Source organism: Phalacrocorax aristotelis, chromosome 2, assembly GCF_949628215.1.
Source record: "Phalacrocorax aristotelis chromosome 2, bGulAri2.1, whole genome shotgun sequence".
In the NCBI taxonomy this organism is placed as follows: Eukaryota; Metazoa; Chordata; class Aves; order Suliformes; family Phalacrocoracidae; genus Phalacrocorax; species Phalacrocorax aristotelis.
Window position 1 is genome coordinate 153,496,495 of NC_134277.1, and position 60,948 is coordinate 153,557,442.

The 60,948-nt window shown below is 40.4% G+C and overlaps 1 protein-coding gene across 8 annotated transcripts; it reads right to left on the minus strand.

Annotated features, from left to right (window-relative positions):
• Positions 1 to 5,473: 5,473 nt before the first annotated feature.
• Positions 5,474 to 59,700, minus strand: ENPP2 (ectonucleotide pyrophosphatase/phosphodiesterase 2). Of its 8 annotated transcripts, XM_075085674.1 has the most exons (27): positions 59,442 to 59,489; positions 59,042 to 59,144; positions 52,980 to 53,135; positions 50,750 to 50,875; positions 48,663 to 48,723; positions 47,328 to 47,425; positions 46,164 to 46,243; positions 44,837 to 44,956; positions 38,689 to 38,744; positions 36,348 to 36,413; positions 35,561 to 35,633; positions 32,647 to 32,656; positions 30,710 to 30,867; positions 26,969 to 27,080; positions 25,458 to 25,583; positions 23,075 to 23,106; positions 22,142 to 22,269; positions 19,935 to 20,022; positions 19,713 to 19,800; positions 18,672 to 18,844; positions 18,331 to 18,382; positions 15,536 to 15,672; positions 14,916 to 15,051; positions 13,645 to 13,722; positions 10,998 to 11,130; positions 10,219 to 10,375; positions 5,756 to 6,095 (listed from the first exon to the last, which is right to left on the minus strand). In XM_075085674.1, exons 1-27 carry the CDS (start codon positions 59,472 to 59,474, stop codon positions 5,925 to 5,927), a joined length of 2,751 nt encoding a protein of 916 aa, XP_074941775.1. In that variant the 5' UTR covers positions 59,475 to 59,489; the 3' UTR covers positions 5,756 to 5,924. The 8 variants fall into 8 exon arrangements, with proteins under 8 accessions (XP_074941769.1, XP_074941768.1, XP_074941767.1 ...); XM_075085668.1 differs by lacking the exons at positions 30,710 to 30,867; positions 32,647 to 32,656 and having other exon boundaries at positions 5,474 to 6,095; positions 59,442 to 59,700; XM_075085667.1 differs by lacking the exons at positions 30,710 to 30,867; positions 32,647 to 32,656; positions 59,442 to 59,489 and adding an exon at positions 59,584 to 59,697 and having other exon boundaries at positions 5,474 to 6,095; positions 18,331 to 18,379.
• Between the last annotated feature and the right edge of the window lie 1,248 nt (positions 59,701 to 60,948).

A 60,948-nucleotide genomic window follows, 5' to 3' on the forward strand; every position in this document is an offset into this window, starting at 1 on the left:
TCGTATCTTTGATGTCCTACCCTCAAGGACATTAAACGCCTCCATACAAGGCCACGCACATAGGTAAAGGCCACCACGTTAAATACTCTGAAGAGGGTTTTTACCTGCAAAAGCTGGACCTGAGTTTTTTATTGTACTAGAGAAGAAACTGGGAATACATCAGGATCTTCCACATCCTCTCTCTGCAGGAGTGTGTAAGACCTGACAGACCTAAGAGCTGGGAGTGCTGGTGGCAGTGCATGCTGTAGAGATATGCATGTGCACAGAAAATGCACTAGAGCTCTTTGGAGATGATGAACAGATCAAACCTGAAAGAAAACAGGGAGGCCAGAAAAAAATCAAAATCAAACAAACAGTGATAAAGATAAAGGAAGTTTCCCACTTCAGGAGACAGAATAGGCCCAACAGGTTGAAGGTCCAGGAGATGCTGCCAGAAGGGAATCAGGGCTGCAGAAGATTTATTTGGCAGGTTAATGAAATCCTTGTTTCCTCTGTATCCAGCCTCTTCTGATACATCAGTCCTTCATGTACAACAGCTGAAGCAGTTCCTTACTTTCTGCACACAGCCAGGAAGCAGAAAACTTCTCAGGAAAATATCTCCTGAGAAGGATTTCATCCTTTTCTGGGGAGAGTTTATGATGACAAATAATCCCACCTCTTTTCTAGTAAATTCCAGTTTTAAGGTCAATCAGTTACAGCTAATTGTGTGCTAATCACAATTACTAACTTTGCCTGCTGAGCTCTCCATGGTGAAACCTGCAGATGAAACCAGGGTGACCTCCATCTACTTTCCCATACCATATTTAGAAAATAGCAGGTAAGGTAAGGCTCCAGAACAACTGTACACCAGCCAGCAGGGTATGGATCGTTCTTTGTGAGGGCAGGTCTGAATAGGTTACATCCCAAACTTTTGACTTGTAAAGGCAAAGAAACCTGTGGTTTTGTTTACCACAGTTGACTGCAGCAATGCTGCTTTTTATGTCAACATACATTTTAGTAAATGTTAGCTTGTACTCTGTAGTGACGGGCTGTTTGCAGTAACCTTGGGAATACTGCTCTTATCTTGTATTTACACAAGTGCAAAGAAAGGAGATTAGGTATTTTTCCACAATGTTTAAAATGCCTTTTTTTCTCCTGTCTTGAACAAGGGCTGAACTTTAAACATTTCAAACACATACGGCCCCGCTTGTAAGATGTTCAGTTAACACAGTACTAATCATTTGCTGGCAGGTCTATCCTGATCAAAGCATATTTGTATTACCATGGGTATACTGTGTATCTCAGGTCAAGTGCAAGGGTTGTCTGGGACTGCATCGAGGGAAATGGAAACTAGGGTCACAAAACTGAGCTGGACTAGGACTACAGATGGGTTGGACAAATACACATTGTGGCACCCCTCTGGAGACAGGGGAGGACTCTGGTAAGGAACCAGGCCTATCACAAGCATTTTGATGGATGGGATTGATAGAAAACTAATTCAGCACGATTTATTGTCCCCAAAGGAAGGAAGGAAGTTTTGTTTCTGCAGCCCTGTATTCAATTTTTATTTCAGCCTCAGTGATTGTTAGGCTTCTGCTTTACAAAACTTACCGTGTGCCCTCCGACCAGTGGTAGCACTACCAAAAGCATTTTAAAAATACTATATATCAAACCCCATGCTTGCATGCTGTGACCAGCTTTACTTGGCTTACCGTACACACGTCCTTAAACACTCCTCTGCCCTGGGAAAGCCTGGTTTTCTCCCATCTCTTTCTCAGGGCAGAACAAGTACATTTGCCCTCCTGTGGGTAGGGGGCTTACAGTTTAAAAAAACACCAAATCAAACAAAAATCCCTAGGATTTTCTCATGCTGCTTAGCACCATGAGCAGTATCTCCTCTGTCTCCTGCAGAGAGCAGCTGAGGTAAGCTGCACAGCTCTGTAATGCGAAATTAAAGTTAATTAAAGATGTTTGGGGTGGATGTAAGACTGAAGGGAAAGATTGTTGGAATGTCAGCTCCAGCTGCTAGAAATTTGTTTCTTTCAGGTCAGATCCTGCACTCTGTCCTCACTGTACAGGCCCTGACTCTTCTGGGGTTCATATGCTGCTCCTGCAACCAGCAACACCTTCAGAGGGGAACTCCTTCAATTTTCCTGAGAAGTTTTCTGCTTCCTGGCTGTGTGCAGAAAGTAGGGAGCTGCTTCAGCTGTTGTACGTGAAGGACTGATCTATTGGAAGAAGCTAAATGCGGGGGAAACAGGGACTTCATAAACCTGCCAAATAACTCTCCAGCCGTGAGTCCCTTCTGGCAGCATCTTCTGGACCTTGAACCTCTTGGGCCTATTCTGTCTCCTGAAGTGGGAAACTTCCTTTATTTTTATCACTGCTTTTGTTTTCTGGCCTCTCCTACCAGAACTGTGTGTTTTCATTTGTTAAAGTCTTCACACAATTGGTTGACCAACTGTTTGCATACAAAGCACTGAGAAGCAGGGGACTATGGCAGGATTGTTTTGGAGCAGCCTCCCAGGGATACAGCAAGGTTGGCCTAATTAAACATGGGCATTTAAATTTACTCACACAATACCCCTGTGACTACTGGAAAACCTTCACAAGCCAGCACAGGTCTGACCATTATATTTTTTAATTTTCTTGTTTATCTGGAGCTGAAAATGCCTTATGACACAACACAAGCTGATCTACTATTACCAAATCAGTGCCAGTGTCCAAGCAAGCTGTTGAACGCTGCATCTAACACCATAAGGGAACTAAAGGCTGGAAATGAAGAACAGGGAAGTAGCAGCAAGCAGAAAGCATTAATCTAATCAAGCTGTTAGCTGACCAGGACAGGGTATTATCAGTGGTAATTGAGCATATCAGTATGGCCAGTATAGGATGGTGACTTTTGCTATAATTTTGCCATCATAACCATTCTGTTGGTCAGGTTACTTGACCTGCTTCCAGTGCTTATCTGTTAAGGATATGCGACTATGAAAAAGGGGTTAAAAAAAGTAACAGTTTCCTGTGGCAGGGATATTCCAGTTGCATAACTACCTCTGGAGAATTTTTCCCAGAGCAAAAGGACTTTGTGAAGTGTGCAGGACACCTATGGCTCTTGTTGCCTTGACAATTGCTCAACTGAACTGCCTTTAACTCATTAAACATGCCTCAAATTTACATCACCAATTGCAAACAGTAATTACCCAAACCCTCAAAACTAGTGTTTGCTCAACAGAAAAATTCAGTGCTTGTTCTCCTCAATGGACCTCTTGAAGAAGCCAGAGTAATATCAAGAAAAGGAAACCTGTAACAGAAGCAAGTGGTGTTTCTTATTTTCAAAATGGTCTAACAGGAATGGAAAGCAGAGGGGTTCCTTCCTACACACTGCCCTAAGCTAACATTCACTGTGATGAATATGAAAGGGAAATTACAAGTTTCCTTTAAAATGCCTGTTGTTCCTGCAGAGCTCACATTGCTTAGAGGGATTTACAAGGGTTTAGTTTTGCACTGGAGCTTTTGTGTTGATAAGACATTTTTCAACAGGAAAAAAAACCTATGCAATTTACAGAAGTCACCACAAACATTCCCCAGCACAGCTACCTCTGCCAGCACGGTAAAATAAAACAGCAATACCATACAAGAACATAGGGCCAAGGGCAAAGAGAAGTAAGTAAAACAGAAGTATGTTACTAGTATTCATTCTCACATTCCCCTACACACTAATCATCATTCTTTAGTGAAACCAAGACAGAGTTAAACTGTCTCTCCCGACTATCATCACTCATTGTATTTCAAAAGCAAACTTCTTTGAACAGAAGAGTATCTTTTAGAGCTTAAACGTTCCTTTGGTATAAATGTCATCTTTTTCTGGAAGAAAATAAAAGGATTGTATAATTTGCTAGATTGCATTAAAACAAACAAACAAACAAAGCAACAGATGAATGTCAAAGGAACGCAGCAGTGGTGGTCTTTAGCTTGTGAACAATCACATTATACCATCACTAAAGTCAGTGTTGGAGGAATTAGGTCTTAACTAAGAACTGTGTTAAATTCAGAGGAAATACCCGTTGTAGCACATGTAAGAATGTAAAGTTTATCATGGCAGGAAGCCTTGCCAAAAGCTTACAGAAAAATATTTCTGTGCTACCAGACAACCACAAGAGACAATTTTTTAAGTTGCAAGAATAGAACGTTTCCCAGAGCTTTGTGCAGTTATTAGTACTTCCATCCTAGCATTTATGGGGGATTTTAAAACATTAAAGTTTTATGCTCTTGTAACTTAAACAGAATTTGGCACCTAGAATAATAAAATTTTATCTACTTATCACAAGAACTTTATTATCAGTGTTAACATGATTAATTCCAGTTTACCACTTTCTCTTAGATGGATGCTACAGGGATAAAAATTGCTAAAATTGTGCCAGATTAATTTTACTTAGGAGACCTGGTTATTCATCTGCATACATGGCTGAGATGCTTTCCAGCCCTTCCTGCTTCCCTCCAGCATTTGCAACCTTCGAAGACAAAATAGACACAAACCGCTGTGGTAGAGAGAGGGAAATCTGTAACCCCAGACAATGGTTTTGTAATAGTGCCACTAGTGGGTTCAGACTCAAGAGGCATTCTAAACAATAATTTATCTTTTACGTCATCTAACTACACTGACACTCTACACCATATGCCTTCTATAAAAGCTATCTGAGCCAAATCACGCCATTATCTAGATGCCAGTATAATCAGTGACACTCGTAGGGGCTTGCCAGGATTATGAGACTGTGACTGCACAGATGTAGCCAACAGAGACTTCACCCACTTGATCAGGTAGATGATGGTTGTAAATCACATGCACTGTGTGGGGTTCACTGTACCAGAAGTCATGTAGTGCAATCAGGCCAAGGGGCTTCCTCTGAGAATAAGGGCTGGCATTAAGCCTCAGCCTCAGGGAAAACTCTGCAAATTCTGGCAGAGATTACAAAAATCAGATTTTATCCTCCCTGGTAAAAGCCCACTGCTGGGTGTTTAGCAATGTCACCTCCATCATCTGCCTTACCTCAACTTCCCTCAAAGTCAAAGCAAAAGACAATGGAACAGGTATTCCTAGGAACCAGCCCAGAGCAGCAGCGGTGGAGAAGGGATGTGACACAGCCTACCTGGTGACAGTGGATGTTGTCACCTTGCATCCTCCCCACGGCCCCAGAACAGGGCCTTGTGGCCTCAAGCGTGGGGTACCCTTGGTAGCTTATGACACCAACCAGCCTGCTCTCACAGCTTTGCCTCTATGGCAAAACCTAACCAGTAGTGACTACTATGGGTGTCTGGTTTATGGTCTCACTGCTGAGTACCAGAGCAGGGCACCTGGCCTCCTGGCAGTCCTCCTATCAGCAAACCTAAGCCCTTGAGAACAGCTTTGCCCAGTGAATGAGGGCAATCTGGCAGCACTTAGCTGCCCACAAGTCCCTCTGAATGTCCCTGTGAAAGGAAATCAAAACACATTAAAAAAACTGAATGTGTGGTTTATTATATTTAAGATGCTATTTGTCTATAGGGTTAAATAGGGTTTAAATATGTCTGTCACATAGTTAACAGTAAATGAATGTAATTTTACATGTTCAGTATTTTGATACACAGTACAGGACTACAAGTGTGGTAAAGGAGCATGGGAAATTAATATTTCCTTGACGCACATATCAAATCTTGCAGCACCACTTAAAAGCTTGGAGTAAGGACTCAAGCTGCAGTATTACAAGCGCTACTAAATAAACCAAGAGACATACCTATATTAAACATTAGAGAAACAAAACAAATGACACAAGGGTTTAATATTTAAGATTTGATACAGGATTAAAATACTAATATTTTTAATGTCCTGGTTTCAAATTAATAAATATAAAAACAATATAAAAATATACACCAGTTGAGAAAAGGATGCACTGAGTAAGGTTAGAAAGCTAAATTTCACTTTCAAACGTATGCAGGTATGTCTTTAGGGAGAGGATTTCTGTGTAGCTGCGACTGGTCTTTCGGAAGAAGTCCAAGCTTGTGAGCTGTTCAATGTCACGCACACGCGCAGTGTGCATCTTAAGAAGATCTTCAACCCACTTTGATTCATCCTCCAAGCTCTGAAATGTAACAAAAAGTTTTCATAACATGCCATGTCAAAAGTCAGCTCTGAAAGAAAGTGCAACTTTTCTGAAAATTGGGTCCATTTGAACAATCTCTGTACCTTATTCAAGAATGACTGAGGTAAACAAATTCCAAGAAAACAGATTTGAATCTTCACATGCAAGATGATTCCTACAGTTTTATTTTGGGACCCATTTTAGGGTGGGCTTCAGGCAGTGACCATAGTCATCTGGGAAAAGCTGGCCCCATGTTGCAGGTGTTTAAGAACAACCCTATGCTTTTAGAAGATCCGTCAGTCACCACATATTTTTTTTATCTCACAGAAAGAGCTCCATATTAATCAGTTGTGTATTACCAAAGCCCAAACTCTAGGCTGTTTAGCTTTGAACCCTACTCCTACATGTTATTGTTGTTTGACCAGCACCTCATCTAACACAATATTATTTTAATCTTTCCACTTTACTGTTAGGAGACCATTACGATTCATTACACAGTTGGGACTATGGTTTATGTTGGTACCTGTAAAATCCAGTTATTAGAACACACACATTATTCACTGGTAGAAAAAAGACACTCATTAAACACTTCCCAATACAAAAAAAAAACACCACGAAGGTGATGCTGCCAGAGTGATCACGGTCAGGTTGCGTGGGTGTAATCTCCCTTAGGGGACTGTTCCTGCTGCATGCCTTGTGCCAGCTCCAGCGCTTACTGGAGCCATCCACAAACTAGTGTAACTCACTAACACATCGGAAAATCAGCCCTGCAAAACACTGCAGTTAGTGGCTGTTTGAGTGCGTTAACCGGTCCAGTGACATGTCCCATGAGCATTGCAGCCAGCCCTGGGGACTGCATGGCAGGGAGCAGATGTGGGAAAAGGGCTGAGCAAACAAGACTTTTCCCCCTTTGCCTCTCAGGCTGTTACGTCTACACTGCAGTCCAGGAAGCAAGTTAGGAAAGGACGGTTGTGCCTCTGGACATTTGGACCCCATGTGTCTTGGGAATCTTGCTGATAAAACTCTGTTTCTGGGCTTACTCTTGAAAATGAGCCCCTTTCTGACTGTTTCAGCCAGGTCCTCCTATAAAGTGACCATTTCACCTTTCAAGACTAAGTTTCAACAATGTCAGATCCTGGAGTAGATGTGCCACAGACCAGGCTGTGGGTCACCCTGCAAAGGCCAGGAGGGTGAGCGTGATCATTTGCACAGAGAGGACATGAAGTACCAGCTAGGTCACAGCTGGCTGCTCTAAAGTAAACGTCCATGATCCAGTCAGCACTTGCCTGTTATGAAGCTTTTCAGCTCCAAACCAACTTTCCTCTCCACATCGCTAGCAACCTGAGGCCCAAAACCAGGTCTGGAACATGAAGAGGGAGATGCAGCTTAAGAGGGAAAAGATGGGAGCATGTGCTGCTTGCTCCACTTCGTCTGAGGTGTCACGCTCCAGGAACGCCACCTGGCAGCACACGGCTGCAGGAAGCCCCCTGCTCAGCCTTCAGCCTGGTGATCAGGTTGGTAGCCTGCAAACGGGCCTCAACAGGGTCGTTACTGCAAATGCAATCACTGTGACACCTTTGTTGTCTTCAAGCCTTCCTTCTGAGCAGTAAACCTGCATTTTACAGAACTCAAAGGGAAGTCCCAATGCTACAAAGCTCACTTTTTTAATACAATGAGGACTCCTAAGAATCTGCAAAAGATCTGCAATATGAATAAATCACAGGACTGTGAGGTTTGTTTTAAACCAAGTCCAGTAAGACAGCATTTGCATCACCCCAGAAAATCAATCAACTGGTCCAGGTTTTAGTTTTTCCCTTCCACACTGATGGCAAAAATTTCTGCTAAGATGGGAGCTTCTCAGGTGAATCGGCAGATAGAAGAGAAGGAGCTGGGTATACTGGTTGTGCACGATTGTAAGCCACCATTACAGCACAGCTATGGAAAAAGCAAATCCTAGACAGTATCAGAGGAGTTGTGTCCAGTGGAAGGAAAACCATTTTCATTTTGAGAGCTCAGCTGGAGTACTTTATCTTATTCATGTTCCATAAAAAAAAATAAACTGGAACAGATGCATAGGAAGGCTACCAAACTGCTCATCCTCTTATAAGATGAGCAAAAAAGATCCTGGGTCTGCCATCAATAGAGAAGTATATGCCTTGAGAATCACCATAAATCATCACTAGGGTAAATCCTGAAGTCCAGTGAAGGACTATTTAAGCCATAGGAAAATGTTGACACAAGAATAAATGGGTATAACCTCACCATGAATAAACACAGTTTGGAAATGGAACAAATTCAAATGAGAAGAGTAGTGGTGTTCTCCAATGGCTATGTGAAGAGAGAGAAAGTATGTGCAACAAGAGCAAAGCAGGGGGTAAAGCTAATATTTCTTCAGATCTTAAAAGGAAGCTGTGGAGAGGTTAAGGAAAAATTCTTATATTATCCCATGCATTTAATTCACGAAGCATGTGAGGTTTTACATAATCAGTTCTTTGAACAAATTGGATGAAACACCACATGCAAAAGTAAGACTGACACAGTATTTGAATGGCAAAATTTTGCCTTACTGTATTTTCATTCAATGTCTACATTTAAATACTTTTGGAGTGGTTCTTTGCTATGTAAAAAGCATAAACCAATATCTGCTAATGACCTTGTAGTAAGTTCCTCACAGAACTGTAAATACATGCACCATAAATAGCATGACCTACAAAGAAAAGAAGCCTGGGTTGGAATATAAGAAGTCAAAGAATAAGAGATGCCATTATTCTAAATAGTTCATCAAAAAAGATGTCAGCAGTTGAAGGCAACCATGACACACAGCATAGGAAGGAAAAAAATTGACTTTGTCATAAAATTACATATGGGCAGAGATACCAGGACAGAGGCACTAATAACTGCCAGATTAGTAACTTCCAGATCACCACCGGACCTTGATTCAGAGGAAAACAGTCCAGAGAAAAACCACGATGAAATATATGTAGGACTTTCCAAGACTTCTGGTGGAAGACATCTCTGCCCAAAGCAGTTAAGAGTCTAAACAGGGGGAAGCCAGACCTGCTCAAGAGGGAGGGATACTGCTCCAAAAGCGTGGTTTTAAAAAGAGGGACCTGAAAGCAGGCGATGTTTGATGAATGAGAAAGAGACAGTGTTCCAGGTGAATTGTGTACAGAGTTGGAATGACTATTTCTGCCTGTAGCTGGAACAGGAGTCTTAACTTTTTGTGCCAATACAAAATTCATAACATTAATGCGTTCATTCAGGAAACGGTCTCCTGGCAGCCTATAGTGAAGTGTCTGTGTGCAGGAATCCGCACAGCTGTGTAATGGGAGAACAAGTTCAGGCGGAAGGACAAGTCTAAATACAGCTGCCTGGGAGGACTGCTGTCCTTGCAGAGCGCCAGAGCCCACGGGGACCCAACCGTTCTCCTGATGCACGATCAGCTGCTGAGCGTGCGTGTTACTTTCTGCAGTGCTGACCAGACCGAAGCCTTTGTATTTCACCAAGATTCTTACACTATAGGATCCTGCATCCTAAAGGAAGGTAGGAAAGGAACCCGGAGGGTGTCTGGTCACCTCTGGTAATGAGAGTCTAAACTTTTCCCTTGAATCAAGACATGTTCTGGAAACAAGAGCTGGCACTTTACCCTCGGCAGGTTTTAGCATATAGTTTTAATACTGTGTGGGTTGGATGTAATCACGCTGTCTGACACACCCAGACTGCCATAGCAGACAGACTATATTGTACCTGCATATGGAAACAGACCTCAATAAAAACATCAGGCTGGCTGCCAGCACAATACATCTACACACACAGCCTTCCCCCAATCTGCTCTGAGGTTACACTGACAGTGTCTGCCAAAACACAGAAGCCCACAGGTTGTTTACTGCCCACCTACTGTATGTCAGCTCTTCCAGACAGTTTTAGTTACAGTAATAGTTCCATATTTTCTCTGATATCATGGAGGATCACTTTTGTCTAATGAGTTGAACATGACACTTAGGAGTCCTACTCTGTACTTTCATTCAAGACATCGGTGAGCACCAGTATCGAACTGTAACGGGGTTTTACATGTCCCAGGAATATATATACCATGGGGCTACGGTAGCACAGCAGAACTTACATTGCAGCTCTCATCATTGTCAGGCCGGTGGGGAAGGATGTAGGAGAGAACGGAGAGTGGTCCATCACACTTGTCAGCTGGCTGAGTGAAATCTAAGCAGCTGGTTATGATGGTGTAGTAATGAGTAGGAATAGGGATGGCACTGCCTTCCACAAACCTGGGGGAATGAAGCAAACATTTATCCACAAAGTATAAACCTGTTAGGAAGAAGGTTACACAAACAGCATGGAGTTTCCTCCCCTACATGTGAGGACACATACATTGTTGAGATGTGCTTGATTCCTAGAGACTGACTGAAAATGAGCATTCAGTTAGTTAATGTTTCATACTGTGTTATAGAAATACCACGAACCAGTGCAGAAAGGCTTCTTCGGTTCAAGGACAGAGAGAGAAAGCATTACTGCATTAACAAAAGGCTTGCATATCTAACTCAATAGCACTGCTACCATTTGCTCTGGTGTCCAGGTGTCAACTCTTAAGTTCTGGAGAATTTTAGAGAACAGAGATTATTTGGAACATAATTCGGCTTCATCTCAAGGATGAATGAACACTTAATTTCAAAGTTAAGGTGAACAGTTACCTGCCTAATTGCCATTTTCTTATTTTTACCACTGTCCTACCTACAGGAACATTCAGTCCTGATGAAAAAATAATTTTACAAAGAGCTAGAAAATTATACCTCCTCCCCAAAATCTAATGATGTGCAGATAATGAATTGTTTAAGATAAAGGCACCCTTAAGAGAAGCAACAACAAACTAATTTAAAGACAAACTCTTACTGCTTTATTTTGTCAGGAGTGTCATGTAAACCATCATAGTCGTAGTCAAAGATTGGCCCACTTATAACATTGACTCCATTTCGTTCAGTGGCATATCTCTTCACCAAAACCCTTTGGAAATAGTTCCATACCTCTACGGGGGGAAAAACCAAAACGAAACAAATAAAATATGCCAGAATTTGGATAAGCCAACACATGTTGAAATTATAAACGATTTTCTTTTCCTGAAAATAAAAATCCAGTCAACATCATTCACACAATGGCAGGGGAAATCAAAGACTAAGCATTACAGATTTACTGCAGCTTCATTCAGTTTGGTCAGTAAAGCCTATTCAGACTTCTTTGTTCTCTGTTGATTTTTTCCCCCAAACCAGCGATAAAGGAAATGCAGGGTACCACTCCCGGGCTGGCATTGCTATAGACATTGCACAGAGAGCTTGCTGTTCCTTCACCAAGCAGTAGAAACAGCTATTCACACGCTTTTGATGTTCCTGTGAACACTTCCTTTGTCTTTCTTATCTAGTTACAGGGAATGGTGCTAAGTTTTATTTTAATTCTAGAAAAGAAACAGCACCATGATTTAAAGCAAAACAGAAGCATTTTAAAAGAAATGGACATACAAAGGTCATATTCTTACAGTTAAATCCTCCTTGGATACAAAATGTCTAACTTTCAATTAGGTGCTGTCAAGGATGACCAAATTATGGCATGGCATCTCATTACAGCAACTTTTGGGAAGAGCATGATAGCCTTTCTCCTACCACACCCTCCTCAACCTTAACAAGTTAAGATGCTTGCAGAGATGGGAAACACACTGGAATTTCCAGTTGCATAATTTTCCCCTTATGTTTTCCTTTTTATTTTAACAATAACAGAAGTGTGTGTAAACAAAGCATCTCAAACTTGTAGAAGTTTAACATTTCTCTTGCCAGCTCAGCCTGTTAAGTCCATGGTTCCCCGGTGGAGATGGCAACACCAGGCTCAGCAAGTTCTCCAGAACATCTTGTCCTAAGACTGCTCAGTGCCACATGAACTCCCTGCTCGGGCTGACGCAGAGAGTCCCACAAGCAATGGTCCAACAAGAACCTCAGCCGTGGTAACCACTTGGCAGTACCACCTCCAACTGCTCGCTCCCCCAGTGCAGCCGCCTTAACAGTAAAAATAGCCCAAAGAGGAAAACTTTCCCCCCTCCCCTTGAGTTTTCCGGCTGAATCAGTTCCTCACTTGGGTTCTCACTGCAGCCACATAGACAGCAATGCCAGTGCAATAGGGGGCCAGCCCAGGGGCATCATCCTGCAGCTCCAGCAAAGTGGGAACTGCTTAAGCCAGACTCAACACAGAAAAGATGGATACAGAATTATTGCCTGGGAGGATGGGACAGTGAATTAAAAAAACAAAGCAGACAAGGGGGCCTCTGCAGCCAGCACTGCCACCAAAGCCAGCATAGCATAAAACTGCCACCTGTATTTTTCCTGCTAGAGAAAAAGCTCTGTATAATGAGCTTATAATCGACTCTCTACATTGCAACCCACACACACGTAGTGGTTCGTAACTCCCCAGGAAAGATATTAATTCCAGCATTTGTTCTCAGGGAATCCTTCACCCGCTAGACAAAATGAGCTGCTGGTGGTAGACTGTTCTCTTGTGATTAACATCTCAGCTAATTTTCTTAGACTAACATTAACATAAAGAGCATTTTTATGAAGTGATTTGAGAGTGGGAAATCCCCAATAATCTTACACTCTGTAATCAGTTAAGTGCCTTTGCTCAAATTTCCAGCAAACATCACCACTTGTTCCTACTCAGAGGTTTTTCAGTTAAAAACACTCTTTTCTGGTTAAAAAGAAAAAGCCTCCCATAGGCTTTGATGTTTATCCAAACCTCTCTGGCCTAAAATCTGAATTGGAAATCACACAAGAACAGGCTCTTGAGATTCTTCCAAGGCTTCTCAATTCCTGCCAAGCCAAAAATGCCACCAGAATAGTCTGATGGTTTTCCTACCTCTTGGCAAAACTAGAGAGAAAATGGATGTGCAGACAAAGAAATGTTAATATTATATCCCTGCAGTGCTGACCGTTTCAGCCAGGTTTAAATTATTCCTCATTTTCCATGAATTGGTTTCCTTTTCCTTTTTCTTTATAGGTAATAAATATGTTTGGTCTCCCTCTAAGGGCATGAATAGAAAAAAAAAAAATAATCACTTGTCCTTGAACTACAACAACATGCTAAGTACACACTCCCAGGCTTGTGTACGCTCCCAGGCAGCTCCAGTGGAGACGTAAAAACATGTTGCCCAAGTACATTCTGCACTAGCTTGGGCTACAGACAAGAAATTCTGAATGGTCATGCACAGACTGAATTACTGTGGCATGAAGCAAAATTGCTAAACTACAGCACATCTGTGCTCTTATCTCAGCACAGCACCAAGGAAAATAAACCCTTCTGAAAGCTTAAACCTTTCTTGTGGTATTTTGCCTGCCCATACCTACAACTATACAGGTGCCCACATGCATTATCTGCTGGCTACAGGTAGCTGAACTTTACATCCTAAATTTCTCCCGCCAATCCATTCCACAGTCCAACACATGTATCATCAGAAAAATAAAATGTTGGGAAAGAGAAGTAAAGCCATGGAAAAGGCACTTACTTTTGAAGGCAGGATACATTGGAATGATATTTGTTATTAGAAAAGCATCATATTTTGCTTCTGCAGAAGAACTTAATTCTGAAAAAAAATAGATCAGAAAAATATTAATAAGATGAAGGATCAGAAATTCAAGGAACATAAAAATATTTTGAAAAATGTCTTCAGAGATCAGCCAAGGGGAATATTGTCATCTAAACAGCAATCTGAATGCTATATTCAGAAGTACACATTAAATGTATAAAATTATTCTTTAAGGTGACAGCTGGGCATGAAAAGTAAGGATTTTTTCTTTGCTTCAACTGTCAACCATTTCAAAGTATTTTCATAGCTCATATATTTTTGCAGTATCAAAAGCCAGAGAGCTGCTCTGCAGGCTTTTACAAAGAGGCAATTTCCAAGGAGAGGAGTGCAGGATTATCTTCTAGTTCTGAGCAAGCCTCTGCACCAGTAATTTCATGTCTGAAATCCACCGTAAATTATTTCATCCATGAAGTGAGGAAGGCAGAGCAATGAAGTTAACAGCTGTGAGGCAGTTGTGCCCCTCGAACATTTGCTAATCCCAGATGATCGTTGCTCCAAGACTGCACCAATATAACTGCAACAGCAGAATCCAGGACACTCGTTTACACAGGTTTCCTACCAGCACTGTTTCTACAGGATGGCAGAAATTTTTACAATATGCAAAAGTCTAATATGGATTTATAAATTAAATATATGTTTATTTCTCTGCTGTTTGAATAAAAACTAAAAACTCGGACCGGATTCCTAGTTCATATAACCTGGTATCTATCCACTGACTTTTAAGGGCCAGCTTTTGGAGACTGTCTTCTAGCTCGTACTCCTCTGTCCAATTCTTTGTTCACCTTTATTTTTATTAACTAAACTGCAACACTTCACTTTTGGTACATGAAGCTGGGCACCAGTTTGGAGCATCTCTTGCAGAGTTGAGGAGCCACAGTGTGATGGCAACTTGTGGCATAGGACCCTTGGTCCTCAGCAAGTGCAGGAAAAATAATGTATCTATCCCATTTAGCCCCATATATGACACCAGTGCAGAAGCAGCTCCTCTGAGAAGACATCACAGAGGAAGAAATCACCCCAGAGTGGGGAAATTAAAACATTCCTACATATATTCTTTCCCAACAGCCTAAAAAAGACCAAAACCCTTAGTCTGTTTGTATCTGATGGGAAGGTTTTTCATACCTAAGGTTTTCCTTAACAAAAAAGAAATTTACAAAACATCTAGGTATTAAAAAGCTATTTGCACTTACGGGGAGGGAAAAGGAAGCCATAGGAGAGCTGTTTGTCGCCTCTGTAGGCTGTGCAGCTCTGGCTGTTTCCTGGAGAAATGCGGAGGTCAGGCCTCACACAGCTGGCCAGGTGCTCTGGGACACCTGATACCTCTGCCTGCATTGAGGAACAAACACAGAAATGACAAGAAAGGTAATTCCAGCATTTATAGCCAAAAGAAAACAATTTCATAGAGTTGACATTAGACAGAACACCTTGTTTGGAGTAAAATGAACTACCCAGCTGTACAACCAAGTCCTGCTCCTGTACCTGCCGCAGAGCCCCTCCTTCAGGCAAAGTCACCATGGGAAATAATTCAAATGAAGTAGCTGATTATGCTATCACCATACAACAAACTCTCATCAAGCAAAACTTAGAAAATGAAAACAGGAACAGAAAAATACAGCTCTTCTGCCTTAAAACTCTTTTCTCATGAAGGAAAAAAAATTGGATTTTTGCAATCCTTTCAATGGTACTTGACATAGTTTCTGGTGGGAAACTCTACTTAGGGAAGGCAGTTTTAGGACTTCAAGAATAAAGGTACCAAACAGGTTTCCCCAGGATTTTTTAAGCAATTTCCAAGACCAAAGACAGCACTGACCTGTTTGGAAACAGTGTAAGATGTCCAGAGAGGCATCAAGAATGTTTCGCTGTAGCCACTTTCAAAGTCATGGTGATGCAAGATGTTGTATTTTGTGCGGTACAGTACTGCGGGGCGCCCATATAAGAGGTGCTTCTCTAGAGATCAGAAGAAATTACATTTAGATTTATTATTGAAAGCCTTAAGTATTAAAAAAGGGGGGTAGGCTTTCCAACTCATGATGATTTTACAGCGATCCTTAATAGGATACTGACCCTGAATAACTACTAAGGAAATCTTGTAACAGAGAGCAGCAGTTCTTCAGTATTTTTGTTTGGGATCCCCCTTCCAGGCTCTCAACCCACTTTTAGGTTAAAAGTCCCATCTGCTCTTGAAAGCTTTTTGGTGTCATAGCATGGAGTGGGTGTTTCTCCAAACACAGGAGACTCCACAAGGATCTTTGCGTCCACATTTCAGTCACACATGAGGTGAAAAGCAATTTATTGTACCTTTAAATCTACCCCTACCCTATCACTCCTGTCACTTTTCTCCAGATTTTCTCTCCTTCCTATGTTTTTTGTAAAGTCCCTCACAAAAGGGAGGCAAAGGTGCTCACTCATTAGAAGAGTGGTTTTTTCCACTTGGCTAAACCAGATGGTGTTTTGAAGACTGATGTGCTGTTTTCTGTCAGTAATATCACGGAAAACTAACAAACAAAAACCCCTTTTCCTAACTTTGGCTAAAAAAAAGACACCTCCAACTCTGCAAAACTTGTGTTTCTTCTGTCTTGTTGATATGTTATGGTTAAACATCACTAGGTCCCTCTGATAAGCTTGCTTATAAAAAGACAAAAACATTATTGAAAGACATGAAAAATAAACTTCCTGGCTAATCTTGCATTGTGCTGCACAGTTTATTGATTTTGATAGCCATTTGGCAAACAGGTTTGACTCGCTTTTGGAAATCAAAACATAGACACAAGGAAAGCAGCCTAACACAGTTCACAGACGGGCATTTAACCTGAAAGAAAAGGGCATGTTTTATTAGTGTTTGTGTCCAAATAGAGGATATTTTAATAGGACACAAGAAAGAAAAGTAGGAAAAGCCTTGTCTAAGGACAAAGATGATAAAATTGCTTTGTTCAAGAGAAGCTGCAGGATTCAATTTCTTCTGCATGTGAATAACAACCTTAGCTAAGTATCCCTGGTGCACCATGCAAGAGAAGGGAATTACTAACTAAATGCAGGAAGATCCCTGAACAGGTGCTACAGCCTGTCATAAAATACAACAAAATAACTTGCACATAGCAGAAGTCCTTGTTGTTTAAATAAGGGACACATCATTCCACAGACAACTTAGAAATGAGCAAGTGAAATTGATTTAAATCCTTATATCTTAAAATACATCAAAATACTGTTTTTATACTACTGAAGAATCATCAAAGCCATAAGCCAAAACAAAGATGTTGAGATATCTAGGAGCATAGTGTTGAGGGTGTTTTTTCCTCATGCCAGAAATTGCCACAGCACAGAGTAGCTCTTCACTAATTGAAAAAATCAGTTTAACAAGATGGAAACTGCAGAAAGGCAATTTAACTCACAAAGAAAATGAATAATTTCACCCCTAGAAATTACAGGATAGGGGGCATTGCCTGTTCACAACAGGAAAAACTGCAGAATTATCTTCACAAGGGAATTAAAAAAAAAAAATCTCCTTAGTCATCTGAGCAATACAATTTGAAGTATGTCAAAAGTCCATGTCACAGAATCACAGAATGGCAGGGGTTGGAAGGGACCTCTGGAGATGATCTTGTCCAACCCCCCTGCTTGAGCAGGCACACCCAGAGCAGGGGGCACAGGAACGCGTCCAGGTGGGTTTTGAATGTCTCCAGGGAAGGAGACTTCACAACTGTCTCCACAACATATTTAAACTCAAAACTTCAGAATTTGCTGATTTGGACAGCCGTTATGGTGAGGGGAATACTGTGAACTGTTATCCTGACCCTGATCACAGCTGTGAGAAGGAAAGCTCTGCTTTGCTGTGCTTTCAGTCAGTATTGCTGCTCAGAAAAGCAGTTCCCACCCCCTCTCCTCTGGTCCTATTGCTACGTTTTAACCCGGACCACAGCCACACAGAACTCAGCGCTGGCATACAGTAGGGAGGGTGCAGGAACGAGTGTCCAGGAGAGCAGAGGATGCTTTCTCCTGGGAGTAACATTGACTTGAATGCTAATAAGGGACAGAATTGATCTAAGCATCGCTGAACCAGCAAAGCACTTCTGCACTTGTTTCAGTGGATAACCTGCACCCTAAAACCCAAGCATTAAAGACCCAGTTAGGGATTGTCAGAGCAGCAGTACCATCCTTTCTAACACTGGCCTGGTGAAACCTAAGCCTGAACAATACTTGTTAAACATGGTGTGCAGATGGAGTCTGGCTTCTACCCCATTCATCACTTGTGGTTGAGTGGAGCACTGCCTCATGCTCCCTCTCCTTTCTTCATCTCTCGGCTTCCACAGTGGAGATTAAACTTCTTAACAGTGATGGAAAGGAAGTGCTAAAACTCCTATCACTTTAAATGATACTTTGGTCCTGGCTACAGCAAAAGATAGTGTGCACTTCCTCACATGAGCAGTGCTTAGTCTTGCCCAAGTATCTCATGTACGTCTATATGCTATTTTGACAGTTACTTTGAAGAGACTGTTTGCTATGCATTAACTAAACCAAAGCAGGAGTTTGCCTTGTATCAATGAGGCAAACTAACTTGCAAAAAAAACCCCAAAATAACTGTTATTAACTAAGGCACCAGGCTCTTACCTTCTGTTCCCTTGACATGAAAGCGCTTGTTGAGTTCATCCAACTTGTTCTTCTCAAGAATAGAAAAAGGAACAAGATTAGGATCACTGGAGCATTCTGACATCTCGCTTTACTAGGCATCTAGCAAAACAAAACTAGTGCTATAAAACCCTAAAACTTTTTTTTTTTGTTATTTCCTGTTTTACAAAAAGCCATAATTGTTCCAAAAGGGCACAAACACTATACAGGAAGGACCTGGGAAATTCTTACAGATCAAACCCTCTCAAAATAGATAAAATGGCTTCACCTTTACTAGGCAACTACGTTTGTAGGGAAAGCATCAGCAGATCCTAAACACCTACTTTATCATCACAGGTACATCCTATATCAAAATCTGATGCAGAAGGTAGAGCAACAGGATAGAGTGGTTTAGCAACTTCATCTGGCACAGTTGGTTTATAGACATTGACTCTCAGCAGGTGATTTAAACTTCCGTGGGTGCCATTATTTGGAGCAGGCTTTAATCCAAGCAGGTCTATGAAAACACCAAAGATAAATGAATGATGGTTAGATTGCAAATGTGCATGCAGAAGCATCTCTACTGAGCTAAGACATGTATTTGCAATACTGTTTACACCCATGACATGTTAATGAATGCTTTTAATGTAATATAAATACTAATCTTTTGTCCAAATCATAAAATTGCAAATGCTGTCTGAATAGTATGGTAGCCTTTATGACAAGAAGGTTAATTTGCATCAAAAAACTGGAAAACACTTTTTTTATAACTACTGCTGCAGTTTCCGTTGCAAATGCACTGTCAATAAGTAGACTTTACACCAATCATCTGGAACACAGTGTTATTAGCCACCTGCTTTAGAGATAAGGGATTATTGCCTTTTTGGTATTTCATGTTTGAAAAAAGAAAATAAGTGAATTACACCTTCTCTAGAAAGATTTTTTTACCCTGGAAAAATCACTATTAAAGAAAAGATCATAGTGAATATCTGTACCAGGTTCTGCTTCAAGGCTGCAATAGGAGCATAGGAAACATAATCATACCAGGAGATGCCATCAAAAACTAAGTGATGCCCCATAAGACATGCAGGTGCAGAAGCAGTCTCTGAACAGAAACCTCCTTCCTAGACTGCTGAAGTGTGAACACCACATACTGTAGTGGTGTGTATTTGGCCTCTGCCAGGCTGCACGCAACAAAATTCTGGTAACCACCTTTATTGGCCAGTTGTTAGAGTAGAGCAAACTGAGGCTTCTGAGAAGTGCCTTCAGCCCTCCTGGCCAAAAGGTAAGTTCTTGTGAAGGGGGACTGGGGAAGGAGTCAGGGCATGAGCTCATGGTGCTAAAACAGTGTGTTTCTCTTGCAGTTTCTCAAGAAGGTAGCTTACCACACATGACGTTGTAAAGTTCAATATTTTCAAAAGGAGGTACTTTGGTCTTGTATTTGAATGTAGGGCCATAACCTATAAAGACAGTCTTAAAAAAAAAAGAGGAATACAAAAGAAAAGCATTAAAAGGTAGGGGTTTTCAGTGAGTATTTATATTTTAGAGACCTCCAATTTCTTCTGCCTTCAATGACCCTCCCAAAAAGGTTACTGCATTGCTCATACCTGCATGCTGTTTATCTTGTTGTCATAGCCATGGTCTCCGTGGAAGAAACATTTTCCCGTTGGCTTCTTGTAAACATCCACAGCTTTCCTAAATTGAAAAATTATTAGAAAATTTCCTCAAAGGAATGGTGTGTAGGAAAGGTAGGTATGGTGGCTGACCTAACAATATACTTTGGGGGTAGAAGGGATGAGGTTACAAGGTAGTGCCTTGCTTGTCTTTCTTAAATAGGAGTAGTGGGGACTGTAGGCTCATCCAACAGGCCCAGCGTTTCTCCCTCTGCTCACACTATAAAAGGGTACAATCTTAAGGGCCAACTCTTACTCATTGATAACAACCTTAGCATCTATTTACTTGTTTTCTCAGACTTTCTTATATCACATCACCTACAGACGGCAGGTATTTTGTACCATACTCTTCCAATCCTCAAAAAGCCAATAGAGGCTTATGAGAAAGCACTTTTGTGATGTCACAATGCTGCAAATGTCATATAATACTATAAAGTGCTTTCACCTGTTTGCCTTCCACCCAGTAAACAAAAATGGGGAGCAGACGCAAAGCTGGAGGGAAAAGAGAAAGATTGTAATGAAGATAAATAACTTAGAAATTAAGTGCTCTATCATAGGAATGTCAATTATTTGCTTGTTAGAATTTTTTTTTACAAGATATGTGGAAAAATAAGTATTGTGTCATAGGAATTATAATTACCAACTTGCTCCTGAGTACTTTTTACAGTTTTATGAGGGCCATGTGCAGGCAATACACAGAAAGGACCCAATTATCCTACAAGTTAATTTATTCATCTGCAATAAAATGATGCTCAGCCAAAGTTTGATTTTGGCCTCGTAAATTACTGGAGTTATGGCAATCAGGTGTGTAACTATCATTTTCCTGGCTGTGAATATACAATGAATTACAGTTACATTAAAAAATGAATTAATGATGAATGAGATTTCAGAAAATCTAATGAATAAATAAGCCAAAGAAAGTCTGATGTAATTAATAAGAAATTACTAAATGTAAATCAACTTGGCCTATCCCATCATTTCCAGTAAAATTCTTAAAACTAAAACTTTTATAGGCCTGAAACTCAAAAGTATGATTCTTTGAAATGTACATGAACCCTAGCCACAGAAACTGTACGGGGCAACCAGCCAGCCAGCTAGTGGAGTTATGCAAGAAAGCAACTAGGGTTTCTCATTCACTGCTTCAGCAAAGTGATCCTTGCGTAATTCACAGAAAGATAAGCACAGATGTCAAAAGGCACTTACAACACCCCGTGTGTTTGCCTGGCAGCTATATGGGCAAAAAACCCTACTATAATTTAAAGCTCATAACAGACTATGATGAGCCAAAAGCTGTGTCATCTTCCAAGAACTACTGAGTCGTCTTTATGCATAAAGCTCCAGCCATTCTCATACTGTAATATGCAACATCTGTCAAAAGATCAAAGCAAGAGAAAGAATATATACTAAACCAGAAAGGAGTGCATGATTCATAAGCAAAGGCTACTCCTCTCCTGTTCACTCTATATATATATGTGCCAGCTTGTTTTTCCTAGCTCAATTTTTAGCTAACTAAGAATATTAAAAATTGCCTATATTTTATAAATGAAAATGCAGAGGCATATGGGGAAGAACAACCCAAAACAGGATTTTCTTTGAGCTAAAGCATTCTGGGTTTCTGTGGATTTGTTTTGCAACACAATATGCTGCCGGCACTTTGATGGCCACCTTGACATACCCTTCCAAATGTTCTCATGCATTCACCCACTCTGCCAATACGTCCATTTTTCATTCCATTCACCTTTTGCATCCACTCAGCCTCTTGTTCCCTAACATCCCGTAGTTACATATTCCTTCCCCTTCCTCCCATATTCCCTGCTTGGAATAGGCTTGCACCTCATTAAAAGAGTTTATCAGCTCGCACACTTGAGCTAATCAGTCAAAAACCACACAGCTGCTTGAGGAAACCAGTCTAGGTTTCTACCCTCTATCCAGCTACTCTTTCTCCCAAATTTTAAAACAATTTTGTGTTCTGAGCCACATCTCCCTGCAGCAAATGTAACTGAATCTCACCAGGAGTTCAAAACTCCTCTTGCTCACGGGATACAGGAGTGGGATTGCCCCGTCTGTCAGCATCCCAGGTGTCTCATTTCCTCAGGTTAAAAAGGCTGAAAATCAGGATGGAAACAAAAGCAAGAGTTTACCTTGCCACATGCCATTTGCGATCCACCAGTAAATGGACATCCTCAATTCTTCGGTTGTAAGCATAGTGCAAGCGTTTAGGCAGGTGCTGTTTCAAGTAAGGCTTGAAGTGTTGGTCTGGCTTTCTACACTGAAAATTAAATGGTTACAAACACACTGCTGTCAGTTAGCTTAGATGCGCATAAAACCTTGAACTACAGAAATCAAACTGTTAAGGTCGTTATTGATGAAGCCTTGAAAACAAAGTGTACACCTAGAGTACATGGTCTGGCCCTTTCTGTGCTGTATGTACATAGGACCAGGACCCAGGGTGTCATTCGAAGATGTATTTGTAAATTTTTATTCTTATGACAGTCTTTTTGAAAGCATCATGCAAAACATCACACTTACTTAGCTCACAGATTAAGCATTTTATTCTACCTGTACCAAAGCTTAAGTTTCAGAGGAAAGATGAATGCTTAAAATGTTTTGCCTGCAGATATATTTAAAGCCATCTAGTTACAAAATTTGATTTTTTTAATCAGCTTTTATTTTAAACACTTTTTTCCATTTAAAACAAGGTTATAGTTGAAGGCTATCAAATGCACTTTTTTAGCGTCTTCAAAGTGCTAGTAAAATATTTACCCTAAAAGATTACTTTCCATTTCTGAAGGAATGAATAAATAGACTCAATTCAGGGAGTCAAGACAGTCAGGGAGATTCTGGCTCTGCACTGCCCAAAAAGGTTAGAAAAGCTACTACAGCAGCAAACAGTGGAATTTATTACAAACATTAATCTGTACTCATGAAGGGCACCATTTAACACACTTATTCATGTTAATGGTTGGTTTTCCTTCCTAAAGAGTGAGAGGAGAATGCTGAATAATGCCCCAAATTAAGATGTGAAGTGAGCAGTGCAGTACAGACAGAGATATCTCCCAGTTCTAAATACTTACTGTAAGGTTGGCAATAATCACTTTAGGGTCATCTGTTAAGCACAGGGGAAAAAAAAAGAGAAAAAAATAAAAGATGGACAATTTGCAGAAGAAAACATAAGGTAATAGCATAGTTTTACAGAAGCATTCTTCCTTAAAGGTGGCTGATCTTTACTAAAAGTGCACTGTATATATCAGATATAATATCCTGAATACGAACTAAAGTTTAACTGTATACCCTTTACTTAGTGATATTTTAGTTGCTTAGGTAATGTTGCTCACTGCTTTATGGCTTGGGCCTTAGCTTAATATTTATCCTATTTTCTGAAAACATATAATTTCAAGTCTTTTGACTGCTAGCCTTTAAAACAAAATACCATCCCCCAAACACAAAGACTTTACTTGAAAAATTTTGGAAGCACATTTGAACACAGCAATGCACCTCCTTAGAAGCAGTGAGATAAATATGTAGCATTTTTTGTCTCTTTTAACATTCTACATATTTCATAGGCTACCACAGAGTAAATGAAAAGCCACAGTAAAGTATTCTACTTTGTCCAAAGATACATCTTTGGACTATTAAAAAGACACACAAGGTGTAGAAAGCCCCAAACCAGCAACAGTCCACACTGTTTTCTTCCAGAGTTGGGGGGGTGGGGAGGAAACATTTTTCAGTCCTGAGAGAAAAAAAACAAGCTAAAAGAAAATCTGTTGCTTAACTATTATTGTTTTGGTTGCTTAAGGCATGATCTTGCTGAGCTTGAAATGAGCTCTACTGAATCTCAAAACAGGGGCTACAGGCTTATCCATTGCAAAGGTGTGTCTGCAGGCCTTAAGGTAGTGTTACCAATAGGAAAACGGAGGAGAAATAAAAAAGCTGGTAATTTGCCATTTAAGGGGCAAACTCCAGTTCTACAAATAAGGAATATGCTTCCTTTTCTACATTCAAACTGCTGATCTGTAAGCAATTGCAAATATTCAGATGAAACTGTGGACAGAGACCAAAAGAGGAAAATGCTATTGTGGGAACACCAGTAGTATGACTTGGAGGTCAGTCAGACCAGCTGATCTTTTTGGAAGATATTGCCATTCATCCTCCAAAGAAAACTATTTTTTTCTCAGCAATTTGGGAATTCAAGGGTTGAAAGATCTTTAAAAAAAAAATCTCAGAACTGAAATGTAAGTTTTCAGTAGACTGTGAAGTACAGGAATTCAGTCTTTATGCTAGTCTAGTAAGTTGTATTTTTAACATGCTATTTTCAAGAGATCTTTACACATTCATCCCATATTCCTACAGCATAAATACCCAGATAAATTAGTTTATAGTAAAACACACACATAAATCAGTGTCTAAGAAAATGTTACCACATTCTTAGGATTTCTGCTACTATTCTGGAAATCTTTAATCTTCAAAGATCTTTTTTTTTTTTTGTGAAATCTGTCCTCAACTAAAGTATATCTGAAGTGTAATGAGGGCTGTGCCAGCTATGTGATCTTCCCCTCTACCAGAAGTTATCACCCTTGTAGCATATCTTGCAAAAACATAGGTATTTATGGTTAGTTTATGAGTTCCACAGTTTGCATAGTAGCTTAAACTGCTGGCAAAGCCAGGTTTGCCCTGGTATGCTGAACCAGTGCAGCCACAGTGCTGGCACAAGCCCTGTCCTGGTACTGCTGCCCTGGAGGTGGTAGTCCTCAGCTGTGCAGCAGCGGGGCAGCTGGGTCTGTAATGCTTTAAATCACAGAGTTAGCTTCACTGGGGGACCCCTGCCTGAGCCCTGAGTGCTCTCATTGAAGATCAGCTAATCTCAAACACCAAGTCAGGGGAGTTTCTAACAGTATGGTACAAAAAAGCAGCAAGTTCTACTGTCAGCAATGGCCCTGAATGTGTGTTGTACAGCTCCCTTATATCCTTCAACATTTCCAGCCTGTTGCTGTTTAGCAACTCATGCTGCTTCTCATCTGTGCCAAAAGTATGAAGAAGATACTGAATTCAAAATTAACAATTCACTTTTTTTCCATTAGCTCAGCAGAGTTACCAGACCCTTTTTTTATATCCAGTCCATGCAGTACTGAGCCCCCTTCAGTCTCGTTTTCATTGACAGATGGGAGAAGTGGGTGAATAAAGTCATTACACATATGCTGCCATGCAAAACTAGCTTCAAAGTTCCCACTTCTTGCCATAAAAGGGTGGGTTTCCACCCAGAACGTTTCAGCAATCCACTTGACACAGCTCTGCTGTGAGCTACAGACTGGGAAGGGAGTACGCAGCTGGTCTATAGTGGGCTTCCCTCTGAATGTCCTGCCGACACACTGTGAACTTATACCCTTTGTACAACGTCAGCCCAAGGATGGGATGGAGTCTAGTTCTCAGGACAAAAGGGGTACAATGAAACTAACTTACATTTTAGGTTATTGCTAGATCTGGGGCGAATTCGCCCTAAAGATCCAGGCAGCAAAATTATATCTTCCACATTAGACAGATAGTTGCTTAAAAATTCAGTTCTTTCACAAGTAGTGTCTTCCATCCCTGCAGAAGGAAAATGAAAGATCAATCCAGCTTGAAAATAAACATGTTTTCCAAAACAGCACAGAGAGACCCCAAACAGCTTATGCATTCTTTTCTTTTGGATGACTAATCGTATTCTTGCCCTTTCCAGTCATCTAATTCCAACATCAGACACTGGTAGGAGCCAAACTAGGGGTGATTTTAGCACTTGCCTACACAAGAGAAATGCCAGTCTCAATGTTGTAGAAAGTCACCACATATACCATACGTGCACTGAAACATCGCCAGACTAAGCTCATGGAAAAATCAGTCTGGTTCGAGTTTAGTGTACTACTTTGGGTTTTGTTGTGGTTTGTTGTTTGTTTGTTGTGTTTTTTTCTAAACAAAGGACTGTAAGAGAAGTTGCACACAAAAGGTATTGTCTGTTGGTGATCTGTTCTAAGGCAGCTGCAGATAAACAATTCTCTCCTACAGCCATTTGTGTCAGGGAGGAACGTACTGCCAGTTGCAGGTGGTTCTCAGCACAAAACTGCCTCCCCTGAAACCCTTTCTGCCCCTTACCCATCCCTCCCCACAGCCAGAAAGGAGGCCTAATCCATTTTATTGCTAATGTAGCAGTCCTTGAGAGACTTCCATAAACAAAGATCTAAACAGAACAGGACTTTTGGTAGCATTACTAAAAAGTTCTGCAAAACCAGGTTTATCTCAAAGACGGTCACTTTTTTCTTTAGCAAAACTTCATTTTCCTTTTTTTCTTTGCTAGTATTTACTGTTTCTTCTATTGTAAAGCTTCTTCTGATGTCTGAAAGAATGATACCCACCAAACAGTATCTCTGCTTTTGGGTGACTCTCCATCCAACCCTGAAACATCTTTTTACCGTTTTCCTCCTTCCGTATTTTGATGACATTTTTCATCCAAGATGGCCACAGACCCTTACAGATATTCCACTCTTCCTCCTAATAGGATAACTTGACCCACTAATTGCCATGGAAATGCCTTGCTCTAAAGTCATACTCCTCTCCTTGTGAAAAGGAGAACAGTGTTAGAAAATTTTTTCCTTCCTTAAAAACTGCCAAAAATATTACAGGATTACCCTAGGCACACTATAGCCTTGCAATACATGCCAGGAGAGATGCACTTGGATGTGATATCAAAAATGCCAAGCTTTGAAAAAATCTAAGTGGAGATGTAAATACCCAGATCACTGAAAGAGAAGTGTTCTCTCATGACAATTAACAGGCAAGCTGAGTGGCCAGTCTACACTGACTGGCTGGTTTGGGGGATTTAAACTACTGGAAAAAAAAAAAATCACAAAAATATCTTAAATGGAACTTTCATTTCAGCCACCTGTTGTATGTACAGCTACATTGCTCAAGCATTTATATACTGATAAAGAATATTTTACCATGATCACCAACAAAGATGACATTGACACATCGATGCAGTTTCAACTGCTTCAGTCCATCCATTAGCTGTCCTACTGTCTTGTCAATCTCTCTCAGGGGATTCACCATCATCTGTATAAATATGCAGAAAGGAAAAAAGTTAATTTTGTCATTGCAGTGTTCCCCCTTGTTCTACAAATGGAGGTCCTTTGGCAAAACTCTGATAGAATAACCATCCAGGTCAAGAGGCAAAGCCTTGGCTGAGCTGTTACACCTACAGGTGTTGTACCGTTCCCTTTCCTATATCCACACTGTGATTTCGTCATGAGAAAGCCCTGCTGAGATGCTGACACAAGACAGCAAAAGATCTATATGGCTGATCCTAGGCCTCCCACGGACACATGCACGTTTGGTAAAACAAAGCGTAGATATTAAAGAAGTGCATGTGACTTCGGAGTTTAGTTTGTTTCTTACAGATAAATAGCAGTACTTTAAAAGGCTTTTTTATGTGAATTGTTTAGTCAAAACTTGAACATGAAATGAAGCTTTGGACTTGGGATTCGTATGCCAAGTCACCTAATGAAATACACTTCGAAGAGCATCTGATACCAGGATGACAACATGTGGGTCACTTGAGCAGCACATGGGGCTTAGAGGGAGTATTTTTCAGCTTCAAAGCCAAGAGTTTCCAACATCTCAGATGACAATTTTGGCAAAATTGTCAGCAGGTCCCAGAAGACATGGATACAGTACTGTGATTTCTTCTTTTAAGTTTCCTTTTCGTCGAGAAACACTACAGAAAATACCAAGATATGTTCACAGGATTTTGTTTTCAGCTATAACAAAAGGAAGCATTTTTACCAGGTGGCACAGAGAAGGGAAACATTAAAGTAAGATTTTAGGCAGAGGACTCGGATTTTGTTTTGGTTTTGAGAAAAAAACATCTCTTGTCACTATACGCCAACTTCCTCCTTGCTTGTCTGTTTGATTTGGCTGGTCCAAGCATCTGCAACAAAACAGCCTCCCAGTGACAAACAGAATGCTAAGGAATTTTGGATGAGAAAAAACTAGATTTTGGCAGAATTTTTCTGAGAAGCAAAAAATAAACATCAAGTTAGTGTGACCCAGAAATAGATGGTTCAGAAATTCTCCCTCTGCCTGAGTCATTAAGGGATGGATATTAAATGAGTCTGATAGGTTATGAGACAGGGAATGTCGTCTCCCATGTGGCACTATAAATACACAGAGAAGCAGTTCTTGAGAGATTGAATCACGGTAGGTAACAGAAGGAACAGTTTCTGCAACATATGGAAGTGGTTCAGGCAAATGGTAAAATTTTGAAATCCTTTAATTCAGGAAAGCCTAAGTAGTCAGTTTAGTTAAAACTTTGAAACATTTTGAGTTTGTAAAAAAGAAAATTGTCTGTTTCAGCATTCTTCCACTCTCAAATACAAAGAATTTCTTCAACAAATGGGAATTCCATTTTTATTAAACTCTATATGTGTAACATTAATCCTATAAGGAAATACAACTTTTACTCCTAATCCAAAGCTCATTCAAGGAAGCTGGAAATCCAGATGGATTTCCCATTAATGTTTACTTTTGTCAGCAGGCTTGAGGCTTCTTAAAAAATAATAAAAAAGCAACAATACTTCCAGACATTTCAAGGATTCATGAGTGATGGTAATTTTGTTTAGCTACCCTCTTCACCAATTTAATTTGTGAACCTGCAGAGACATTTCTGAAACTGTAAGAAAGTAATATAAATAAAGAATTCTGTCTTTAAAAGAATCAAACTCAGAAAACCACACACAAAAACCCCAAACTTTCAACTTTGCACTTTTCACTACCTGTGTTCAGTGCAGCTCTTAAAAGGCCCTCACCAGTATTTCCTCATCTCATTGCATTCTGTCTCTTCAGTTTTTCAGTTCAGCTATCTTTTATTATTCTATACAACACTCAGGCTTTTCCCCAAATGGTCTTTGCAGTCTAAGGCTGGCCATAGGTGACATATTGAGGCAAGGATTTTTTGTATGGACATGCTGCTCTTACAGCTCATGTTCTTTCCCAGATGTAACTTCCAAAAAAGGTATTGGTAAACAAGTAAATCTCTTACATATACCTTTCTTCACCTAGACCAGTCACCAAGACATCAGAAGGCTATACAGAAACATTTTATCTTTCAAGCTATATGGATCTCTAAGACGGTACTACAAGAAAGAGTCGGAACTATTGTGAAAGCACTGGATATGGGATCTGAGATCCCATACCAGATCACAGACCACAACTGGATTCTCTCCTGAGTTTTCCCTTAGAAGAAGCTTGTTTAGAAGGAAGAAGGAATTTCACTTTATGCTCTTTTTATTTTTGTTGGTTTTTAATTGGTAGGATCCAGTCTGCATTATATTCCATTGCTCTCAACCAGCACCAAAAGTGCAGATATGATGGGAACTATTGTGTAATACTAGGATGCTTTTTTCTGAAATAACAGTGATAAATTTCCATAGGAAGAGTTCTTCTGGGGTAAGTTTGGATGACCTTTCCATGCAGACAAAGACGTTCAAAAAAAAAAAAAAAAAGAAGGAAGAGTCACCTACGCTCACATCAGTAGGAATGTTATAAGTTATCTACTATACTTCATGGCAGAAGGGTATAACTTGGAATGGCAAATTAATGAGTAATAGCAATATCATCCAAGCAGTTATCAGTCGTCCTCTCAGGTAAATCTGTGTTAAATGTTCTCTGGAAAATTCCTGTTTTCTTATACCTGAAACTTTTTTTTGCATGTTCCTGTCTGCCATGTCGTTACACTTAAAGAATTGGCCTCAAAATAAGTGTTTTAATTTGAATCATGCACCAAGTCAAAAAACATCCCCACCAAAAAAGCTATTAAGAAGAGTTTTTATAGACTTTTGTAGGATACAATGTATCACCAAGGCTTTTGTTTAAAGCCTAAAAGAAAAACCTTTAGGTTGTTTATTTGAAGAGTTTTTTAATTATTTAGTGACGTTTCTGAAACAAAAATAATACTGACGTGGTCTATAACCCCTCCCAGTGTCTTAGTGCCAGGTGGAGAAAGACAGTACACTAAGGAATACTATTTTCCTCCACTCGCACCTTTTCCTAGTAAAGTAATTTCTATTTGACCTTTTTCTTGTGAAAACAGACTGTACCACTTCAACTGCAAATACAGCACTCAGAAATCATGTAATCAAGAATCCTCTACTCTCCAAAGTCACAAACTAGCTTTAAAATATGCAATTTTTTTTACAACAACTTTTTAAAGTTCTTGCCCTTTTAGATTCTATGAGTCATATTTTCAGGACTTTTCCACAACCACGATGACTAGATGCAGAGTCTCAAATAATCACCAGGCTCCCAAGAGCTGGGGAGTTAAGGAGGCTACAAGATATTGCAGAATTTGTAATAGCTCAGAAAGGTTAGCAACACTGGTAGTATCTTCCCAGGGATTTATCTGACATTGCCTCCAGCTGATGGCTACATTTAAAAATATAAAGAGATTATAAAGATGACTTTCCCTAATGCAAGCAGAGTCTGAAACCAGAAAAACATAGCTCCCAGAAGACTTGGTCTGATTTGGCTGCTTTCCTGTGGGTCCTTCAGTACATTTACAGAAGTTTTGTCTGCAAAATCCCAACCTGAAGCATGGAGTGAACTCCCGAGTTGAAGAAAATAAAGCTAGAGTAGTGCCTAAAAAGTGGCACTTCCATCATAAAATTTTGGAACATATATAAACTTACTTTCTTCCGACGAGCTTCCGCAGAATATTGATCCACTCTATGTACTTTTCTTCTTTTCTTTGGAGCTGCAACTGGTCTTTCCTGTCTCCTCTTAGGAGGAAGCTTTCTCTTAGGTCTCTTGTGCGGAGTAAGAGGGGAGCCATAACTACTCTCCTGTACTGGCGGGGAGAGATGTCTGGACTCAGAAAAAAAAAGCATCTCTCGACTCATATCAGATAGTAAAGTACCTGTGCCAGCTAATTCTGAAGCATAAATACTGTGGCCTTTTCAAAAATATAGGCATTTGGACAATTTAGGATGTCCCTCTTTAAGGAGGAATCCACCAAATTATACTGAAAGCAGAACAGCAGTTACGAGAGCAGACAGAATAAAAGCAGAGGAAATTGCTGTTTCAGAAGATACGTGGGGCTTCTGGTTTTGAAAAGATATTATTATGTGGGGGGTTTTATTGATCAAAAATTGATCCATTAATATTATCAAAATCTAAGTAAACAACTTCAATTTACATAAAATTAATGACATACAGTTTAATGAGTGTCTGGGGTAGAGTGCTGGTGGAAAAGCAACATCGCGCTTGGATGATGGTTCACATATGAGTACTAGGGCCAGGCCAGTCCAAATGGCTTTCTACAAGGTTTCCTACACCCACTTTTTGGATGAATCAGTGACACTAGGTACCCTCATCAGCATCAGCAGCAGGCACCACCATTGTGTGCCAGGTCACGCACCCCACCAAAATCACCAGAACCCCACTAGCCACTATTTGGGGACTGCAGGTCTGCAGGACAGCGCTACAAAGGTGAGGCTCGATTAGCACGGAGCTTGTATCCCTCAAATCAGCTAGGCAGGGCATATTTATTAGTGGCAGCACATCAGAAAGCTGCACTGCTACCTGCCTTATTACCAGCTTTACGGGCAATTTGAGGATTTAATTCCTAGCACTGTCACTATGGCATCTATTTGGGTAATATTATTGTTCATAAATGCACATAAATGCATAAATGCACAAATACTACATGAGATAGGCTTAAAAAGGGGAAAAAATATTTTAAGACATGACTGGAAAAACTACTATGCCCCTAATCAACTTGATCATCACTTTAAACTGTACCTCTCTCACTGACTTTAACACAAGTTCCAGGCTCTTGGCACTGCTCAAGGTTGTGTGTGAAGTGCTGATAGACGATGCCTACCAGGAGATACTAACTATGATATGCTGTGTATAACAGAGCACACTGAGTGGGCTTGAGAAGAGTCGGATATTTATGATGATATTTAACACCTGTGTACTGAGGCAGCTTCTCACAGTTGTTCAGTTACAGAGCTATGTAAACAGGGAAGGGAAGGAAGGGGATGTTACCATCTGCCATGCTGTTTCATTGCTTCCAAGGCAAGCAGCTGGAAAGGAGATTCTAGTCCAGTCTCATTCGTCTCTCTCCAGAAAGGCATTTTAATAAAGCAGCACCAGAGTTTTCTGTTTTTAAAATGCTTCAAGCTTTGTGCAGTCCTGATGAGAGGAGCGGCAGGGAAAGGAAGGATTCTTGGTTTACTGTCTCTGAATTGGCTCAGACAGAGCTCCACAATGCAAGAAACACGCGAGCGCAGGAGACCCGGGTCTGAACACTGAAAATGGCCGTCTCAAGACAGATGTTAGAGGAGCAGCAGGAACGGCTTAGCAGTGCCAGATTTTGATGTGTTTTAGAGCTCTTATGGTAGCATATTTCTAGATATTTTTTTTAAAGATAGCTTGGAGGAAAAAAAAAAAGAAGCCAAGTTCTTATTAACCAGCCAAATCTTAGTCTTGCTTGAGAAGAGTCAGAACAGAGTTATGAAGGAGGGAAACTAATCCCTCCTAGCTTACAGAAGGGAACTGTAACATCACAGGTGTAAACTAGCCAGCCAAAGCTCTGCTTCTTGACCTGGATGGACCAACCTACCAGAGTTCAACTGCAGAAGCACAGAGGAAAAGAAAAAAATATGCAGAAGTAAATCAAGAGCAAGCACGTATTTGATAACTCCCATAACTACTCCTGGAAACATAATGGAACCTACTAAAATACTTCCTGAGAAGTTTATTCATGTCCCATTAAAAAAAAAAGCCAGAAAAAAAAACCCCCAAAACCTAGACAACTAACTCATTTACACTGAAATTCATGATGTTAAAGCACATGCAAAATTACAATAGTGGACATTGGCCATAACCTGTATTTCATTTGTTCCAACAACACCAGCAGTTCACCAATATAGTTTAAGTGCATCTAAATCCCTTTATTTCTAGCATTTAAGATACTCTGCACATAGGCTGTTGTGTACGTCCTGTGAAGCTCTGAAAATTATCAGTCATGGATGCCATTAGACCTCAAAGGTAATACATTTAGAGCACTAAGTGGCATAAGAAGGTCTAGTAAAAACCCACTTTACCCTAATGGACATTTGTAGGATTTGGAGGTTTTCAAGGTGTATACCTCAAGCTACAAAATGCAGCAAGAAAAACTCAGCATAAAATGTTCACTCTTCAAAAGAAGTAGTAAAAAGACCATCTTAAATATAACACAGAATTGTTAAGAGCTTGTTTTCAAACATTATTTTTTGGCTGATGGGCCTTTGCATGAAGAAAAATGAAGTGGTCAGAACTACTCCAACCGTCTAACTGCTGCCAGCTGTATACAAGAAAAGAATGATTTCAAAGGAAGGTCATGCTTTCTGTCTCAAGGAAGCAGCTGAAAGGGATCCCTATGAGGACTTTCTTTTCATCTGAGTTACGAAAATTTCGTAGTTCTTAAAACTTATATTGAAAACCGTGTCAAGAGGAACAATATAAAATACTTCCTAGCTTTTCTGTCCTGAAACCAGACCCCTAGCAAATCTCAGCATCTGTATACTTACACAGCTGTATTCATTTATTTAAATTTCAATTCACAAAGTTATGGCCACTGTTTGAACTACAAATCCATACATGCTCATCTGCTAACTCATCTGTTCTCAATTTGCTAAAAATCAATTTCATGCTCTTCTTGTGTTTAACTTAAATAGTACAAATCCATTTATTTGTAAAATTTTCATAAGCTATTAATTCACACTCATTAAGAGCCTAAGCAAGCTTTGCCTTGCAATTAGAGGTCAACCCTCCAATAACTGTCCAGAAGAACCCTGAAAAATAAGAGCCTTTGGGGGCTTTTTGCTTTTATAATGACTGTTCCTACAGTGATACAATCATGCTTCACTTTTTAGACACTTATAATTAACCTGAAAGTAGATTACCACATTGGATGCTAAATGGGTTTGTTAAAGACTAAAATTTAAAGAACAAATTCAATGTCATCATCTTCATATTCTCCTTTGAGTCCATGGAAGGAGCCCCACAACTCTGTTCAGAAGGAAGTGGTTGACTACAGATAAATAAAATCAGAGTTGTCAGTCATAAGCCACACATATTTGTAACACTTCAACAAAAGGAACTATAAAGCATCACTGAGTAATATATCCTTGAATCAGAGAGCTCCCGTTACCCATACCAGAAGTCAGACATCTCTCCTGTTCTGAGCCAAATGACAACATGGAGACATATCAATGCCTGTCAATTTAGCAAGAGTGTTGGCAGATTTTAACCACCGCTTATCCAGAAAAAGGACTACTTCTTCCTATCCAGTATGATGTTTCAGTGCTGGTTTGGAATAATTCCTCACACCTGCTTCTCCGGGACCGTGGCTCAGGCTGCTTTAACAGAGATGCTACCCACAACAAGTTCATAGCCATTGCAAACTTATTTAAATAGCCCAAATAATTCAAGCACATTTAAAAAAAGATTAGCGTTGCTTCTCTTTGCTCTCTCCTCCACTAGAGAACAGCTACGAGATGTATACCAAACAAGCAAGAAACTACTGCTGGGTACCCGGCTGCTCCAGATTTTTATCACGTTCCAAAGGGTAGGTATCTGATACACTCTTCAGTTTTCACAGATTTGCAAACATTTGTTTACCCTTTAAAAAGCAAATATAAGAACTCCTAAAGTCTTGTGATGGCAATCTGCAGCATACATTTGCACTGAAAGTAGGGGACCTTTGCCAGATGTTAGAGATGATCAGAGATGCCAGATCCCAGACACCTGAAGGAGGAGGATATTTGGGTGCAGAATTTGCTTTCCCTCCCCACAAATCCCATAGTCTTTAATTTCTTGTCACCTGGGCAGTGTTGGCAGGGAAGCAGTACTCATCAGTCCCAGCCAGCTACCCAAAGCTCAAACAAGGGGTTAACTACTGTAGTGTTTTGCACATAATTTTTCATTAAAATACCTTACAGTGCTTCAAAATTTTTTCCAAACTCAGCAGTCTGGTCCTGAGGGAACAGTACTGGCAAAGCTCTCCGAACCCCTGTAGGGCCTATATGAAACTGGAAATAGCAGCTTTTTACAGTTCATGACAGACTGAAATTACTACTTTGGCTACTGCAGGCTGTCAGCTTTAAAGAAAGCTTTTTCTCCTCTGCATTTTTCCTCAGTATTTTCTGCATTATATTTTTATTACTTTTAAGAAGGATAAATTGTTTGAGGAAAGCTAAATTATGCTGTTGCACCCAAATATACTGTCTTTGCCAAATAAATCTTTCCATTTGCATTATCATATCACACAAAGAAATAGCCTCCTGAAAGGCACAGGCAGTTCCTTCACTCTGAAATGGATCTCACCTGAAAAATCCTTAAGACAATAATTTTACTTTCTCTGGCAGCAGGGAAGCGTTTTGTAGAAACGGGTGAAAAAAAGTTCCTAAAAATGTTAGCCCTGAGCAGTGGCAATCATTCCAAAAACGTATTTGAGCCACGTGCTTTTTCTGCAGAAGGAAATCTATACTAACCTCTGAGTTGAAAGGACCATATCTGTGGCCGGCAGCATCTGGTTGTTCAGAGTAGAAAGCATAAACGTAAGGCCTGAAAGAAAGAAAGCTCTTGTTCAGGACATCTTTCCTTCAACAACAAAAAGACCCCACGCCTGTTAGGTCAAGTCAAATCAAGTCAACCTTCCAATGACAGTTGGCTTTATGGAAAAATAACTGTTTCTCAATCATGTTTCCGTGGTATGATTAAGCAATTAGTTGTTCTACAGTTTTATTAAATTCAAGAACACATGCAGGGAGGCACATGGGGTACCATCTGAGGACACACACTCAGAAATTTCTAAGTCTTGTAGGAGAGATCACAACAGCAGCTCCTCTGAGCTTTGCAGCCAGCAGCATGTGGGAACTTGTATACTAAAAAATACTCATAATTAAAATCTTAACGTTTTCTCAGTCCTCAGGGTCCAGTTCTACAACAGCCATTGCCTGTAAGGTTGTTAAACCATATTAGACTCAGTAGGATAAGAACAATCCAAGTTAATCCATGTAACTAAATGTTTCTTGAAAAGAAATAAATTCATACCGCACATTTATTGAGGAGAATCAAAATGCTGATTGTTAAAAGCTGAGATCAGAAAGCAAAACAAACAAAAAACCCCAAACACAACCCCCCAACAAATCCTTAAATCAGTGATAGCGTGTAACAGACAAAACAATTTTTAGAACTAAACTTCCCCTTGCTCTTCCAGATACTCTTAGGGAGAACACAATCTAGCAGTTATCCAACAGCAGATGACAAGTGAATTACCTTTCATTGTCTGGAAGTGTTAGCCACTGCAGTATTGTTAATATTCTGCGCTCATGGGGGATGACGCTGGACCACAGAATACAAAAACATATGTTGTTATCATAGAATACAAAAAGGATCAACACAGCCTTGCTATGAACTGATTCTAACATGATCAAAACAATCATAACTTCATTTCCTGTTAGTATGCCGTATCTTCTTTCCTGCTTGATACTGATTCTTATTTTGCAAACAGAATCACTTCTGATCTCCTGGATGTCCACATACTCCAAAGGAAAGATGATTATAAGTTTGTAACTGGAGTCAGAACTCAAGGCAGTAAATCTAACTGTTCTAAATAGGAGTGAATAAAGATCCATTCTGGTGGCTTTAACCCAAATGAACCTTTTTTATGGACAATAAAAGCATAAAAAGCAGCTGCCATTGGATAGCTGGCATGAGTAAAAACCATTAGATGGCTCACATCAGTATGGATTTAAACAACCATCCTGCTCTGGTAGTCTTGAAGGTACTGCAAAAGTTCCCATTGACTGAATTGTAACCAAACTGAGGGCTAGGTTGGTGTTAATCAAAACAGAGCCATCTGAAACACTAGGCCATCAGTATGGTGACTTGCTCGACTTCTCACTCTGCAGAACAGACTCATCCTGCTTCACTGTTTGTATCCTGAGACTTCTCACTTGGCTGTTGAGGCCAAGTTCATGCTATGAGAATGACTAACTTTATAAACAGCTGTTAAACTTCCAAATATCTCATCTTAGGAAAGCTCTGCAGGTCAGTGACCACACAGTTATTTTAATAAAATAGCATAGTCAGTCCAGATTCCATTAGACCAATAGCAGAATCCCAGGGCAGGAATCAAATACAACTGTCTTGGATTCACCATGCTGAATTGAATTCAGCACTCTTTGGAAACATCTGACAGAGAAATAGAGATGCCAACAGCCATTTTGAAATAAGTTCATTTTCAATGCCTTGGAGAGCAACAGTGGTCCTCCGTCTCCAAGTCCATAGAGAACTTTCAGTTGTAAAACAACCACAAAAATGAGAATTTATATTAAAATTTGCAAGCAAGGCAATATCATAAAGCAAAATAATAATCTTGGATATTGCCTAGTTTTGAAAATTTTATTAACATGAAAAATGTGAATATGAAAAAAGCCAGGTTATTTCAATTAGGTCATTTGTGAGTAAGATGTTTCTAACACTTGTTTTTTCCTAAAAGAGTTTACCTGAATTCTCCCCAAAAACCATCCTGTGTCCCAAATCAAATACTACAGTTTTAAGGCATATAAATTTCATTCATATATAAAGTGTCTGTCTCACTCCCTTACTGTTGCCATTCATATGACGTACCTTCGGTTAGCTCCCATAACATTTTATATTGCCAAGCATGCATTGGCCAGGGTGTTTATGGTGACCATGTTGTTGTAGGGCTTAGAAATCACATTAATCTTTGTTTTGTAGAGCACCAGACTGGAGGTCTGTCAAATAATCATCTTGCAAGCCTAAACCTATCATCAGCTTTGTATGTAGTACATTTTATTTTTGAGTTTTATATCTATATTTTTAATACATTTATTTACTGTTTTAAAAATATTATATATACTATTTAGTATTTAGAGTAGCAAAGAGCATGATTCCTAATGGAATCACAAAAAATAGGCAAACCCCCTTAGTACTTCAGTCTTGACAGTTTGCCCATTTTCTTTTCTCCTGCAATCCTGTGACTAAAATGAATTAGAGAGATTGATCCATATGAATTACTCAGAACTCAGAAACTATCAAAATTAATTCATTTTCAGTGAGGAAGATACATCTTAGCTGGGACAAGGGAAAATAATTTTGAACCATTAAACAAAAGAACAGCAAATATCCTCAAGGCTGTCTTTTAGGAAAGGGAAACTGGATATCTTACTCAAAGGTCAGACTGGATTGTAAAATGAGTCAGTCAGGCTTTTGAGTCAATTAGGCTGTTGATGTCAGATGACATAAGAGGACAATTAAAGAGTCTTCCACAAACACTCAGAGGACTAGGAAACGTTAGCAATACTAAGGAGGCAAAACAACACACCGTGAAATGAAAGAAAGTGATTTTTTACATAGCCATACATCTTTTCTTCAGAAAACTGCTGAAAATCAGTGTAGGAACTTAAAGCAGCAATCTGTAGAATTAGCTTTAGTTATCAGAAACATTACACAAATGAAACAAGGGCGGGGTTACAGGCATGGTATCCTAGCCACTGAACGCTTAGAGGAAGGAAAATGACTTAATAAACACTTTAATCAAATTAATTCTGAATTATTGGTTACAGATCTTCAGAAAACAGAGGGCACTTACACAGACCAGAAGAACGTGCCAGCTTTCACCCCTTGCTTGGCTGCAGTAATCCAAATCTAATGAGGAAAATATAAGAGGATTAGAAAGTGTTCAGATCTTTAATGACCCTCTGAAATCAAAAGAAAATGTTTTCAAGACACATTCTTCTACCCTGAGAAGTGAAAATTGCAGTCTTCCGCCTGTGTCCCTAACTCGAACACGTGGAGAGACAAACCTATATCAATTCTGTGGCAGCGGATCAGCTGCTGTGCTGTAGACTTTCTCCCCTAAATCTCTGTGCTGCTTTTAAGGCAAAGCATTAAGATTCATGGCCAGGAATTTCTCCAGTATTCCATTTAATTTTCAAAAAACAGGCATTAGTCACCTGAGACTCTTAGTGTTCAAATTTAGGAGGGTACTTGGCAAAGAACACGGCTTAACACTAATCAGTGCATAAATGTCCCTCTTTCCCTGTATTCTACCACAGTAGCCATCAACAGAAAACACATTAGGAAAGAGTACCCAAAAAAGGGTGAAGATGAGTGAGCAGGCGTATGAAGAAAACAGGGAGGGACACCTTCCTCCATAGACGTCTAAGAACTTTTTGAGCTCACCTGAAGCGATTGATGGAAATAACAGAAACAAACTCCATGAATTTTTCAAATCTTTTTCCAGTCCTTCAAATCCCATATATTTTTTCTGGCTATAAATCAGTTTGCAGCAGCAAGAGCCACAATGCAGTCACGCACTGCATGAGTGTATTTTTCTTTTTGCTTGTTTTAAACCTGCCAGTTTCACTGCAAATCATGCCTCTCCCAGGCTGACCCGAGTTCTACACTGCCAGTCAATGTAGGATAGACAAAAAAAGTTAGCTGATGCCTTCTCAGCCTTGTCCATTGAAAACAACTGAAATTAAGAAGGGAATAAGGATTATTGTTCCATTTCCTCTCTGTTGGTTAGTGTCATAGTCTTAAAGTTAATTAATCCTAGATGTCCCAGTACTGAGCAGGTAAATGCAATGCATTACATACACTGTATGGCTGGTCACACCTGTTCAGGTCATTTATAATTTGCTGCGTTAGGTGTTGCGAGGTCAGTACCATTTGTGAGCTTATGTAATTTATTTGCCATATATAAATATGTTGGTTTTAACTGTTAATATGTTAGAATTATATAGTCAGCTCTTTAACTACGTCAGATATGCACCCCTGGTTTGCATATGGGACAAGCCTTACTGTATTGCAAGCTATATAAAGGCCATATTTCTGAATTAATTTGCTTAAGCAGAGGGGAGGGGAATAACTATTAAAAAAAAATAATCAAAGATTAACCACTCTGTCTTCATACCATGTCACAGGAAGTAGAGAATATCTAACTTTTCCAAAGCAGAAACACCTGTTCTAATATGGACCCACAGATTCAACCCTAATACACTGGCAAATATCCCAAGAAATAATATACATGCTTGTAAGTTGAATTACTGTCATTTTTATATCCTCTGTATTGAATGGCTACAATTCTTATTTATTTATGGATAAAAACAGATAGGCTAAGCAATACTTTATGTGGCAGTGCCATATGGAACATGGAAGTCCCAGGTTCTCCCTTCTAACTGCTAGACACATTTGCACGCAGATACTACATACATAGTTATTCAAGATAGCTGTTTAGCTGTTGAACTGTCTTTGAAAACCTGCACAGAAAGCAGGGCATCTCCCTACTTTTAATCTTCCATGAATAAATAAGAGCCCATAACTTTGCAAAGGCTGCCCTGGATTAGTTGCACTATGAAAGGTTGGGCAGCAATACATCTCAGGTCTCAGGGCTGCTGGGAAGGACAGCTCTGAAGTCCAGCCCTTGGACCAAGCCGTGCAAACATGCTCCCACTTGTCAACCAGGGAAGGAGATTCCTGTCAGAAGCAGAGGAAGCGCATACACACTGCAGCAAAAGGTTGGTAATGCATGAATGAGAAACCCCTTCCACGCCCAGGCAAAGGTAGGAAGGGGGAAATCACAGCATTTCCCAGGTAAAGAAACATGTACAAGATTGGTGCAAATATGCAGAATTAATACCACAGTGGTGCCAAACGTTATACTGCACTATTTGCAATTTGTCATGCTAACGAGGTAAAATGTGGAGTAGCCACTTCCACACTCCTTACTCTTTAACAAGACACAAATGATCTCACAGCCTTGACAACTAAGCATTACCTTCTAGCCCAGAGAGAATATTTTGGTACAACAAACCTATTAAATAATTAGACAGTCTCAGAGAGCCCTGTTGCTTGTTCATGGCTCAAGCTAGATGAAAAGAAATACTTATTAAATGGCAATTATAGACATGCCCTCTTCTGCTTCCCCCACCAATCAACAAAGTGACTGCAAAATATGTGCAGGACAAAAAGGCAGATGACAGCTTTCTGCAGAGCCTGGGCTCCTCAAATGTAACTATCCTGCCAATGTTCAGGCTGACTAGGCAAGAAAATTAAAGTAAGTTCTTTCTGTAATCACTAGATAGTCAAACCCACCAAAATTTCAATAAACAGGACAGCAAAATGGTTTTATCCCAAAGATTGATATAGAATGTGAAAATTAGATAGAATTAGGAATATCCAGTTACGATGTGTAGTGGTGGTGCCTGATGTCTACAGACATACCTTGCAGACTATAAAGACAGCTTCACAACATGCTGTCACTTAACTAGGAACATCATGGCCCTTTTTAAGGATTATCTCAGGATCTCAAACCAGGCCCTTTTCAAGGGTTGTATTCTCTTTCAAAGGTTATTACTGAAAATCAAGCTTCGTACAAGGTGTGCTAAACAACCTTCAATACTTTTTTAATTAAGATATTTCTGAAGAGAGAGGCATCTTTGGAGTCAAACTCAGATCCAAGCTGGATTACCTTCTGAAGAAGCCTCTCCATCCCCATTAACCACAGACAGGCAGTTTTATACCTGTCGTCTTCTGAGCTTGGGGAGGCCAATGGATTATTTCTAAGGATCATGAAAGATCACTAGAAAAAAAATCAACATATAGTCTGTAGTGTAAGCTTAAGCTCACTACATCAAATCAAGACATGGAAAACTACTGCTTAACAGAAGCCAAAGGCAGTTGGGGCCTAATTTAGTGCCTAAGGTTACTTGGGATGAATACAGAGCCTCAGTGTCATGAAAAATAAGCAGTAAACTTAGTTCCCCCCTTGGGAGCATGAGCCCTGATGCTCACTGTTTCTGTGAGACGCTGTAGCAATAGGAGGAGTGGTTTTGCGGCTGTTTCCTGTCAAACACTTTTGTTTTGAAAACAAGGTAGTTTTAAGCTTATATAATAAATCAAGGTTGCATACTAAATCAGAAGACTGGATTTCAGGAAGTCCCACAACCAGCTAAAGCACCCCCAAACACTGCCAAGCTACCTTTTGCCCCCTTCTCCTTTTCCTAAATTAATTTCTCATAAGTCCTGGTGTAGAAACATTCAGCTACTCATCTGCCAAATCCCACTGATGTTGTGATAATCTGGTTGTTCCCCAGCAATAGGCTGAGTATTAGAACAAGTGATTAAAAAAAAAAGAAAGAAGGAAATAAAAGAAAAACACACCAAACCCCCCACATTTTAACAAAGGTATATACAATAGACCAGTTTACAGGAGTAAGAAAGCATTTCAGAAATTATCAATGTTAAAAGACATTCTCTTCTAGGCAGTTTTAAACATAATATGAGGCTGGGGGGTCCCAGACACTTTTCCTGCCTTCCTGGGCAGAAAAATATTAATTCCCAATATTGTGCAAACCAAGTACCACTCTGCAGTTGTTTGAGTACTCCAGTTAGAGACCCAAGACCTACAAAGAAGCAAGTGAATGTGTGATATGACAGATAAGATTTCTGTGATATGCAAACCAGATTTCCCTTCCTTCCCCCATTAATTCTACTGTCTTGTCTTTCAATACCCAGTTATTTTTGGCAACCTATGTCAATGTGATAGTTAGAGAAAATTATAAAAATGAGTGAAAAGGGGACTGTATCTAATATATGTGGAGATAATTTTTTCTCTTATCAAAATCTGCAATTCTCTTATCAAGACCTTTCTTAAAGGTCTTTTCCAATCTAAATGATTCTGTGAATTGTGCAATTCTTCCACATGCAGAGAGAATATCATTTATCTCATACTTCTGCAGATCTACCACTTCCTCACCCAACCAATATGGCCACTCTATCAGGTCTGCCAAACTTAGACGTTTCCCTGATATTAAGCATGTAGGGATTGAATTATAGCCCTTCCTCTATGCATTTTTTCCATACGTCCAAAGACATTTCTAGTTTATTACATTATTGGCATTATTTTTGTTTTTTAACACTTTTTCAGATCAGCTGGTTTCTTTAATTGTCCTTACTTGTGTATGCAGCACTCCCCCGTCCTCTGAGGATTTAAATCAGCGTATGGTCATCCACTGTTGTGTAACTTTCTTGAATTCTTCTCAGCTGACAGTTTTCATGACCCTTGTTAACAACCCAGAGTGACGACTTCTCTGGAGAAGCATAGGTGTTTCTAATGGACAGGTGTGGGAATTACAGATATTCCCCACTCAGCACAGCAGGTGATGAAGTATTTATAGACTTGTGGTTTACTTTAAAAATATTATTGTTTAAAAATAGAGACATTTGTGCAGTCCCCAAACTTTAGTTCCCCATTAGCTCCTACCTATTGTGTTTAAGGTAAGACGCACAATTAAATTTGCAATGCATAATTAAATTAGAGCTGCTTAACAAGCTGTCATACAGCAGTTGAGTCCCAATATTGTCTATGAGCTCAATACCTGACTGCAGCAGGCACAGTTTGTTAGCAGTAGCTGAGATGGATAAAGAGGCTACCCACTGCTGCCGTTTCACTGCTCCTAGTTTTGATCCTGCTTCTTTGTTCACATCTAGGGGGATAATAGCCAGGCACATCCCTCATCATCTCCTCTCCACACAACCCATGCTAAAAGCTAACCTGGGTCATAGCTGGCCGAGGGAGTGACTACACTCACTGTTACGTTGACAAATTTTACAAGAGCACAAATACATCATTCTGGCTCAGCTACAGCCAGACACATCTGCCTGCAGCTCTAAATTGTCTTGTCTTACATTTGTTGCAGACTAAAACCACATGCAGACAAATAACACACACTCTTGCTAAGCCTAAAACCATCTGAGTAACTTCATTTAGCCTCTTGGGATATTTCTGTCTTAAGGGATTTGGGGGATGACACCGATCGCTTTAGCAAACAGCAATGACAGATTATGGTGTTCCCAAACCCCTTCCGATTTCCACACGTCTATCATGCCATTCTTTTGTGGGGTTAACTGGTCAGGGAGCTTTTAAACTGTAGTTCCCCAAGCAATGAATCAGTGCAATGAAACATGCATGCACCTTGGCTGCTTGCACGTAAAATTTATTTGTTTAATTTAAACCCACTTCTGTTGGCAAAGCAAGCCACCACAGCGTGCGCTAATAAGGGAAGGTACAGCAGAAGCAAAGGGACCTTCTTAGCTGTAGTAAAGCAGAATACTTTGAAGGAAGCCATTTCCTTGCTCAATCAGGATTCAGAGCTAGAAAAATCACAAAGTCCAACACAAATCTACGAGAAAGTGCCTAGTTCAGCCACTGCTGCTGTGCTCAAGGCACAAATTAATTCACAAACTTCTGCAGCCTCTGCAGCAAGTCAGGTAACAGCGATCACTTGTGGACTTAACGAATAATAATTAAGAAGTTGTGCCATGCTACACCGACAGAACATTAATACTAAAACTGCCACATGAACACTACCAGGACGAAAACCTGAGAAACCCATAATGAAAAGGAAACATTATGCCACAGTGACGAAAATGCAGTAATTTGTGTTAAACTGCTGCCTAAAGTGAGTTTTTTTTCCTAGCCACATCTAATTTATACTTATCAACGCAAGCACCTTTCCATAATCAATGGCTTTATTATTCTGAAAAGCAAAAGCCAACTCAAAATGTTACATTACATTGATAGACACAGGGCCAGCCGGGGGAGGGAGATTAGGTACAAATTGTTTGCAGATGTATTTTTTTTATTATTATTATTATTGGCTATGTTCCACAGCACAGAGGGAGGGGAGGAGAGGGAGGAGGGAAGGAGGAGGAAGAAGGAATCTGACACTTACTGGTTGACCTCCCCACCATCTGTGATTGAATTTCTCTCGCCCTCGAAGACTGAAGCTGGCATCAAACACTGGGTCATACATTGAATTGCCAACGATTCCATGTGATTCAGGATAGAGTCCCTTTGTGCAGAAGTAGATTAATTAGTAAAACTCTAATGCGCACAATTCCAGTTCTTCATAGCTATCTGCAAATACCACTAAATTATTTTATAATAAGTATCTTTGTAACTGCACACCAGAAAAGTTTGTAACTTTAAGATAAGCACGTCCAAAATTGACTGTAATAATGAAAGCAGTAGGTGATGACTGAACTGTGCTAAAAAGCACAAACACTCCTGTTACTTGAATCTTGTAAGTATTTTCACACTGATTAAAAGTTAGTTTCAGGCCCTATAAAGTAAGGAAAAATTTATGAAAAGAAGATTGATTTGAACTTTCAGTTCCTCTTTGTGAATTCCCTTTCTGGAAAGAGTATTTCATTCTCTGGTTGCAAGAGTAACACTTAGCATTTCTATTTTATCATTTTTTATCTTCACCAGAACCTCTGTGAGATAAGAGTTAATTCCAAGGAAAAAAAAAAATAAAGCAAGTCACCCAAAGCCATGGCTTTGTATCACAATTCATATCAGCTGTAAAGGCAATTTAAGAGGTTTCTGCTCTTCTCCTTTTCTCTTGTCCCTCTCCCAAGAAAGTATTTCTTTCTCCATCCCCTTTCTCTTCCCATTTAACATTTGTGCAGAGGATCCAGGTAAAAAAAGGGGGGGGAAAAATGCAGCTGCAGGTAGGAAGTCCCTTAGCCCAGCTTTGGGAGCACTGTCACTGTCACACAGGAGCATTTGCGTCCCAGGGTGGGGCAGCCTGTGCCACCAGAGCACAGAAGTGATGGTTCATTTTACCGCAAGGCCAACACAGCATCCAGACGCACTCAGCAGCTGTAAATTTTAAGCTGGCTGCTAAGTCAGCCCCACTGACTTCAGCTACTCCAGTGAAGGAACAACTGCTGGTTGTATTCTGGGTAGGATTTCAGGGGTGGTTTTTTCCCCCCAGAAAAACTGAGAGCTGTAATTACACAGCAGTACAAATAACTGCAAAAGCAGGCATAAGAAAGCACAGGAAAGATGTAACACAGTATATAATGATGAGATACATTATCTCAGAACTTCAAAATACTGAAGAAAAAATATAACTGAAGGCTGAAAAGGATGGACAGTGAAGCAGTTTTATTAAAAAAAAACAACCAAAAACAGAAAGCACAAAACCTTCCCACAACCCACATTTCTACTGCAATGCAACATTTTATCACCAGAAGTCTTTCCCAGAGACTTACAGTAGCAAGGGTGTACAAGTTGGGGAAGGTTTTTGTAGGGTAGACAGGTCTCATGTAAGGAGAATGTGTTCCACAGGATCCTGAAAAATCAATAGGGAATGCAAACATTAGGAAGCGAAGCTCTCAGACATGGAAAACAAAACAGAGGAAGACATTTCCTGTGACCCAAAATGCTGCAGAATCTGGTTAAATTTTAACCGATTTAAATGAACATTCTGCTTCTTAGCATTGGCAGGAGTAGTAAATCCACTCACACACACTTTGTACTTCACAATAAACAACTGAAATAATGCAGCCAGAGGACTACAGAACCAGTTACATATCCATAGACTGTTTTCCTTTCTGAGCTATCTTCCTTCCAGAGTCATTGGAAGTATCTTGCTAAGTAAAACAACATGAGAAAATGCAAGCTAATTTTAAGTGACAAATATACTAAAGCTGCAGTTTCACAACGGGCTTTGGCCACAGCTCCCCAGACGGCTACACAAACATGATGGCCAGCACACACACACGGGGGGGGGGGGCAGGGGAATTAAAAAAAAAAAAAAACAACAAACCTTTCAAGGGTATGGGCACACACACAAACTACCATGCTATTCTGAGAGGCTAAAATATGCATTGCATCCAGTGCTCCACAAAGCCAGGTGGATGCCTGCTCCCCCAGAGGCGAGTGCAGGGTTGCTTATCGCTGGGGCATGTCCCCAGCCAATTATCACACATTCACTGCAGCTCCTGTGCCCACTTACCCATTATCTTTGACATTTCTGAATTAAGTGGAAAATTTTGTGGGCACCTCCCAACTAGTCTGTAGGAGCACATGATACAGATCATGTACTGAGGCATTTCTTTCTTGACAAAACCGATTCTAAGCAGCGCTCGCCAAGACAGCAGCTCTCTCCCCACTCTGATTGCTGTGTGCTGCTTTAGCCAGGGTGCTTTCAAGCCACCAGCTGATACCCTCTAAAGCAAAGGGGACTTCTGCCATTTCACTTTCATGGAAAAAGACTTAATCTTTGTTAGGCTGTTCACTCAGAGGAACCCTGCATTTGGCATAGCCCTTCTACCACCAGCTCCATGCTGTCTTCTGTTGCTCCATGAACAATGAAAACAACCGGGCTGCAAGAGATTGTCTTTTGTTTATTGTAAGAAAACAAATGTACTTACTCAGTTTTTCAATATTGGGCATGACCTTGTTCCCTTTCTTCATATAGGATGCACGAAAACCATCAACAGAGAAGATGATCAAAGGAGGCCGAACAAAGCTAAAAGCAAAAGCAGCAGGAGTGTAAGGCAGCATTTCAAAAATGCCTTTTTTTTATTTCCACTTGCTCACTGAGACACCGGAGAATCAATAGTTACCGCATATGCTATATGTCTATAATTTTTTTGCTTACTTAACAGATCAGCACAAACTGATAATCTTCATGTTTAGTAACATCCAGGTTTGCTAACAGTCAGTGAAAGGGCTGAGCTCCAACATAAAAGACATCTTCCCTGAGCAGCTAAAAGCATATAGCCCAAAAAGGCAAGTGCTTATAGAAGGAGATGAAGAAGGAAAATAAGTAGTATGCATGAGTACCCACCCTATCATACAATCTGTAGTTAAAAACCATATGCCTCATGACAACTGGTCTCTCTTCACAAACAGAAATCCATGTGGCATTTTGAGTGAGCTCTGTCTCAGAGCTCATCCTCACATACTAAAGATGACAGTATTTCACGTTATTTTGTTACATTTTTATTTACTGCTGCTGCTGAGAGTTGACTTAAGCAGGCAGAGATATGTCCTGAACAGACACACCTGGGCTTTTAATGTCAGTCGCCTGCTGTGGGGGTAAGCAGCCACCACATCACTGTCACTGGGAGAAGCAGGGGCTCCCCCCTCCTCCAAATTATCCTCCTAATAGCAGGATCTGCAACCTAATACAGCACCTGAGCACACACTCTTAAGGATAATAGTGAGCCAACTGGTTCCAAAAGTGCTTACTTTCTCAATTCTATACATGTGCTCAAAGATCTCACTAATTCAAGCCTGTATCCCTTTGCAGTTTAGAAATCCTTTCATTTAGGAAGATAACACAGAAAGCATAAAATTCAATTAAAAACCAAAATGGCCTGAACTGTGTTCATGTATGGCTCAAACTAAATTTTATTGAAATCAGAGGAAACCTAGACCTTTCCGCTGACTTCAAAGGAGTTTGGTTACCTGCCCTATGCAGGTAAGTGAAGCAGACAAACCCATCAGCAGGTGATCAAAGACCAAGACTTCAAGCCCACATATCATACACCATTACTTATCCAGCAGCTCAAAGGCAAACAAGTTACAATATTATCAGCCTAATTGTACAAATGGTGAAGCACAGGAAAGCTCCCAACCCACAGCCATTCAGCCCACGTGACAGGGCCAGTTCAGATATGCGATGTTCAGGTGTCCAGGGCAGAGCCGGGGACCATCGGCCTGGTTGCATTTGACTTTGCAGTTGTGTGCAACAGACTTACCCTGCTGGACATTCAGGAGCTTTTATCTCTTCACAGTCATCATCCACCCAGTGAGTTTCTCCTACCAGAAGAGTCACATTGGAGTTTAAAAAAAGAAAAAAAAAAAAATCTGTGGACAGAACTACAGGTTTCACAGAAAATGTTAAAAAAAAAGTGCCTAGCTCCAGTTAATGGAGTGTCTTGTCATACTTCCCATGAAAAATGAGGTCTTTTCACAAAGCTGAACAAATGATCTGGTTATATTCTATTCAACAAGAATATCCAAACTAGCACTCCTAGAAGTAGCTGTTAAAACTGGAATTAAAAGCGTGCTTTTGACCGCAGGAGACAGTGGTAATGCTTTAGGCACAGTGGTCATCTATTTTAATTTTTTTATTTTTGATCTGTCAAAAACAGGTAGTGCTGCTTCTGGCTGTGAACTCCCACCCTCCTCCCCACCAGCTCTGATGTCTCCATGAGCTGATTCAGCTGGCTAAAAACACAAAACAAAATTCATTCTGGGGAAGAAAAACAACCCTAAATAGTTTCCAGCTGGTTTAGGGAGCTGATCAGCTCATGGATCAGGTGAGACTCAGACACAGCTAAAAAAAGCATTAATGCTCTTTCAGAGTAAATTAGTTAAAATTGCTTTATGTAATCAACTATTTTCTTAAGTTTTTCACTGCTGAATGCTGACTATAGAGTGGTTTATGACTTGCACTTTCTCAGGTCAATTGAAAAACAAATTATTAGCTAATGAGGCTTGCTTCCTGAACCTGCCACTATTAAAGGAACTGCAGTTCAATTAAAAGAAGAAAACAAAAAGCACCATAGAAAAGATCTGCAGGAAATGTGTCCTGCAGCAATTCCAACTCACCATTACATGAGATGGAGGGACAATTTCCAAGTAAAAAAAAAAAAACAACAAACAAGCCAACACACTATCCTCAGATAGGCAAAGGCATGAATAAAGAGGAAACACTGTTCTTACATAAGGCTTACTTTTTTCAGAGTGCCAGGGTCATTGAGATCATTTGTTATTAGCCAATTAAACAAAGATTATGTACATTAAAGCTGGAGACATGTAAATTCCTCTGTCTTGACCCTTATAAGAGGGAGCTCACAAAAAAGGCAGGAACTGAAAACTATATCGGTATTTAAGTGGTCTCAGCGTTGGGTTTCTTTGGGAAGGGGAAGAATGTAATCTATGGGGACCTGCTGGAAGATACCAATTTCATTTGGATTCCCAACAGCAAAACTCAAATAAACATATAAAGAAAATATGGACTATTATGATATTCTGAACATATGCAGTTGGCCAAAATGGTGTGGTAGAAAAAAGTTTCAAACTGTAATCCAGTAAAGCTAAGAACTATCTGAGATACAAAAGTGAGAACCAGTAAAGCTCATACCAAGGATCAGAAGACCTGCTCCAAATGGGAGACACATTACACAAGACAGGACATGCTTCAAGAGATCAGGGTAGAGGATGAAAATTAAGCCTTCACAGCCCATCCACCCACCAACAATTGCAGGCCATGCTGCAGCCACGGAGTGTCTAGAAGGTGACATGGTCATCCCCAACGTGTCATCTGAAGCCCCTGCCACCCACCTGTGAAGTACAGCCCTTGTATTCTTGCAACCCCTCTCCCACAAGAGACAAAGCCTACAGGTGTTAGGGCAACTAGTTTGAGCAGGAGCTTTTGTGGTGGGGGTAGGGAGAGGTCTTTGAGATGGAGATTACATATCTAGGAATGTTCTGTTCCTTCTGAGACCATCAGATATTCCTGCTTTCCTTGTGATGCAGACAAATGCTTCAGAACACTTTCGTGTTTTGCTTTAAACTCTTCTTCATCCAGCCATGCTCTTCTCTTTCTGTCACTATCTCTACAGGCAGAGACAACGTCCTTGTACTATTAATAAATGAGAAGTATTCATCTCCGCTAGTACCCAGAAAAATACAAATGTAATCCCCATTCTTCCCCTCTCCTCCCAAAAATCAGAACTAAAAAAGGAGAGGGTTCCCTCTTTAGAAGACATTTTTATACCCACAGGGCTGTCTTCTATCAGCTTTGGAAAGATAAAAGGTAGAAAGACCAAAGTCGTACCTTTGCAAATGACTTGGTAATTAGTACAACAATCTCCTCTACTTAAGCAGTCTTCAGAGCAGTGACAAGCATTGTCATCATTCCTGGTTTCTCCACAGCGATCTTTGGTACATTCCCAGCCCCGAGCTAAAATATTCACAAGGTAAGCAAGAATGAGAGATTATAATCAAAACAAAAAGTACTCACTCCAGCCATAATGACAACACTCTAGTCCTTAAAGTTGGATGTAAACTTTATGGCCCTATTTCAAGACTTCTGAAGTAAGTGTGTCAACCAGAAACAAAAAGGACCCTTGTGTCCTGCAGGTGCAGGAGGGCACCTCGGCCCACACATAAGTGCTTCTGCTACCCTCAGGTGGTGTACTCCAGGCTTTGTACAACCTGAATGCCAGGAAAAAGTGTGGAAAGAAGACAAGAAAGGATCTTGAAAGATAAATGGTGAGGCCTGGAACACAAACTAGGAATTCTGGTGTTTCTCAGTTAATCCATTCTTTTTCTCCAAAATATTCTAGTCCCAAGTTCAACCCATGGGAAATAAGAGAAAGTTGAAAAGAGGCTATGTAGATACAAATTGATGCTTTGCTCCCATCAGTTCCTCACCCACAGGAACTGATTCAGCACCAACTTCAAAGTTATGAGAACAAGAGCTGCTTCTCCAGAAAAAGCATGGCACAGCTGCTGTAAAACACTCCAGCTCTTCTCATCGTTGTGAATGCAGTTAAAATTTAAGGGTCTATCTAAATTAGGGTGCTCTCTCAAAGGCAGTACATTGCTACACCTTGGAATAGGGCCTAAGAACGTAAGCAGATGGTGCTCCACGTCCTGGCCCAACCAACAAGAAACTTTAAAAGTCACTTTAGACAACATGCATCCAGTAAAAACCACACCGCATCAGACCAATGTCTTTTACCTCCCTTTGTCCTTCATTTGGGGCTTTTTTTCTATAAGTAATATTTACAGATTGTACATGTGATAATTGCCTTAACAAAGGCCTATGAGAGTATATGACAATTCACACAACAGTCCCAAGGGTGATGCACGTATCCAGACGCACGTGTGGACATGGTGTACCGCGGGCAGGAGGCTGAGGAACTGAAAATCTGCCCTTTGGTAGCAAACATCTTATGCTGAAAGTCTTCAGAAAGATCCTCTCATTCTGCAGTCATTTACACCAGGGGCAAAACAACATCAGCCTATAATTCAGAAGTTTTTGTCCTAGAAACAAAGTAGTTTTTCATACCATATTAGCTCACCATTTTTTGGTACCAAGCTATTAAAAAGATACCATTATAAACAGGACTGAGGAAGTCAGGACTCTCAAGCATGGCACATCTATATTTTTATTCATCAGGCTTCTCTTCTGGCTGCTTAGTAAGTGTAATTCTTTGATAAAGCAAGAAAACATTTTATGGCAAAAGTAGAAGGCACCTGTGTCAACTCTTGCCACTGTGCAAACACTCAAGGAGATGGGTCCAACTAATATTTTAAATGCACTATGCTAAGAAGTAAAACATAACTCATAGCGCTCTTTGAAGTTTTCCTTGCCTATGACTCATGAAAAAAACAAAAAGAGAATTAACTCAGTGCTGTATTTCCATCCCCCAGGGTCCAATGAGTTGAAGTAAAACATTTTTGCCGGTGTGTTATATGCATCCTGAAATCTGGAAATCCAAGTCTGGGGCAAGGGTAACAAGCCAAGCCTGTCACCTGCAGCTCACTCAGAGGACCTGTGCCGCTTCAGTGCTCTCAGATTCAGTGGTGCCTTCATGAGTAACCATAATGCACGGTCCACATGCAAGCACAAATTTCTCCAATATTATCGCTTGGGAGGAAAAAGGATGGCTGACACGGAATTACCAACCTTCAACCTTTACCGTGCCTCTTTTCATTGTATCCTGGAGGTCAAACTGGTGCCTGAACGCTGATTATTGCTTTTAATTGAGTATCAGAAGATCTACTTTCAATGTAGTATGAATAGTACCCTGCATTTTCTGCCCTGGAAACCATGGCCAATGCCCAGTAGTCAGGAGCGATAGGTGTGCATCCCTACTGCTCCTTGCAAGGGAACATGGGCTGCATTTTGGGCTGAGATGAGCCTGTCTGGCAAGGTGGGGTGCAGAGGGGTTGCAGGTTATGGCAGGGACCTCTGGTTTATTGTGGCAGGTTCCAACTGCTGGCATAAGCCAGGCATCAGCAGCACTTGGCAGTGCTGGACAGGAGACCCATCGTACCTGTCTTTAAGCATAGCTCATCAAAGTCGAAGCAGCAGCTGTTGTAGCTCTTGCACAGGTTGTCACAGCGGCAGCCAGGAGGCTCTGCCTCTTGAAGTTCAAAGCATCTGTTTTTGCAGGAGCCAGAGGTACTGATCCAGGGGGAATCTGACAGGACTGTGTGGAACAAGAAACAGGGCAACATCTGTCAGGCCAGCAGTGGTGGGACATGCAGCTCAGCCCCAAGCCACTTGGATGAGCGAAACCTCGGCTGCCTGCTACAGGGAAGGGAGCAGGGAGACGAGAGGGGTTGTTTGAAGAAGCAAAAACAAACAAACAAAAAAAAGATAACAAATTCCAAAAAGGCTTCTCTTTTTGTGGAGGGGAAAAAAAAGAGGAAGGGAAAAAAAAACCAAGGAAGTAGCGTGCTGTGATAATGTCCTGCAAAGAAATAGCCCTGGCTTTGCCTCTCTAACAATCAAGAGATCATTAGCAGAAATGTATTGAAGTCTCCAAGGCCCCATTCCAGGAGCTGCAGCTATTTCTTAGAAGCAGGCCTTTGTTTTCAGAAACCAAGTGACATTTTCATGGCTGGCTGGGCAGTTTGCATAGGAAAGGACTGCAAATAATCTACATGCAGTCAGCAGTTTTGCTGTACTGGAAGGTGCCAAATCAATGCCAAGCATGAAAGAAAACTGTAAGATGCTCTATAAATTAATGGACAGGCAAAGCAAGGCTTTTTGGTGGGCTTCTGCAGAGCATTGCATTATAAAAATTTAATAAAATACAAAAGTATGTAAGAAATCGATATATTTGATATGTATAATTAAATGCAGGACTGCCGGTCTGAAAACCATGAATAATGTATTAGACTTCAATAATCTATGTATCAGTAAGGGCCCTTATTGTCAAGGCTGATATGTACTTCTCTGCTCTTTTCTCAAAACTTTGTATTTTATACACTTTATGTATTTTATACATTTTATACTTTTTTCCTAGAAGAGAATCCTACATAGCAGCTTATATGAAGTAGGAAAATTGTATGCTACTCTCCAGGGTCAATCGTATTTTATGAAATAAAATAACAAATGTATGTTATTTAAAAACAGAGGTGTTCCAAGGAAAATTTCACAATGCCTTTTGTTCCTTGAGAGACCTATTAAAATTAAGTCATTGAAATTGTCTTGGGGTTTGTTTTCTTTTAGACCATGGTTTGGTTTTGGTTTTGGCAAAACTCACTATGATTAGCAGCATGATTTTAAGAGGACTGATGCAATGGCACTTTTGGGAAACAGTTGCTCTGATCTTTTCTTATAGATTTTTCCTCTACTCTTGTACATAGCTGAAAGCTTACTCTCCACATAAACTGAGAGAAAACATTTTCCCATGCAGATGGCATTATCCCAACACCCTGAAAATGAATGGAAAAAAAGATGAAGAGGGAGTTTGGAGGTGACATTGTAGTAACTGATGTCCCACCAGCTCCCATCTCCAGCACTACTACTCTACCACTTCCCTGGGAGTGGCACTGGCACTGGCTGGACACCAGCATAAACTACTTCAGGGAGCAAACCTGGCAGCAAATCAACCCTACAGCAAGATAATGGGTAAGAAAATTAAACCTACCATGGTTGCAGTCATGGATCATGGCAGTGGCAAGGCACATTCATATCACTGCTGGAAAAGGTAGTAGTAGACAACTATGTGTCTCTCTGCTTTTGTGTTTTTTTTCAATCCGGTCAGTAATGACCGGAGAAAGTAACATCATACACACAGTTTCACTTTATAGGTACATACCCTGCAAGCATGCTCATAATGAGCCATCAATATTTTGGCCGTCTGGAGTTCCAAGGAGTTAAAGGTTGCGTATCTATGCTGGCAACACACAGATCAGTATTTTCTTTGTTCACATAAATAGGCCACAAAACTATGTTAGAAATTAATCACATGAGAATTGTTTCAAAGCATGCTAACACTCAGATTTTCAGAGAGATGAAGTCTTGTTCCTTATTCTTAATGACAGCTGCTTCCTGCCAAATGCTTCTGAAAAATCTGTTACTAAAGTATATTTCCATGTTATTTAACCTCTTCTACTACTTTCCTTTTTGGAAGCTAGGTAATATATAATCACAGATCCAGTAAGCTGCAAATCAAAGGTATTATAGACTCAAAGGTATTACATCCTAGCATACACTCTATATCCCTTGCACTGGCATTGCGTTCTTCATTTCAAAGGGATGAGAAGGAGATCATTTCAGAAGGTCAAAATACACATGTCAACATGCGTTTAGGAAAGAGAAGGTGCAAATCTGACTGCAGATTACACAAGGGACAGAGTCAACTGCAGCTCAAAGAATGTCTAGCTGTTGTAAAGAGTAGCTCATTTATCAGGAAAACACTGGAACAAATTGCCCACAAAGGCTATGCAATCTCTTATGTTGGGAGATTTTGAAGAACAGGTTAGACCAAGATCTGCCAGGAGCACTTCAGCAATAACTGACAGTGTCTTAAGATATAGGGAGGGTCTACATAGCTGTTAAAGGTCCCCTCTAGCTCCGTCTTCTATAACTGCAAGTAGGGTTTCCATTTGACATGAGAAAGGTTTACTCCAGCTACCTTGTCTGTTGCTTTTTCACACCTGTTGACAGCCACTTTATTACTGATGTGACAAATTATCCTGACTTACTTAGCAAATTCAAGTCACACCTCCTGAGTCAATGTAGGACACATTCCCTATAGCAACACAAAAGAGGACTTAGTTTAATTCCTCTGGTCTCTGAATACATTAAGATCGTTCCTTTGTTTATCATGTTTGACCTTGCCTTTGCAGCCAGACTATGATTTTCAGGTCGTGCACAATGCTGTGGCATGGGTACTGGTGCATGCAGAATAGTTTGAAAATATATCATCAGGAGCTCCATCCCTGGTGAGCATTTTCAAACTAACAGAAGCCCCTGTACAGAACAAACTTACTCAATTTCAAAATCCTTTTCAAAATTCCTGCATCCCTCCACAGCTCCTGCAATTAGACCATGCAGCAGGCAGAGGGACTGCAACATAAAGATCCTCCCCTCCTTATTTAACACATAAAACTTTTAATATCTTTTTCCATGCATTCTTGTTTTGGCCAACTAAGCTCAAAACAACCTTCTAAGGACTGTCTCTTATGTGCTAGGTTAGAGAGAAGTTACATTGGGCAATAGTGCCTTCCTGGTTCAGTCCACGGAGGTCATCACATTTCCATTGTAAATGTGTTATATTTACCTTGGGAAGTGCCATATCAAACTAGTTGCTCTGATTCTATCTGATTACAACATTTTAAAAAAATATAACACATTTACTTCCAGTAGTATTTCCATCATAGGACTACACAATATAGACATGCTTACACAGTCATTACAGGAAGGGGAGGACCTGGTAAGAATTTGCCATTTTGGATCCTATGGATGTTATGTGGAACCTATATTGATCAACCAAAATTCCTATACAAAATATCTGAAACACCATTTTTGCCACATAACATTCATATTATGAACTTGCATTTTATTTTGCAGGATGCCATTGCAATGAGTAAAACTTCAATGAAAAGTCACATAAAGTAAAAAATACCTCCTGAACTGTTCCAATACAAGAAAGATATGACTTCATTTTTAATTACATGCTTAAAAACCCAGTGACAAGGGATAGAAAAGCTTCAGTGTTTCTCCTTCCAAAATTTAAGGTATCACCCTATCATGACCAAGGAATATGCTTCAAGAGACTACTAAGGCCATTTTCCCTCAAAGTGCTTACAAAGACATCTAGAAAGAAAATAACTTAGAATGGCAAAGTTATGAAAAAATGGGAGCCTTGATTCTTTTATGTCTTTTAGAAATTTTATTCAAATTATTCAAATGAAGTAATTTGTTGGGTACAAATATTAAACGTCTCAAATGTATAAAGGCATACATATCTGTACACTGTAAAAAGAGAACAAGAAGAGGGGTTTAGGCATTGTGGTACTTCTTTGACATGCATTTATAAGGGACTAGGGAAAAAAAAACTTGTTGGTTTTGACTCGTAGATGAGTTCTATGCTAGACGAAAATTGACATTTCCTTACAATCATGGCAACCCTTGGAGAAATAGCAAATTGGTCATATGCAGTAATGGTTGGTAAAGAGTCAGTGTTTTGACAATCCAAAATAATTAATTCTAAACACCAAGAAACTTGGAAATAAATAAGCCAAAGCAGAGTGGAGTTGAAAAAGAATGTATAACAATCTTTTATTCTGGGTATTTCATTGCACTGAGCTTCTGAAGAAGTACAACTGGAAGTCATGCAACTACAAGAGCCTAAATAGGCTCTATCATCACAGTGCTTTAATTTTATTAAGAAAAGTACCTCTCCAGTGTAACCTTTTACTTCCTCCTTTAGACAGATGTGACTATAATACTTTAGTCTTTGCTGTCACATCCTTTTTTGTTGCTGCAATAAAAGTAACCAAGCTGCATAAACACAGCAGGGACAAAACCCTCTGTTACTTTTCTGTCTCTCGTTGCACTCTGGACTGGACTACTTCAATGCCAGCTAGAGGTCCAATCCCACGTGTACGGAAATTCTCAGTAGACTGCCAAAAGTACCTCATCTCCTGCCTTCTTGCAAGAGATCCTGTATCCTATTCCTATTCTCTTGGATTGCTGAGCTAAACCTCCTGCTATTGGAAACAGCCCACAGCTACTGATCCCAGCCCTGGAGGTATTGAACAGTGCTGGCTGGCTCAGCAGAGTTGGCACTGCTGAGCTGCAATGGGTCCCCAATATCAGACCTTTGGGACTTGAGTAAAAATCAACTGAGCAGCCCTGCCCTAAAACCTAGACCGTCATCAGTGAAAGCAAAGCAACTGGCAGTCAGGTGTTGAAGATGTGAAATGCAAATCCTTCACATCACTGTTATGCACACTACACAACTGCGCTACAGTTGTCTACAGTTAATGTACTAGAAGATAAAAATAGAAATAAATTTGGTTTTTAAGCAAACTTTTTATACTGTTATATAAGGATCAAAAGTAACAGCCACTATCTTTTTGGTTGCCTAAAATACCTCTGCTCAGTGATCAGCAGCCCTGACTGTGGCTGTGATTAGACACCAATTCCTGTGAAGGAGTGGGGAGGGAGGGACACAGGTTCATTACTAGGAACTCAGGCCAGGGTAAACAATTTTATAATTAAAATTCACAAGCTATCATTACAGATGGGTATTGCAAATGAAACCCTTTCACTTCAGTTTTATTACCCAGCTCTAAGTCAATGACCACAGGTTTCCTTTCTCCTGCCAAAGAAAGGGACAGAGACTCAAGTCAAGCCTACTTTTTTTAAAAAAAGAAAAAAAGGCAAGTTTTCCATTTTTTATATTTTTCCACTTGGACTATGCCTGAGCTCTCAAACCCTATACTGCCCTAGAACACAAACAACAGTTGCTCTGTGGCATGCTCTTGGTTTCCTCCAAAGAAAAAAGTAGGAGGCGAAAGAAAAACAGATGACTTGGTGACAGCACATCTGCACGGACACCTGCTCTCCTCTCCCTGGCCCTCTCTGCCGTCAGATGTCTGCCGTCTACTGTTCACAAACCAGCATGACCTCAGGAGCCACAGAAATCCCCAAAGCTTTTCTCACCAGCGCCTCTTGAAACCATTAATCAAGTTTCTAGAAACCGCTTCAATAGCTACCAAAATAAAACCAGTACCCTTAAGCCCATTGGCGTGTTTCTCTTAGCTCTAGAAGGAAACTGTGCAGAGCATAAAACATGGCAAATGCTATGTGGGAGCTGATGACCCCAGTCTCTCTGAGACTGACAATGCTCAGTCCTTAAATAAGCTGGATTTTCCATAGTCACATGCACAGAGAGCAAAAGTTTAAGTAAATAGGAGACCTATAGGTGAGTCCCAAAGGTCAACTGACTTGGGCTCGGCAAGTTATTTATTCTTCCCTATATCCTAGAGGGAAAAGGAACAAGCAAACTACTGTTTCTGAGTAGGAGCGGTTTCTAACCACAATATATAACATAAGGATATTGCAATGTACAATGTATGCCCATTACTGTACCTGAGACTGGGCCCTCATCCCATTCTTCAGATCTCCTAAATCGATTTGTAGTAAATCCCATGCAGACATTTACTCCAAAGGCAAAAGCAAATAAAGATATAACCTGCAAAAATAAAACAGCAAAGTGAGCAAACTGTGCAAAAAGCAGGACTCTGGAGCCACGAGCATTACGGTTAAAGGGGCAAGATGGTCCTCTGTACATTCGAGCTCCCCAGCGCTGCAGTTCCCATCACTGGAGCAGCAGCTGACAGCGTCACCGTTGGAGAGTAACACAAACCAGAAGGGGTTTATGAATAAAACATCTCTGTCCGAAGCTGAAACGCTCCTTTTTGTAGGAACTTATTCAGGAGAGACGGGCTACTCCTCCTCTAAAAGCAAACATGCTCCTCTCCTCCCCTACCTGGTGCGAGTGGATGCAGCCCTTCTTAGCCATACTAGAGAATTCTTGAAAAGCCTGCACGGCACCGTCGCCTTTTCTTTATAGTGAGTGCAGAGCTCTGTTTGCTCTGGGAGTTCGGGCTATTAGCTACAAGTAATCCCACCTGGTGAGGTTGACAGGCTCGTGTGATTTGTCCAGGGGGTGATTTCATCATGTTTCACTCACAAATCGCAGCTCCGAGTGTGAGAAGCTCCAGGCATCATCCCTCGCTGCGCCCTCCCCCCAAACACACACACGCTCGCTTTTATGTGGTTTCCTCTGGCAAAGCAGGGCTTTCTTATGTTGCTGCAGCCAATAGCTGTTCCTGCTCATTTTATTCTCCTCGCAAAAGTAACATGGTTAAAAGAGAAACCAAATGCGTCTCCATCTGGCTCAGAGAAGAAGGGGGGAGACTCACTTGGGGCTGCAAAATGAAAATATCCCGATGCCACCCTCAAATGTCACCCAACATCGCAGGCGTTGCTGCGCGGTGGGCTCAGCGCACGGGGCGAGCACACAGCCGCAGCTGCTGACCTTGCGACGGCCGGGTGGATTTTGGGAGCTCGGGCACCCATCTCATTTTCCAAGGGTGCTCCTGAAGTTTCTATCTGGGTCACAGATCAGAGTCCCCCCAAAACTGGGGACATCTTCAGAGCAGGGGGTTATTTTTCAACACTGTCCTCCCATGCTGCCGTGGCGGTGCAAGGCTCGGATGGATGGAAATGCAAGCAGTTTTATCTGAATAGCTGGAAACCACAGACTTCCAGAAAGGAAGGGAAGTGACACATTCCCTCTGCCCCACATTTTCCCATTTTCATCAACAACAACAGAAAAGCTTGGCTGTTTGGATAAGGACTTCTATTTACAAAGCAAATGATAATGCTGAGCAGAATTGCGGTTCAAATCAGCGGCTTAAATATTATTTGCCAAGGGAAATTATTTACCAGTGTAGTTCCCCACTTTTTTCTCTGATGAAATCTTCTTTCATTAAAGTGTTTACTAACAATTACATTTAAAGGGACAGAGTCAAGGTTCTTAAGTCCTCAGATGGACTGAGCTTCCCTTGGGACCTGTCCCATATTCTATACTGGCATTAAGAAACAGAGTACAGTTTTCTTTAAACTGTCTTGCAACATTAAACATGTGCAATTTTGAGCTTTGTTTAGAGGTACCTTTTACCTGCTGCAATATCTGTCCTTCCCCACCATGTAGCTTTACAGGGCAGTGGCTAAAAAGCCCTTCTCTTTGCTACCCACATCTTATCAGCCTGCCAGCCTTTGCTAGGAGCTGATCCTTTTATGCAGTTTCTTAACCAAAAGTGGCTCCATTGTGCAACTGCATCTTTGCACTGCAAGCCTCAGGGAAATGTAATTAGCTTGAGAAGACCTACATCTTATCTATACCAGGACATCATATTCCTCTCCCTTGCACAGACCAGGACTGTGAAGTCAAGACCCATCTTCTGATGTTCACTTCATCACTAGCTGGG

What these genes read in the sequence shown, in the direction of transcription:
- ENPP2 (XM_075085674.1), bottom strand. Translation starts at nt 59,474, where the DNA reads ATGGCTAAGAAGGGCTGCATCCACTCGCACCAG. An exon ending in GCTGCATCCACTCGCACCAG is followed by an intron (nt 59,145 to 59,441) that starts GTAGGGGAGGAG and finishes TTATTTTTGCAG; the next exon opens with GTTATATCTTTATTTGCTTT. An exon ending in GATGGTGGGGAGGTCAACCA is followed by an intron (nt 38,745 to 44,836) that starts GTAAGTGTCAGA and finishes TTTCCTCATTAG; the next exon opens with ATTTGGATTACTGCAGCCAA.